General features: G+C 39.8%; 1 protein-coding gene across 5 annotated transcripts; it reads right to left on the bottom strand.

Annotated features, from left to right (window-relative positions):
- Positions 1–34,722: 34,722 nt before the first annotated feature.
- C5H14orf39 (chromosome 5 C14orf39 homolog) lies at positions 34,723–71,773 on the bottom strand. 5 transcript variants are annotated; one of them, XM_068947375.1, is made up of 18 exons: positions 71,718–71,773; positions 67,636–67,692; positions 67,230–67,286; positions 63,174–63,300; positions 56,405–56,494; positions 51,774–51,958; positions 51,235–51,277; positions 50,268–50,388; positions 48,974–49,068; positions 44,021–44,160; positions 43,497–43,576; positions 41,377–41,462; positions 41,214–41,278; positions 40,087–40,157; positions 38,834–38,991; positions 38,176–38,311; positions 36,615–36,672; positions 34,723–35,439 (listed from the first exon to the last, which is right to left on the bottom strand). In XM_068947375.1, the coding sequence occupies exons 1-18, from the start codon at positions 71,731–71,733 to the stop codon at positions 35,237–35,239; spliced, it is 1,788 nt and encodes a 595-aa protein (XP_068803476.1). In that variant the 5' UTR covers positions 71,734–71,773; the 3' UTR covers positions 34,723–35,236. The 5 variants fall into 5 exon arrangements, with proteins under 5 accessions (XP_068803476.1, XP_068803478.1, XP_068803477.1 ...); XM_068947377.1 differs by lacking the exon at positions 71,718–71,773 and adding an exon at positions 71,438–71,512 and having other exon boundaries at positions 35,131–35,439; XM_068947376.1 differs by lacking the exon at positions 71,718–71,773 and adding an exon at positions 71,166–71,394 and having other exon boundaries at positions 35,131–35,439.
- Between the last annotated feature and the right edge of the window lie 316 nt (positions 71,774–72,089).

Raw genomic sequence — 72,089 nt, 5'->3', positions numbered from 1 at the left:
TGGCAGAAGCTGGGCCGGTGACAGCAGGCAGGCAAAGTAAAGGCGGATGCTGGCAACCTCGCCCAGCTTTGGAGCATCCACCGCCCTCACTGAGACATGATGGAGAAAACTGGTTAAAAACGTGTCCTCATCTTCTTTTTAGATTCCTCCGGTGTCACAAAATACAGATTCCCTGGCAAGATTTTGCATGTGCTGCCGTTCCATTAGAATGAGTTGGTTATTTTGTAAGACTTAGTAACATAAATGTATGTTTAGTTGCCTATTAGTACGTTGGTGCAATTTTTTTCAATTTGTTCTCTCTTAGATGTGTGCTCAAATATGGCATTTCCTGCTGGGGACTGCAATTTTTACGTTGTGGGAAGAGAAATCTCAAGAGAATAAAACTTTTCAGACAAAATATCCAGGGCACAATATCTGCCTTCACAAAGCTGTGGGCATGCTGTTCACCATTTCCTAATCTTATTCCTGTTTTTTATGCTGTCGGAGACTAACTTCTGATGGCAAAGTAAGTCCTTGTACAGAAAAAAGTGACGATTTTGACCAATAGCCTGAAATTGCACATTCTTTCATTGAAAACAGTTAATTAGGAATTGAGCTCTGAAGTTAATTTCACCAAGGTCATTCACTGTTCTATGGGGTCCAGCGACCCTGTCTTAAGTAATCACGGCATTAACATACAAGGTTATAGCTTTCTTTTCAGTTGATGACATAATCTCTTTAATTGGTGTCAGGAGGCCTGCTTATGAAAGAACCATGGAAAACACCTATAGACTATAATTTTACTTTCCCCATTCACAGAGCAAATGAAACAAGCCTTAAGAATGTACTAGAGGCTCATTACATCTCCCGGCCTGTCAACACAAAGCCCCGGCGTTTCGGCCAAAGCATTAGGAACGATCAATTCTGTTTACTTCTAACTTCAGCCTGTGAACTATTAACCTTTTCAGCAAAACTGGTGAATAGTAAATGTCAGATAATCCTCTCTGAGAAAGTTAAGAGGGTAGATAATGCATTTTAATTGATTAAAACTTTCATGAACAAAAGTCTAAAATATCAGCAGGAGAATCCCTCGCCGTTCCTATTTTCGGTGGGACGCGAGCCAACTATTCTGTGTTGGCTCCAGAGGCCACTTTAATTTTTATCTTTTCCAAGATAAAGCTTTTTCAAAACCTATAGCTGAAATTAATATCCTGCTTTGCAGAAATTCTGCCCTCGTAATGCAAGATCCCTTCCTCAGCTGGTGTGCGCTGGCTCAGCGGGAATGGAGCTACATGGATTTAAGCCAGCGCAGGATTTACACAGTTTGTTATTATAGGTAGATTTAAAATAAATAGCCCTGTTGATGGTATTTGCAAAACTCCAGCAATGGGTGTCAGTACTTTTATGTGTTCTCCTAAGAGTTACTTCTTAGTTGCTTCTTTGATTTTTTTTTTTTCCCAGCAATTTGGACTCTTTCATATTCTTGAAATGATTGACCCTACTCCCTCATAGGGGATTTTCTTTGTAACTCCTATGAAATCTGTCACTCTCTTGAGTGACAGCAGGGCCTAAATTCCACAGTAAACAGCTCTACCTTGCTTCCGAGATGTATTTCAGCAGTACCACAATTATTCTTGTCTTCTGCTTTTTTTTCCATCACATGCACATAAACTTTTTATTAGTTCAAGTTTTTAGCATCTCTTTGGGGGGGAAGGGTTCACTTCTCTCCCATTTCTACCGTTTCACATTATCTTCTGATTTTGCCCAGCTTTGTGAAGCTGTCTCTTAAGTTTGTATTTACCAATTGAAATTATCTTTGTAATTTTTTTACAGTTTTTATTTTCTGATTGAAAATAAATTCTGGTTTTAAAATGAGGAAGACAAAAATTGAAAAAGAAAAGTGATTGTTTTCAGAGAAACAATCATTCAAAAGAGAAAAACATTTAAAAACAAAAGACTAGTTTTTCTCAGTTGTACGCACACGACATATTCAAGGCAGCCCTTCCCAATCTTTTATTTTTTAACAAGCATTGGAGTGAATACTCCTTGCATTTAACCCTCTATACCTTCAGACTCAGGGTGATTGAAATAAAGGGCACAGAGCATCCAACTTGTTATTTGAGACACAAAGGAAGAACGCAAAATGAGAATAAACATTACTGGCAAAAGCACTGATATGGAAGAGCAATTGTTCAACATGTTTCAATAAACTCAGCTTTACCCATTTCTTATCAGTGAAGCATTATTCCACTATTAGCCATACTCCATTAGATGAGGCCAAGCCCATAAACTGCGATGTGAGCGTAGGCCATCAGCAGAGGACCACAGCAAGGTCTGCAGACACTTACCCCCAACCCGCTGCGGCTCCAAGCAGCCCCGTACAACGCACTGGGTGAAGCGAGCGAGGACAGAAGGGGAACGGATGGGCTGCTGGGCACAGCATGGTCCACCTGGCGCTCGGCGGTCAACCCTCGGCCTTGCACCGGCTCCCCGGGCAGTTTCGGTAGCGGTGGCAGCACGGCCCGCGAGAGCCTGGTGCTCGACCCCGGGGCGGGAGCGAGCGTCGGGGGCAGCCACAGGCTGGGACTGCAGAGCTGCCCGCCCCAGTTAGGCTGTGGCCCCTGCCATTGCTCCCTCCCCTGCAGGGAGAGCATGGGAATACCCCAGGGCAGACCTGGTGGGCAAAAGGCACGTGGGCCCTGAAGCTGCAGGGGGGCAGCCCGGCTTTCCCACGGCGTCACACAGCTGAGCGGGTGGGAAAACCACGTGGGTGTGTTTTGGTGGGATGAAGTATTGTACCTCTCTGCCTTACACCGGCCTGTTACAGCCCTGAGTGTTCCCCAAGCGATGCTCCTCTGCGAGCATCGGGTTATAAACGACATGGTTGCTTTTCCCATCTTCTCTTAGTTGGGGCACTGGAGTGTTTTTTTGATTTTTTGGGGAGAGAAATCTCATTGCTGCACTTCCTCACGCGTGGGGCCATGGCTTTTTCAAATGCGACGCACGAAGAGAAGGCCATTCAGATGCCTGGGGTGGAAAGAGCTGGTCGCCCCATCCAGGGAGTATTTTAGACGGCGACGTGATGGGGCTTCCACCAGCCCAGCTGGGACCCACTGGGATCAGTTCCCCCTCCTCTGCATCACGGTTTTGGATGTAATGATGCGCCCCATGCTGACGTACTGACTAGTCTCATTGCAAGAGTGACACCCAATTCCCTTCTTGCCTCCTCTTACTCATTTCTGGAGGCAAGAAAAGACCTGCCAACGGTTAAGCCGTAGGACAGGACGCTCAGGAGTGCTGGTCCAGCACCTTCTGCCATTCTTGCGGTGGCAGGTTAATCCTCCAGGTCTCCACCAGGGACCTAGTGGAGTTTACCAGGTCAAGACTAAGGTCTTTTAACCACAACTCCCTGTTTGTTCTTCGTATTTAGATAATCATACCGCAAAGCCCAGCCCTGACTTTCCTGCGGAGGTGGGCATGCGTGCACACGTGGGTGCGCAGGCCATTCCTGGGTTTGCCTATAATTTACTGCATGTGACTGAGTAATAATACAACTCTTTTACTCAGCCCCTGGTAGCTGTTAGTTATTCAAGTCCATCATAAAGTATATTCTGTCCTCCTCACCCCCAGCTTTCCTCCTGACATACGGCAGCTTCTCTCTGCTCCAGAAACACAGCACGATTTTCTTATTTGCCTTCTGTGTTTTTCAAACTTGTTTAAGTCTTGCCCATTTAGCGGCAAAAAGCGTGTGCGTGCGTGCGTGCGTGCGCGCGCCTCCAGGGAAAAGAAGGGGGGGACGAACGAGAAAAACAACCCCGCAGGTTTGAGTTTGTACAATGTTTGCCCCTTTTCCCAGCGGGGATGGGTTTTGAGAGCCGGGAGACAAAAAGCATGGCCTCAACAAGCTGAATTTAAAAAAGAACATCATTTTCATTATGTCGTCAATCTCAATTACAAGCAAATGTTTTCTCTGTTGAGACTTTCCTCCTTTCAGAGCATTATGCAAGCCTCTTTTGTGGGTTGAGAGAAAGGATCAGTGGTCAATAGGGAGCAGAGTGTTGTGTACAGTGGATTTTTGTATCCTTTAGTCTACTACATAATGCGTTCTGTCAGGAGAACAGCCCGACATCCTGAGCAGATTTGCTGAATTAAAGAGCGCAGCAGGGATAGGAAACTTGTTGCTAGGTGACTGACAACCGCTGCATGTCCCTATCTCTGCGCCGGAGGTTACGCTTTCCTTTTCTTCCCCTCCTCAGTCTTGCCTTTTAATCTGCATCTCTAATTAACTCCCTTAATACCGCGGAGCCATTGGCCTCCCTTTTGCCGGGCTCCGGCTGGCTGTATCACCGTTATTGAATCTGGAACGGAGGGAGGCAGAACTATTTAATTGCTGTGCTTCGCTCGGTCGAGGGGAGCCGGAGTTGCGTGCGGTGCAACGTCTCGTGTTGGCTGGGCGATTAGGCGGCTCTGGAAGACGTCTCGGGAGTATGCGGGCTTTGTTAGCCGTAATGCTCAGTGAAACATTTCTGTGTTTACCGTTATTTCTAAAGCCTGTTTGTTTCAGTTCGACTTAATTGAAAGGCGATTGCTTTTAACCGTTTGGGTTTGGTGACCTTCCAAGCTCTTTCGCTTGTGTATTTTGCAAAATAGATTTTCTTTGTATGAAGCTCTTGCTTAAATGACGGGAAACGCAGGGCTGCGTCTGGCCTAGATTTGCCGTGGCGGAAGTCAATTTACCCTGCTTATTTTTAATGTTCTTCTTCACGCACAGATCAACCATTAGTTACGTTTGTGGAACTCTGTGTTGTTCCGAGGACGGATCTGTGCTGAGGAATTACGTCCCTGGTTTACACCCGTGAATTGCTTGGAGGGAAATGTGTTTACTTCATTTTCAGTTTTCACTCCAAAAGCTGATGCAAAATATATGGTATCTAGCGAATGTCCTAATTGCAAGAATATGATTATTTGTTTGGTTCTATCAGAAAATGACATGAAAATATGCGTCAGTCTTTGTTCTGAGTACTTTTTTTCCAAGTTACTTGTACGTGTGTTGGGGGGAAGCTGAATTCACAAGTTCAGTGGAGTTAAAACAACAATGAAAGCTCTTATTTTTGTCTTGCAGACTTGTAAAATAAAGCAGCAGTCATGAGGAGCGTGTACCTTAGACAGTTTTTATACTGAAAATCAGACGGCAATTTAAGCAGAATAGCCAAGCAGATTTGAGAAATGCTGCTGGTGAAAATCTGTGGCAAAGTCATTGCTCTTAGGGGACTACCCCCTGTTTGCCTAGTCGAGTGCTAAACTCAAGGAACTTAAAAGAAAAAAATCCCAACCAGTGTTAAGCAGGAATTCCTCCCCTGCCAGTGCAAGAGCTTTACTGACACCAGGAGCTGTAAACTATATCCCTCTACCAGCTTCTGTGAAATGGGGGCACTGGGGACAGACTTGGCCCTTCGGGAGCAGGTTGCTCAATGAGGGCTGTCTTTCTAACACCCGTGATCTCCAGGATTAAACCCAACAGCGTGAGTGGAGGGACTTGAAGCCATAATTGTTTTTTTCCCTTCTCCTCAGTAAAGGGCAAAGTCTTGCCTTTGGCAACCCAGCTTCAAATGAAAGGAGAAGGATAGGAAATTTTGCAAACTTTGCTGGCAGGTTTTTGGACAAGCAGCACACGCAGTAACACAGAGGGCCAGGAGAGGGCAAGCAGCGAGTAGATACCAGCGTGGGATCGTGGACGCATCCACGCCTGGCAACCTGGGGTATGAAATAACCCACAGGGGTTGATGACGATGTGCGCCCATAAATGATCAGCTTGATCAAATGATTTGAACCTAAGGCTTTCCAACTCAAACAAGGTGGAATAAATCCATTTGCCTCCATCTGAGCTTCTTGGGAGCCAGAAAAAGGAGATAAAGACCTTATCATGTAAGGCAGGCCTGGGGCAGCAGTCTTCGTGAACCTGGAGTCACTGCACCCCCACTATACACCCAGAATCATGAGAGCAGAGTTTGTGCTTCAGCTTTGGTACAAGTTTCAAGTGTGCTGAAACACTTGAAAGCCACACAAATTTGAGGCTGGCTCGGGCTGGGCTGGGCCCGGGCCAGCCCATGGTCTAAGGGCAGGATGCTACATACTGTGCATTGCGGCAGACATGGTTTTGCACAGTGATGTTCAGCATGTCCTAATTTCTTCATACTGCTATTTCACCCACACTTCTGCTGACACTTTCTGCAAGAATTTTGGTCAAGGAAAACAAACGCAGATCCTTTTCTGTGATTTTGTGGGTCACCTTCTGCTCTCTTTACTCAGGTAAATAGTCTCTTTGAAGTCAACTGGAAAAGATGAACTGGATTTACTGTACTGCGTGATGGATTGGCTATGAATTCAAGTGGCTGCATCACGTAGTCTGACTTGTAATCTTCATAGTCATTGATTGATATTGAAAGCTTGATGATTAAATTACATGCTATTAGTGACAGGGTCAAGTCTGTAGCAGTTTCCCTGGCCTCAGGCTGGTGCTCTAAGCACAGAAACAGGTTCCTGTCTTTCTTTCCTTGACTTGTGTGGATGACGGGCACACAAGCATTATGCTCTAGCAGGCTAAGGTGGGATCTTCCTGCTAAGCATCTAAGAGGCTGTAATTTTGCTGAGCGTAAGGTCTAACCCCAAATAAAGCAACTACTGTATCACACAGACCATTCATGGTTGCCCTCACCAAATCCTGCAGAGGTGCACTACCATGGCAAAACAGGCTCTCCTGCAAAGAAAAGGTAATAAACACCACCGCCCTTCTTGTCTGATGCCTTTCCTCTCCCACGTCCTTGGCTTGGAAGCTCCCTCTTGGCTTTTTTAGTTTTTAATCTGCTCCCTGTTGCAGCTGTTAACTCTTGCCAGATTTGGCCACTCCAAAGCTGAACCAGCCCATTGCAGACAGTGATCCCCAGCCATGAATGGGAGAAGAGGAGGGAAGGTGAAAGGAGCTGGCGGAAGAGGAGGAGACGGCATGGACCAGAAGGAGAAGACAGTGGACAGAGGTAGCTCTAAGCAAAGGCCACAGTCCCTCATCCAACGCTGACTGGCCTCTGGACAGTGCGGCACCAGCCAGGGCTGTTTTCCCCAGCACTACACACAAAACGCACGACTCTAGTGGCTGTGCCTGTGTTGCCTTGCAGGAGAAGTGTATTGTGTGGGGCAGGAAGATCGTGAGGGAAGCTGGAGAGGTCTCTCAAGGCCAAGCCTAGTGTCTAATGCCTGGAGAAGCTTCCTCTCTCCCTCGCCATGCCTGTGAAGTATGGGGATATGCAGACGGGCAGTAAGACAAACTATACTATTAGCTACTCTGAGGTGACACCTACTTGCCTGGTCTCCATCCGCAGGATGATGAGATTCAGTCCATTCCTTCAGTGAAGCAAATCAATTCCCAGTTCAAAAATCTATCCTTCTGGTTTCTTACCTTGCCATGCAATGGGCCGCCTACTTGGCCATGCTCTCACTTGTGCAACACAGAGGCCAGGTCACTTACTTGTTCTATGGCTTAGTTTTCTTATCTGTGAAATGGCTGTAAAATGCTTGGACGTCTTCATAAAATAGTCTAAGATAAGGAATTACTTACTGTATGAGGACTATGACTGAGCATCAGTCATCACACCTGCTTTGCAAACACTCTGCAGGCACCCGCTAGGGCTTAGAATAGACTCCCAGGGACTCCTTCGCTAGCTAAACACACAGGAAATGCTGCTTATAAAATAGTGTGTTTACCCACACGCTGCTGGCAAAGCCAGGAATCCTGAGGGTGTTACAGCAGCAAGCAAACTGTTGTACAGATTGATATTCACAGTTAAAACAAGAAAGCATTCGATTTAGCATTCTTTAAAAGGAAAATGAGTTGAATATACTGAAAGGAAAAATAAAGATTAAGAACAAGTTAGTGCTAATGAAGTAAAAATTGTCTCACTACGTGAACTTACAGTTATCTCTGCTGCAGACACTTTGCTGGTTAAATATCTCTTACTCTGCTCGTTTTCACTGCAGCAGATCCCGAGGGCTGGTCCTACGTGTGGGCTTGGTGCTCCTCTCATTTCTGTTCCAAACAGAGACACCAAACACCACGTGTGAGCAAGGAAGAGCCACAGACAGAGAGATCCGTGTGCTAACAGCACATGAGGTGTTCGGGCCATCATTTAGGAAGGAGTTCAGCAAGGATTAGGAAAGAGGAAGAAGGGAAGGGAGCTGAGGGGCCAGGAAAATTCAGACCGCTGAGCTGGAACAAGCAGGCCCCAGCATGGGAAGGTCTTCAGGATTGTTCAGCTAGTTGCTATTACTCAGTGTAGGGGTTTTTTTATAGTTAAGAGAGTAGACCTAGACTTAGAAGTAAAAATTGAATGATACAATACGTCTTTCATAGCCCAAACTATCCTTCACCTGCTAACAGGAAAGGCAGTTGTTTATCTCAGGGATTCTCTGCTGACTTGTCTTGATCTCCCTTATTAATAGATTTATGAACTCTACGATGACGTGGCCAGACTGTATTCACGTCTAAATTTAGCAGTCAATTTGGTTTACTGCTTCAGGGCTGCGCTGGAAAAGAATCAACAAAAAAGCATCCCCTTTCTTCTGTCACCGGAGTTGGAAGTGCATTTGTGTGAAAATGGAACTGAGCTTGCAGATAACAGGAATTAATTATTTATTAAGCACACGGAGGGGATGGGATTAAACACAAAAAAAAAAATCGCATTGCACAACAGCCTTTCCCCACACTGGCTGGGTTCTCCTTTGCATGCTTGTCTCTCTCACATTTTAATCTGCTCTGCTAGGACATAAAATTAAATCCCTTCAGTGAAATCAACAGGACCGAGTAAAACTTACCAGGAGCCATCGGCTGCCGACACAGAACACAAAGAACGATGTTTTCCCAAGTTACTCTTTCAATGGAAAATGCACGACAGGTTTTTATAACAGAGTTTCCTCTTGTGGGAAACCCATGAGAAATGCTTTTGTTTCTGAACTGAGCCCCTGGCTGCGTGTCTCAGGGTCCCTTGTTGAAGGCTCCAGCTCTGGCAACTGCTAAAGAGTCCGTTGTTTTATTGCGTGGAAGAAAAAAACAGTGGGAACTAGGTTAAGATCTTCTCTCTCTATCCCAGTTATTAGTCATTTGAAGAGCTGTGGGTTCAGAGTCAGTTTTAACTTACCCTCAAGGCTCAAGTGGGTTGGAGTGATGAAGACTCAGGCTGTGTCTTCCCTTAGTCTCCGGCCCCTCTTCTTTTCTGCCCCCTTATGACTAGATTCACAGGCTGGGGACTGGCCAGTGCCTGGTTTTACCCGTTTCTGCCCCCATTCTTCCCACTTTGCCACGAATTAGGTTCACAAACACCACCTCAGATTTATCTGACCAGTTTTCTAGGGCTTTCTTGGTATTTAATGAAGAAAAGGGGCAAAGATAATTCAATTCTTTTAAACGCTCCTCTAAAAGCTCTATTATTTTTGTTGGTGAAGCGTTGGCAAATGTGCTGTTGAGCCCAGGATTTTTCCTGTTTTTAAAAGAATGACAGAAATGTAGAAAATGGTCAGAACTGGAATTTCCAGTCACCTTTTCCTGTTTGAAAATGAAATTCTTTAAAAATGTAACCAAACTTGTGTTTATATATGGGGCAAGGAGCTCTGATGCCATTAAATTAGTTGTGACATTTTAATGTAATTAGACAACATTAGTGTCAGATAAGATTCATTAAAGGACCTTGATCTTTGGTGGTTGTTCAGAATTGATTTTTGCACTGGAAATCTATGTTGGATTAAAAAAAAAAAAAAGCATTTCATAAATTCACCTTTCTGCTAAAATGCTCAGCTAATTGACATAAGTACATTAATGAGAGCAACTCACTAATAGGATTATATCAATATTCCCTCTGCATCAGTTAGCGACCCAGCAGCAATGGTCATTAATTATTGCCTTACAGTAATCCACGGCAGCTTTTGCAGGAGCTGGGCTATCTTTCTTTGAGAAGATCTTTCTGCTTTGTTATTTCTCCCAGACTTGGGGCTTTGCTGTTGCTTATACCAATGTAAACCCATGGGTCAAAACTTCAAACCTGGATGCCTAAAATTACTCTCCTAAATATATATTTCGCTATGCCTCCAAGATATGGTTGGATTTTCTCCTCTCAGAACAGCTGCAATTCGAATAACATAGGAGAAACATTTGAAATAGAGGATACCTTTGAGGTCAGAGCCTAACTATGGATTGAGGGGGATCTGGAAGAGCAGGAAAGATAAGGATTCAATTCTTGTTAAGAATCAGATTCCCTCCTCAAAAATGTCTAAGTCTGAAAATTTTGGCTAAATATTTTATCATAATTACTCCTGCTCATACTAGCACCTTTATGTACCTTGCCTTGAATGCAACTGTATTTACACTAAAGGAAAATGCTAAAACTATTCAATTTTAGTTATACGCCAAAAGTGATAAAATACTTCTGGTGTTTTGGAACTGACTAGGTTTTGCAATGTGAAAATTAAAAATGATATTTAATTTTAAATGATGTGGTTTTAGTGATCCTTGTTTATCTTTTACATAAAATCCCGTTCTTGTTTATCATCTCAATCTATTTTTTTTCATCTCAAATGCTTAATGCAAAATAAAGCAACTCAGTGTATGGGTGCACACATTCCAGCATTTTTGCTACATTTCTTATGTAGATTTTTTTTTTCTGAAAGGAGAGTATCTGTATCTAAATGTAAAACAGCAGTGGTATAAACAATGCCACTGCTACATACAAGAAACCGCATGTTTGTTACCAGTACCACTTGTCTGCTCAGGGAAAGCTGGTCTATAAATAGATGAGATTCCTCTATTTATAAACTGGCTCCACTGCAATTAGGTCTAATCCACAGTGCTCTGAAGCCCCATGGAAAAATGAAAACATTAGGTGCAGGTAACTTTGGAGCAGACACTATCTGAGGGGAAACACCGCCGCTTTCAGATACAGCTCCAGGAGTATTTTGCTGTTAAGAGTCTCAGTCTGACGCACAACAAAAACGTTCACACCAAAGTAGAGGAGAGCACACAGAAGTACGGCTCTCATCACCAGTCTGATGAGATAAGAGGGTTGTTTCCCATTAAATATTTTGAAAGTGGCTCATACCATCTTACTAGGAGCTCAGGATATCGGTGTCAATGAGAGTAAGTCTGTACAACGGGTGGAAGAGGCCTGCACAGCGGCAAGCTTGAGCGAGTGGCTTTCCAAACCGCGCGCAGTCGAGGGACAGAGCACTGCCCCTATTTGACCAGATACTGCCGTAACCCTCTCCAAGGAGGCAGGACAAATGGGTATCTTTGCCCCGACCAAAAAAAGATGGAAAATGACCTGAAATGTTCACGATTGAAGAATTACGTAACCGTTCGTTCATTTAAACGCACCAGCCAATTAAAGAAAAGCCACGTGATAATGCAATGCAAAGTAATGAAGTCCTACTGCAACACAAAGCAGTGAAGCCCCGATTGCGATGGGCACGTGTCCTCTGCCCACCAGCTCCTCTCCACTACAGCACCCCCAGCCGTCTCACTTACTTCTGAACACTACGGGATGGCTAAATTCGGCCTGTCTTCCTTCACAGGGGGACCAACCTGCGTCTCTCCTCTACTCAGCCACCAGTTTTCGTGAAACTCAGGAGAAACTGGCCGTCTCTCAGACTTGATGAAAAGTGCCCAGTGAGTTTAGAAGTCAGGGGAGACACAGAGCGATTCCCTTAAAATCAAATCAAATGAAGAAGTGGGATATTTTCCTGTACAATATCAGAGAGAGGTAGGACATGCCCACATGTTAGGTTTCCTGCCCAGGCTATTATTTTCCCAGTATTTTTTTTAACAGAAACAGTTTAGATGTTTGTTGTGCTGAGCCTAGAACGGATACTTTTAAATAGACACTGACAAAGGCAAGAAGTTGCGAAAGTAGCGAATGCAAATCTGCTAGAAAGAAAAATGGTTTGTTACAGAGAATAGGGAGTCAAACGCACACTCTGTCGCGTTCTCGGTTTGCAACAGACTCAGGAGGCAACGGGCTTCCCTCGGGATGTGGGTAGACGGCTAGAAAGATACAGAAGCCTAAGGGGTTAGGCGGGAAGAGTGTACAGCTAAGCAGGTAGTCACGTAGTTCTGGGGAGCTGACAGATCGTGGTCCTGGTTAGGCGTCTTCGTTCGGGTACAACATACAGAATTTTTCGTAGTATCTTGCAGCTGTGCAAGGGAGCACAAAAAGCAGCTGTGTGCTTTGGGTGCACTTCAGGCTCACCGCGCATAAGGGATCGGCGTCCTTTGCTACCTGCAGAGCACGGCCTTGCCATGGCGAGAAGTCCTCTGCAGACCCAAGACCCTGCTACCTCTCTCCTTTCCCCAGCCCCACCACCTCTCACTTGCCACACCCCTGGCATGGGAATCATAGCTAAAGGGTTGCAGGCAAGACACCCTCTTGCTGGTGTGTTGAAGGCACCCAAATATACGTGCCACGCTTCATGACGCAGGTGGAAGCCAAGAGCAATTCGTAGTCCCTACCTGCGGAACCGTTTTACCGCCGCCACTAAGATGGACGGGCTCGGGAAGCATGCACAAACACACCGGCGCAGAGGCTGCATATTCAGTAAGGCTAATGCGAAGGCAGCGTGATGAGTCTTGTTACCATGTAGCAAGTGGATGAAGCCATCAGCAGTTGTGTTTATTCGAGGTCATGGAAGACCGGGTTCTTCAAAAAAGTATTGAAAGTAGGCGAGGGTGACGACTTTGTGAAGCACCTCAGGGAGGCTGTGAATCGTGGCAGAAATGCCAAGAGGTTTGCAGAGAAGGAGAGGCACAGGCTGCTGAAGTTGGTACCTAGGGCCCGGAGGATGTGAGAGGGGTAGCAGGTGAAGTGGGGAAGAACTCGAATTATGCAGGGCACAAAGGCAAGGACAAGGAGCTTAAACAAGATGCGGTAGGGAAAGAGGGAGTCAATGAGTGATTGAAAAAGGCCGGGCTGATCTTGGCAGAGACAGAAAGGGATTTCAGCAGCTGTGTTCCGCCTGGGTGGCAGGGAGGACAGAGAAAAGGAAGTTTTATTGAATAACTAATAAGCAAATAATTATTCTAGATTTTAAGCAGTGTAATTTGGAAGGCAGACTTTAGGCCTTTCTTTGCGCGCTCCCCAGGCACAGACCCTGCTTGATTCCTGCCAGTGCTGGAAAGAGCTCTGGCATTTTATTCAGCTTTGCTTTCATTTTTATTGAATTTTTCTTCCTCAGCCACATGCATGGTAAATGTTTTCATTTCATCCTGGCTCAGAAACGCTCAGAACCCATTCTGATCTCTCTCACTCCAGCTCCGTGTTACTGCAGATCCACTGGTAACAATGCAGTTGCCACAGATTTTCTGTGGGTGTAAATGCAAGAAGCATCAAACCTTGTATTTGCATCAGGAGGACTGACTGCCTCTTAATAGAAGCATAATGAAACCATCAAGAGCTTTCATTCAATTAGACTTGTTTTCCCTCTGGCAAATGATTATAACACATTTATAGCATAATGGGCAATTACTTTCTATTCCTTATCTGTTGACATCTTATTAAGTCTACATTTTCTGTCCCTAACAAAGAGATCAGATATAATTGTTAGCAACTACAAGGAATACATAGGAACTACCAGAATACATTTAAGCAGAATGAATATATATCTGTTAGTGAGATACATGATATGTGATGGCAGATTTCTCTACTCTTTTCCCCACTGGAGGAATCTCAATTGCATGTTCTTCTATTCCTTCATACATTAATTTTTCCTCTGATGTCAAAGACTGATCTTTGTGCTGAGTGGGTGAGGATTATGCAACGAATTCTGTACTTGTGAATAAGAGACTGAGAGATGTGATGAAGGCTGCAGAGGAAAGTTTTGTCCCTGGAGGCTTTGGAGATATGTGTAGTGTTGGGTTTTTTTAAACCAGTAGTGGGGAGGCAGTGAAGGCAGGGCAGGGGCAAGGACTGATGGAGTCAGACCTATCGTGAAGCACAGTGGGTAAGGACGCAGCTACTTTCTTTAGTTCAGTGGTATTTCTTACCCAGTGTCTGAAAAGCAAAGTCAATCTCTCCATGGTGCTCTACAGCTCTGAGATGTCCCGGTGCCAGACGCATTCAGCATGAACGTGTATTAATGGGAGCTGTGCCTACGTACCTCCGAGAGCAGAATACAGCCTTTCATCATGCTACTTACAAAGCTCTAACAGCAGCATTTTAATGGTCAGGGTAATTCCGCAGATCATTGCTCCGGAGAGGCGGTCTGCAGAACTGGCTCACGTCACACACATGCTACCACTGGCCTGGGGCTCACCTGGCTCAGCAACAGTCTGGAGACCTCACATCCCTGGCAATAATTCCCTTTTGAATAACCCTGCTCACCATACTGCAGTGTTCACAAGTCTTTCCTTAGGGATGCTGTTAGGTGACGGGCCAGGAAGCATCTCATAGCTGCATTAGGTTTGTTTGCTGTCACCTTCGTTGAATTACTCTGTTAGGATCTGCGCTATACCACTAAGACATGAGACCACTGGTTGTAGTAAACCATCTGAATGCGTGTGGGACATGTGCGGGGCTTTGCCAGTTGCAGATCTTCAGTGAGGTTAGCAGACGCCGTAGTGCTCCTCTCGTGGTTCGTGTTGGTGGTGTTCCAGACTTCTCGTGTTATAGTTTCTAATAACAGCAGTGGCTGCTGTTTCTTTACGGCCAGACTAAAGGGGAACAAACAATACATACAAAGATATGGAAGGCCTTTTTCACCTGCTTAGCTTTATGCTTTGTTGTTTCATTACGCTCTGTGACTATATACCCGTGACTGACAGGACAAGAAACGCCACATCCTGATACAGTTGCCTAGGAATCCTGAACGTAAACCAATAATCCCTACCTGGCTGGCTGCAGCGGTATCCACTTACAACTCAGAAGTCATCTTATAAAGAAGAGCTTTAAGAAACAATGACAGAGCAGCAACCCAGAAAGCTACAGAGCCTGAAGAAGAGGTGAACTTTTCATGTAGAACAGCCTGGCAAAGTAGTGGGCTGAAGAGAGGTACAGTTGGATGTTGTTAGGTAGGTGCTTTATCTGTCGCGTCAGACTGTGACAGAGCTTGGTCTGTGGTATGAACCACAGCAATGGAGTCCCGGCCGGGACTGTGGGACAACTGAAGGAGACAATGAAATCAAGTTGGACAAAATCACTTCATCTGCGAGTCCATTGCACAAAGAATCTCTTAATCTGAGCGCCAGAGGCCTTATTCGTCCTTATCTGCTCTGTGCTCTTCCCTGGACTTCGAGCTAGGCAGCGGCACGCTGGCACTTGAAGTGGGTAGACCTCTCAGATGTAAAGCCTTTAACATGTTAGTGGTAGCGCCCTCGTCCAAATGCCAAAGTGCTTCTCTGTTTTGAAGTGCTTTGTGGCTAACTGCACAAGTCTAGGTGGATTTTTTTTTTCCACCCCTAATGCCGAATTTGGAGTTTGGGATGGTTTTCTATAACCCCTTCTGAAACACCCATATGTGGTCCCAAGCAGAGATGGAGCTTCCTGTGAGTTAAGCTGGTGTCCCTGCTGATGCTGGGAAACCTCTCAAGCAGGTGCTGATTTATCGTTAACCAAGTCGGGGTTAAACTGATGGTAGATCTGGGGTCAGGAAGGAATTTGTGCCATGGATCAGATGGACACATGCCATTGGCCTAGGGCTGTATTTTTTGCTTTTAACCATAATATGGGGTAAAATCTTCTCTGAAGTGTCATCCAAGTTTTCAGTATTTGGCACCAAAGGTGTTAAATTGCTCCCAGGTGTGGAAGAGTACTGTGCGACACACAGACCGGGAACAACGATGCATGTGGAATAGTATGGGTGGTGTCCTCTGAACCTTTCTGAACTGGACATCTATCACCAAATAGCTTGTGATGACAGGGGTGTACTTTGGTGAAATGGGCAGTCCTCTTGAATTCTTTGTCACTATGTAGCTATGCCTCCCTCTATAGATCAAGCATACAAAAATCTGTGCTTTTACCTACTGTTCACTCTTGCCTCTTCATTCCTAGATTCAAGCATTATTATCTTTTTACACTCCATCTCAGTTATCCATTTTCTCACCCATTTCCCATATATGTCTTTCATGAGGCAATTTTTTGTTTTTTCTTAAATTAAAAACCTGTATGCACTTCGTTTCCAGAGCAAATATGAATTTAATTATACTCTGGTTACTGTTTAACAGCACTGGGGACATGATGCTTGGAGGCAGCTTGAATTTTGTTTCAAAATGCCAGGTCTTTTTCTGAATAGCTCCTTCAGCTGGAGACCTTCCCCATCAGCTCTTTCATAAAGAGAAAGAAGACAAATGGGAAGATAAGCTAACTAGGAAAGAAAGAGATAGTCCTTCCCTTGACCTACAAGCCTGCCAGGACTCTTTTTCAATGCAGTGTATTATGTAGTGGTTTTCACTATTATGCATATATTTAGCAACTGCCGCTCACCAATCTGCAAAGGGAATAGGGTGGTAAAAGATGGAATGCAAGAGAGGAAAGAAATACAGGAGATGTTTTGTCTCTGTTGTTATATTGCGAAGACCGCACCGGAATATAACCAGGAATATATCTCCATTGTAGTGTGGCACTCTGTAGCTTTTAATATTTTTGGCGTCTCTCCATTAATATACTTTTTGATGACATTTCTTTACAAAAAGACCACTTGAAACTGCTGTCAAGACCAATCAAGAAGCAGGTCTAATTAAAACAAAGGCAACAAGATGCACCACAGTGCAATGAGGAACGCAGGGCCTATCAGCAAACATATACCAGAACACTCTTCATCTTCCAGTTAGAGAACACATATTGAAAAAGTCTGTTCAGGAGCTGGATTTTGTGCATCCTTTAGGCATGTTATTTTTGCTGAGCTCCTACTTTGCACATAGTATCTATACCAGCTTGCAAAGAACTTTCACCAGTAAACTCCAGCAGTGTGAGTGCTTGATACCTGCTAGCGTCTAGAATCCCTGTTTTAAAGACCTGCTGGGGGAAAATCTCTATAAATATCAGTGTGTCGTTACATATTCTGAGCGTTCTTTCTTTCCTTGCCATCATGCCCTGGCAGATTATCCAGCTTGCAGATAAATCACTCCTGTGTCGGGCACTGTGCAAGCAACACAGATGGAGAGGGTCTAGTGCAGAGGCACGGAAATGCTGCTCTACCCTTTCAGAGTCTGCTCGAGTCTCTTCAGACCAAGGACCAGAACCAGCAAGTAAATGTGGCACAGAGAGCCGCTAAGTGACTTTGCACACAGCCAGTTTGGGTCAGGTTGAGTTCTGCATTGGCCTTACTAGACCCAAGCTGTGTGGAAACAGCTTATTAACATGGTCACACAGGTACACAGACACGTTATCCAGACCTGAACTGCCTCAGCGCATTTGGGCTGTGCTGTGTCAGAGTAAATAACCCTTCCAGGACAGGGAATGTCATAGAGAGCAGTGCACAGGCTGCTCCAGCTCTGGCAGCAATAGCATTATCCAGGTTTTCCTTTTTTTCCACAGTGCCCCTGTTCTCCATCACACCTTCTGCTCCAGAGCTGACTGTATATTATAATGCAACCCATGTGAAGGAGGCTCATGACTGAGCAGACATGGCCACACTCCTCAGTGCAGGGACTGTGTTTGCATACCTCCTACTTGTGCCCGCTGGAGGTTCATAGACATGGCCACAGTGGACATTATAATTAATAGTACTTCAAGCCGGTACTTTCAAAGCCGCAAAGAGGATCTGTTTACTCAGCTGTTAATTTTAAAATGTGGCAAGCAGACCAAGAAGATGGGAATTGGTTCTAATAGAGGATATGAGACTAAATGCCCTGCTTCAGTCATCATGTCGCTGGGCCTCCATAAGGACAAAAGAGAAGACAAGGGAGTTTTGATCCCAGAAGGAGAGGTGAAACCCTGAACCTTAGCACCGTGATAAGCAACAGGAGGAACTGTACATCTGAACGGCCTAGTAAAGCACATTTGAAAGGAGGAAAACAGAAAAGGGTTTAAAGGTAATTGGAAGATTTTAAGCCTGTTACCTATACAGATTTCTGAAATATGACTGTTCTTCTGAGTAAACATATAAGCCAAGAAGAAATAAAGCCAAGGGAAGATATAATTGTCAGTATACACTGCATTTAACTAATACATGGTTGGTGGGCCATCTCAAAGCATGTGTTTAGGTATCTGAAATTATATTTGAACTTCACTGCAATGTCTTTGTTACAGTTCCTCTCTGGTCACAGACAGTCCTTTGTGATCACTGAGTATTTGCCACTAGGGAATTATTCACTAGATGAAACTGCACATACAATGACGTATCCTCATCAGCAGCCCTGACCTGCCTGAGTCCCTCTGCAATTGTAGCACAAATCCCCATGCAGGAGAACTTGAAATACATTTTCTAGACACAGAGGACCTGTTACAGAGAACACATGCAGTGCCCGTGACCAAAAAGGGGTGTCAGGCCTCAGCCAAACACACTTGCAGAAGAGGTGTCAAGAGGCTAAAGTTGAGTCACTAATGTCAGCATTCACGGACGCTCTTCACTTTAGTCAGCACTGCACGTATCACAGCAGATGAACGTGCCCGTGAAAGCATTCACGAACCGAACGAACAGGTGCTGCTCTGGATTCGCTCTCCGCTCTTCCAGCTCTTACCCAGAGATTACAGGACAAAAGCCTTCAGGTGAGCACACATCTCCGCCCTCCTGTGTTCCAGGGCTCATAATGACATAGTTTCTTCAGGGACACTTTTTGTTTATTTTACGACAAAGCCCAGCTCATTTTATGGTGTTTAGTCTCTTTTAGAAGCTTTTGGAGGCAAGGTGTGTGGCTCGTTAATTCTGTTCTTGGCTCTGCAGTAATCCCAGCAAGGAGAATCATTTCCTAAGTATCCACCACACACTGTAAGAACTATTTCCGAGTGAGCACTAAAGTGACTGAGAAGTCCTTAACGCCCGAGTATCACCTGGTAGATGCAGCTACCAGAGCCCAAATGACTGACAACTAACCTTCCAGCAAAAAAAATCCAGGTTTATTTTTCTTCACCAAAGTGATTATTGATTGGCTTAAGGCAAAGCTGGTGACTAGCCATATGGGGATGTCTGTTATACGATTGGATTAACGTTTGCATCTAACTGCACTCCACCTCCATCTTGGGGATCAATAGAAGATGAGGGTGATAAAGAATGATTAGCCTTGTAGCTTCATTGTATGTTGTAATTCTTCAGCCACATAGAAAAAACGAGAAACTAATCAGGAGATTTAGAAAAATATCTATCATCTCTAGAAAAGCCATTCCTTCATTTCCTAAGCTGAGGGAATATTCAGCAGTAATCAGCAATATGGTAACATGGTAACATCAAATGCAGTTTTTTATATAATTTAACTCTTCTGCTTCAGTGGATGCCTCTACTGCTTAGAAGACATAGAATTTTTAATGTTTTGGCTGTAATTTTACTTTGGTCTAATTCTCTGTCAATTTTACATGCAATTTCTTTCTTAAAGGTGGAATGAATGCTTTTCTCTTGTGAAAATACAAATTCATGAAGACATTCTGAAGTTTTCTCTGTATTTTTTCAAAAATATATTACCTTTCCTTCACTCTGTTTTTAGAATACAGCACAGGGCTGTTTTTTCCTGCTTAGAAATTAATGCGAAAAATAGATTTTAATACGAAAGAACCCCCTACCTTCCAATATAAGAAAAGGCTTGGGTTACTAATCCCTATTACCAGGAGCAGATGCTGATTGTCCTATTAATCAAAGCGAATCATTAGGCATTAATTACACTTAGTAACAGAATAATTGCTTGGTTTACCTAAACTGTGGTAGGAATGTTTTTTTCTCCCTGAGTAGGATAAGCTTGTTTAAATTATGTCACGCGCATACTCACAAAACATAATGAAAGTAGATCAAAATCCACTCTAATCAGGTTTGTTTTGCACATGGAAGAGGTGAGTCGATCTTTGAAACAAATGTCGAGGCTTGATGAACACAAACTAAGAAACGATCAGCTTCAAGTACAGCTTGCAGAGGGAAAGATAGTTATGATACAGGAGAGGGAAAACAGTCAATAAATCTTCTCTCTTAATCGCTCCAAGTACTGGCAATTGTGGGTTTCTTTTTTTTTCTGCTTCCCTCAACTGCGGTTTGAATGCTGGGTGTCCAGCATAAACAGATAGTGCATATACATTCTGCCTGGACTTTAGGGACAAAAGGGACCCTTTCTGTCCATCTGGTGCTAGAAAGAAATGTTGGTGCAATTGGACCCGGCCCTCTGTACCCCAGCAGCTCCAAATGCATGGGTGAGGTAATAGCCGGGCTCAGGAAGGATAGAGGTTGAGCGTGAATATACATCTGTGGGTAAACATCCAATTGAATTGTGTCAGCTTTTCCTGCCAATACCTGTCTTTCCCCGTAGAAAGACTGTGTCTTTCTCTGGCAAAGCAAAACTATGCCCTTGGTGAAGGGAAAAAAAAAAAAAAAAGGTTCTCAGCCAAAACTTAGAATCTCTTTCACCAGGTTTCCATTTGAATTTCTTGCAGCAAATAGCTCAGCACAACTTTGCTGTATTTATTATCTACAGACTGTCCTGTAGATGTTTGTGAAATTTCAGACCTGAAAACTTTCTTTTCAGTACCCTGTTAAGGCATGAGTCTTTTTTTCATTCTCATTTAAAAGAAAAGAAAAAGGGAGAGGAGTGACTTTTTCCAGGAGCCCAGGAGAGGAACTCAGCACTTCTGTTGCCTTCATCATAAAGACCTTTCCAGGCCTTTTTAAACAACTGACCTTAAAAAGATAACAGCATAGAAGCCCATGTAATAGATACATTCTCAGATGCTCATCTTTGGCCTAGCAACCCAATAGAGATAGCAAGAAACATTTGTTGTCATGAATAAGCTAAAATGTCCTAGGCTGACAAGGATTCGCATTTCCCTAGCCAAGAACAGCAGCCCCTCTTGCTAACCGTGATCAGAAGACACTATTTCTCTCTTGAAGAGCAAATCGGCAGCACCCAGATCAGATAGTTCAGAACAAGCTCCATGTTGGCCTAAGCATACATTTATTTCTGATAAACACTGACTCTTGTGAGAAATTTAAATATTTCTCACAACGCCTGTCAAGGAGAGTTGATCAGCAATATATGAAGAGAGCCATCATCAGCTGGAATATCTACTTCTCCATCAACACTGAAAGGTTTATCAAATCTGGCCAGGGCCACAGACCTTACTTTTCAGATTGTCATTTCAGACAATCTGTAACCCATTTTCCTCATGAAAAACTATCTTCTTCAATACAGAAGAAAGGTAAATTTCAAAATGTCAGCACTTCTCATAAAACCAAGCTTGCATCTCCTGCATTGCTTTAGTCATAGGTTTAGGAGGCAGCGGTCTAAGTCAGTGCCCTCCCTGGCTGGTCTCTTCTAGCACCATGTCCCCAGGTGTTTGCACCATGGAGTCAATTTGAACAATCTGTGTAGCGACTGCTACGGTACAACAGTATCAGCCCCGGGGAGGGACAATTTTTTTTCAGATGAGGCCTGAAAATAAATGTGCATTCCCTCATGCTAGAGGCAGGAATGGATTTTGTAAACTACAAGTTCAGTCTTACATGAAAATGCCAACACATGAAAAGAGGGAACAGGAAGGGAAAGAGGCAAAATCAATGAGACAGGCTGGACACAGCAGTGAAGAAGCTGGGAGGTGGCTTATGGGTCTGTTTCAGCCTGGAATCCTGGGATGAGTCATGCTTATGTATTACTGATATTATCATTTTGCTTTATTAGAATAGTTACTGCATGTTCAGACAGAGACTACAACCTTTTTGTGCAAGACACTCAACTCCTGCACAGTAAGAGCTTAGTTGTGCCCTGTTCAGTTAGGGCCAAAAGATATGAGGAATGCAACGTTAACAACTGAAGTTAAGTGAAATTACAGAGAAGTTAGATTTTTTCCCTATTGTTCAGTCTAATAAAAAATGTTATCTCCTCTTAAAAACCTTGCTGCTCTTGCTCCTAAAAATAATAATGATAAGGTTATTGTTAGCATTAATTTTTACCCACTGAGAACAGAGGTACAGGTAAACTAGTGACTTGCCCAGAGATGGACTGGAAACTTGTGACAGAGCTGAGGGACAAATCCAGCTCCCTAGAGGCTAGGCCTAATGAAACAAATACATTTGGAGTTTGGCCATTGGTCTCAACAGAATAGGACAGGCCCCAGAAGCAGGGACACTGCACTTATGGTTGTTCTAATTACATATTTATTCAATGCCATGAATAGACAAGGACATTGGCTTCTTTAACACATCTACATTAATTTAGCAGTTTGTTTAATACCTGCACTAGTACCAGCCCTTCTTAGGTCAACATGGGCTTCAGGAAGTGAAAAGGTGACAACTGAGGTGTGTATGGAACGGTGAATAAATATTGCTGCTTATTTGTGTATGTGTTCATAATATTCAGTTTGTAGAGATAACTCTCTTGCTGAATTTCAGTGCTTGAGCAGGCAGGTCTGTCAGCCATAGGAGTGTGAACGGTACTTAAACCATGCTGTAAGTATTGGCAAGGGGGAAAAAGCTGAAGTAACATGTACTTTGTCCTTGCTTAACTTTCCAAGGCTTTGAGAAAGTATTAGGAATGTAACCAGATTCAGTTAACACTTGCTTCATTATTAAACAAACTCATAGGATAAATATTGCCACTTTTGGAGAGCTCTGTCAACAAATTCATTTGCTAAAATCAGCTGGTACCTACCGCTGTCACAAGAAGATAGAGAAGGAAGTGAATTCTGAGTCCAAAAGATTAGCTCCATCCATTACAAAAGATCCCACATCCGGTGACACACATCTCCTTCATAATGATGCTCTGAATGTCCTGGCATTCCTAACAGTATGCCCAAAAAGCTGGCCAAATATGAGTCCTGTTCTAATAGTGTGCAAGCAGCTGCGATGCAGACATCAGTTTTAGCAGAGCCTGTCAGCCTGGAGCAACACCTAGATTAAACGCAGTCAGCTTCACAAACTAAGACAGACTTTTTTGGCATGCTCAGGTCAAAAATGCAGCCTGAAGAGCGCTGGCGTGCCCAAACAATGAGTCACACTGTAAGCAAACACACACTGAAAAGATACTTTATGCAGAGGTCAAAATGGGCTGGTGTATAAGAAGCGTATGCCAGGCCTGGCACTTAATACAAAGGGGAAGTTATAACAGTAGGGGCACACAGAGGCCTTGAAATTTCTGTACTGGGCTTTCCAAATCTCCATTCTTTGCTACTGTCCACCTCAACGACAGTTCCACTGTCGGAGGAGCAGACTCGAGTCTCTCCTCAGATCACTGCCCACCTAAGTTGATGTAACCAGTTATCGAGGTATTAACAACAAGCAATAAAAGCAGTGAAAAAGCAAGGTTCCCTTCCTAGCAGTAGCAGGACACATCCTGGGTGTACTGCCCAACTTTCACTGGAGCCAGCACACAGTGGGGAGAAGATACTGATGAGGTAAAGCATTTGGATCAAAGAAAAAGGACTCAGCTGGAATTAACAGGACCCATTTTTGAACCTGTTTTTCCATCCAGTGCTCCTTCTTCGTGGTTCTTGATCCTGTTCTGCTATCCTGCCCTCTTGCTTTTATCTCTCCATTTTCCTGCTTGTCCTTCCCTGCTTCAAATCTCTGTTTAAACGCCCATCCTTTCACTTTGCACATGCCTAGCACTCTGCTCCAACCGTATGACACACGCATTGACTAACCTATTGAATCTGGCCAGCTGATACTATCAGCTTCTTGAGGGCTTACCAGTAGTGACAATGTTGATCTGGAGACGGCATAAACAGGTTCAGTGAGTCACACCTACTTCCCCAACTTTATTTTCTCTCACATGTAATAACGTAGGAATAGAAAATTGAGGATCAAGGGCCTGAAACAGAGCCAAAACCTGCCTATTCGCATGTTCACTCTGGCTTCTGTCTCACTGCTGCTGGAGACTGAGTGACGGCAGCATACGGCCCTGTGTTTTTCAGAGTTTACTGTGCACATCTGTGTCATGCTGTGTATAATGTAATACAAACAGAATTGCCAGGGATTAAGGGTTTGTTTCTGCTCCTAACTAAAATAAATGGCAAAATCCCCATTGACTTTGGTGATACGGAATCAGGCCTTAAATGACCCATCATTGACATTTTCAAGAATCTTCCCCAGTGCAAGATGTCTTGGATACAATTTGCAGAGCCATATGGATGGCCTTCTTTTCACCTCCCACAACAGCTGCCAGAAGCTGTAATGCTGCCGCTAGTAACGACAACAGCAATAACCCCAAATAGAGATGGTATTTACCATAGGAAAAATAAGGCCAAATTCCCAGGCCATTTACCTAATATAATGCTGTTGACTGCAGTATCTTTGTGCTGACTTACGCTGGCTTGCATATGGGTTGCCACTGCACCAGTGTGATATAATGGAACATGCTAAATGCTGAGCTATATACATTTATGCCATGGATCTACCTTACTGTTCCTGACTCTGGTTATGAAAGCACTGGAGTGCACAGGCACTGACTAATCCTACGTATAGGCTCACCTACGGTCTGTAAATAACAAGTGTGTCATATCTGTGGCACTAATTGTCAGTCTGTCTTTGATACCAAAGGTTTTCTCCATGACATTTTTCATCTCGCTATTTGTCTCTCTTTCCCTCATCAGATTTATTCTTTCATCATCCTTCTAGACTGACATACACTTGAAAGGACATTCAACACTTTGAAAGCTGCTGTTTTTCAGGTTTTATAAATTTCTCCCAGCTTAAGTTCTTGATGACAACTGTGCTCAGAGCACGACTTGTCAGTAACATTGATCTAGTGGAAATGGCCCGGTTTGAATTTGGTGCATGATGCATTTCCAAGACATCCTAACAAAATCTGGCCAGGAAGACGAATTCTGTCTTAATTCCAGCTATCACGATTTTCAAATCGCAAATATTTCTTCTAAGGCTTTTTTTTCCCATTGCAAATGCTATGAAACTAGCACAGAAAATTATTTATTCTTTTTAATTTTTTTTAATTGTTGCTTTCTTTATAATGAGTACTAGAGGCTTGACAGAGCAGACTGACTGGTATTGAGATGTCCTATGCAACCTTAACTCCCACTGGCATCACTGGAAACCCAAGGTGCTTAGCACTTGTGGGAAGCACTCAGCATTTGAGGACTAGCATATCATTGTCTACTCAGTCTATTTAATTGGTAACATCTTTAAGGCCTGGACTCTCTCTCACTGTGCCTAATATAATGCAGCACCAAATAAAGCTGCGCCCTGTGGCCGCTCCTGTAATATAAATGATAATTGCTGCATAAGTCCCCTAACTATAACTACAAAGAAATCCAGACGCATGTTCGCCCTTACTGTTTAAGGGAGAACAGGAAGGATTGCTCCAAAATTAATCCTTTGAGTCTCCTGTCATAACACCAGTGATGTTTTGACAACCAGGAATATTTACACCAGTTTATCCAATTCACATATATGCTGAATAAGAAAGTCAACCTACTTTTTATTTAGGAGTAGCTGATCGCATAAAACTAGGCTTTGGTCCAATACAATAGACTTAATGAAACCTCAGCAATATTATCAAAATATTTAGCAGTGCTTAGTGTTTTCTTTTGCCAATGCCACAGAATCACAGAATCACAGAATGGTTGAGGTTGGAAGGGACCTCTGGAGATCCTCTAGTCCAACCCCCCTGCTCAAGCAGGGTCCTCTAGAGCATATTGCCCAGGATCGCATCCAGACGGGTTTTGAATATCTCCAGGGAAGGAGGCTCCACTACCTCTCTGGGCAACCTGTTCCAATGCTCTGTCACCCTCACAGTCAAGAAGTTTTTTCTCAGGTTTAGATGGAACTACCTGTGTATCAGTTTGTGCCCGTTGCCTCTTGTCCTGTTGCCGGGCATCACGGAGAAGAGATTGGCCTCATCCTCTTGACACCCCCCCCCCCTTCAGATACTTATACACGTTGATGAGATCAAACAACATCAACACTGCTTACACTGTGTAGCTCCCCAAGCCTACATTGCAATTACAGTGTAATGCAGTTATATGTTTTGATACTTAGCTACTATTTAGTCATATGAGTGGAGAGTTAATTATATGACTTCAATACTTAAACTTTGTCTTTCTCTCTATCTATTTTTTTTATCCTGGTACATTAATTAAATTATTCATACTAAAACTCCCAAAGATATAGTTAAACTTCCAGTTATAACGATTAGTGTTTCACTTAGAGAAATCAGAGGTATGACTAAAGATTTGCTATATAGATCGTCATGTTATAAAACTACAATAGCGTTAGTCACTGAACTGTAGTATGTAACAAAACCAGCTAACAGAAGCACACATTCATTATCCATTACTGTCCCTAAATCACATAAACAATCTACTATTAATTGGGGTTTTTTTTAAAGAATCGTCTCTCCAAACTTTTTAAGTCTGTGAGAGTTGACAGATTTTCAAATAAGTGATACTCTAACATTTATTATCTAACACCTATTATCTTCTTTGTGCAATAAGATTACCATAAAGAAAATGCTGACAGTTTGTTAGTAACATTGGGCAAAACATTTCAACCAGCATTTCCAAAATGCATGTTTACAGCTAAATGCATGCATCCATAAAAATACATGCATCCATAATTCAGCACCAAAATTCATGGTATATTTCTTAGAACTGAGTATCAGCTTGCTTTGGTAGGTGCCTAAAAATTGATTTTGTTGTTTAACATTAGGAAACTGTACTGACATTTTCAGCAATATTCTTTCTACTTCAGTTTTGTCTTCTGTGAAATAGAAATACCTTCTTCCACTCAGGAACTTGCAAATATAATAAATATTTCCAAACCACTACAAGTTTTCAAAAGAAATGCTGAGAATTATATTTTCATCCTCCTTGCTTTATTCCTGTAAAAAAATATTTTCTAAAGTTGTTCTGCATAACTTAACAAGTACTAAGAATGTTACCAAGCCTGAATTATAAGTACATGACAACTGATTGCTGAGCTCCAAAAGCAGGAGACATTTGCTGATGTTAACTTCATTTTGTAATTTACAAAGACAATGTATAAGCACTGACCATCAACTGTCAGTCCTGATATGACGGTAATAACAGATAACGTAACTATTTCTGAAGCTCTGGAAGAAATCACTAACCCAGCAGCACTCCCTTGTCAAAAACATCACCGTAACTGACAACGTAAGCCACAAAAGACAGAAAACAGAAATCCAAATCATTATTTTACTTTATGCCAATACTTGCAAATGAAAAGAGTGCTCTGCCCAGCCTCTGACAACCTACTTTACTCCAGTAGTGTCAGCTACAATAAAACTCAACAAAGGGAACTGAAATACATGTAGAATCCACTGGAGCATCTTTCTTTTTCCATTTTGTGATGTAAAATGTTCTGTATTAAAATATTGACACTACAATATGTGAGCTTGCTGCTATAAACACACAAAGTGGAGCACAATGCTGCCTGCCTGCCTTATGCTGTTGTGAAAGTGCAATTTACATACCGAAAAAGACTTATGCCTCAACCCTTGGCACTTGCTTTGCATCACAGAGATGGCACTAAGTGCCAAAACAACACTAAAGCAATTTTGGCAACATAGGAATTCTTTTGTCTTAGAGCAGCTATGCCTTTCTCTTTCTCCAAAATCACAAAGGGACATGAGCAGAAGGTATGCAAGAATCTACCACATCCCAGCAAACCCTGGATGCCATAATGACAGAGGTAGTCCACCTAACTTAGAGCGATTTCACAGATGCTTTTACCTGTGAAGGTAGCTGATCTGTATCCAATCATTCCATTGCAGTATTTCTGACTTCTCAAAAAGGAGACTCTTATGGTCCCTTGACGCTAGCACAAAAAGCTCTTGCCTCCTGCTGATCTTCTCAAATCTTTTATGTGGATGTCTAGCCCTTGGGAATATTACTATTGACATCTACGGAGATAAACATCCTTTACATACCCACAGATGGGCCAGGGTACAAGCAATAGCAACACATTGAACAGAAGAGCTGAACTGACATTCCTGCTTGCTATATAGACTTCTTGCAGGACCTTCAACAGTCCAGTCCCAAACTCAGTTTCTCATTATGTTACTGAGGATTGTGTGATGCTCAATGACTGTGATAATGTGGCCATACAATTATCTACGGCAGAGCCGTAATTTCAATGCAATACAAGACAGGTTGTGCAAGTGTCCTACCGGTGTGCACCAAGTATGTCTCAGGATTACCTAAAAGAGCAGTGCGAACTATTAATCTCCTATGTCCATTAAATTATTGGCTGTTTTACCAATTCTTAAAAAAATGAAACCACAATTGGTAATTTTGATACAGCTGTCTAGAATGGATGACGACACTACATTCTTATCATGCATGACACCAGGCATTCAGCAATCACAAATTTTAATCACTACTCCTCTACGTTAGTTTGCAGTTGGCAAACTAGAACTACAAGCCTATGCAGCAACAACAGCAAAACCTCCCAAATCCCACAATGTAGAGCCACTTTCATAGCTTTTAGTTCTTTGAAGTTAGGTTAAAATAGACAATCTATCCAACACAGTTTTTGCAATCAGAATTCTTCCCTTGTGCTAGCAAAAAACCTGCCTATTTGCGAAAACTGGTAAGAGCACAACCCAAGGTAAACTGGACGTTTACATGAAGTAATGACCAGCTGCTTCTTAGCACCAACTTCTTTTGAGTGTGCTGGAATGGATTTAAAAGCACCTCTGAAGTTCAGCGTTGAAGTTTTCAGCACAGGCTTTGTCTTACATCTCTTTTATCAGAACCCTGCTGCTCTTTGGCCTCTGACAATTATTCGTAAGTATTAGTTCAAGATGGTATAGGAATTGAGTTTGGCCTGCACAGAAGGACAAGCACAACATACAGATGAAAATGCAATTTACTGGAGCTGGAAAAGGTCTAAGAAGCCATGTTCTGCATCTCTCTTCCCAAAAAACAACAGCAGTGGCAAGCAAGGAGGTCTGCAATGAGCACAGGTGATCAGGTCCCCAGTTTAACCTTTTCATGTCTCAGATGGCATAGGTAATAAGCTGGAATATTTTTGAGAGCCTCTGCCAGCTGTGAGGGAGAAAGAGAAATTGGCAGCTGCATATGATTAACTTCTTCAGTATAAGTAGCAGTGAGAAACATGACTGGTCAAGTGTTTGGGGCAAAAATCATTCTGAACCATGTATTGTATCAGGTGACATTTGCCAACCCATACGGCATGATTTGAAATTGTGGTAGACACTAGTCCTGCTTTGGGTAATGGCTAGAATGCGTCAAAGACTTGGAACCTCCCTGAAATGTAATGGAAATATTACTTACAATAGATTGTATAGATAACTGTAAGTAACATTTTTTAATCACTTCTACCGATACCCAGAGCTTCTGGACATGAGCTCTCTGCGGCTGTTGTTAGTAAACTGATCACAGCACCATGTGTTTTGTGGAAATAGTACAACCAGCCAAACATGTGCCTCAAGAGAAAGAGAAAAAGCAGCAAGAGACCACAGTTAGCTCAAGGCAGTCCTACTCCAGCAGAAGGGAGCAGAGAAGACTTGCAAGCTCCAAAATGAGATTGCATATGGATTGTCAACAACCAAGCTTCCCACCAGTCATAACATCTGGTTCCCTACTAGCCAGCACTTTTATCACTTAACCCTAGGCTTCTTTCCCTGATTTTCTGTAACCCTAATGGCAAAGCTTTATGGAATATAGTGCGCTGTGAAATAATTTTGTGGACTGTGAAACAAGATGGAAAATGAAGTTTATGTTATTAAAATATTTTACGTTAGTTTTCCTAGAGGATCACAACAATCAAATTATTTAACTTTTGTACACGTTTAAACATTTTTTAACATTGAATTGTCCCTCTTTTGATATTTTTTTAATACTCTTTCAGTAGCATTTGTAATTTGAAACTAGTAGCATCTGTAATCCGAAATTATATGCAAGCTGCATATTATTATTAGTGAATACAGTTAACTACTGAAAAGAAGAAAATCTGGGACACGGCAAAGTAGGAGGAAGAACTTACCTTTTCAAAGGTAATGTGTTACAAGTGCTAAAAAGAGCATCATCTTCACTTCAAATCAAGCAAGGTACAGGATTCAAGAAACAACGTGCCAAGAGGCAATCTCTCAGCAAGATGTTAGCATCAGAACACAAAGTGATGTGTCTGCAAGCAGAACTGCTGAGCTGCAAACAACCTGGGTGTGAGTCAGAGAATATTAGGACAGTGCCTGTCCACCAGGAATAAAGACGTGATTGCATGTGACTTGTGTCAAGTCTGGAGACATCAAGAGCAGAACATAAAAGCAAGGCAACAGAGAGATTTCTAAATGAGCCATTCAGCCTCTAAGGCAACTAATCTGGCAAAAAATTCCAAGAGAAGAAGTAAATATTCTAGGTCTGTGATCCACAGTTACAGCTTTCATTCATTTTTTTTCAGGAAGAGATCACTGAAACAACACGTTTTAAATTATTAAAAAACAGAATCATCTCCTTTTAGTTTAGCCTGTCTGTAACTGTGAAACCAGAATCCACTCGCCTGTTCAGGCTCATTAGTGTCCTTGGATCCTAATGACTCACTCAGTTGCAGTAAATGAAAAACTAATCCTTGTTTTATGCCATTGGCCGAAAAGGATTAACCAACTCTTGCTACCCGTGCAATCAGCCTTGCAGTGGGGAGATTACTACCCTCTAATACTGTAAGTCTACACATTCCAATCTGTTACGGTAAGTAGCACTTAAAGCTTATTTCCTTGAAATGCTTAAGCGTATTAATGCTGTAGTATAAGATTGTTTTCTTATGATGCAATGATTCTTCTACCACTGCCCCAAAGTTTGCATTTACCCATACGTATTTAGGCTGCCACTTTACTTCCAACATGAAGTTTTATTTATGTTCATAATCTTGAAATATGACATGAAACAGAGATGCATCTTTACATATGGCCTAAACTTGCCAGGCAATCATATACAGAATTTCCATGGAGTGCCATACGGAAATTTTTTGGACTGTGTGGAAAGACTGCAACTCAGACTGTAAGCAGTTGCAACTGAAGCCCGGGGTTTAATTAACTGTTTGATTTTTGAAATTCCGGATGATATTGTTTCATCCTACAGTTAATCTTAACGGGTGGCTAAATACAGACCCACCACTTAACATTCAGTGTTGCCTAATCAACACTGTGTGTTCGTAACAGCTGCATCACTGCACTTCTTCCAACCCAGAATTCTGGTTGCTCTGGCTATTTTACATACGAAATGAGTGACCAGTCATGTGAGGGGAGTGTACAGTGTGACCTTCTATATACGTTTCTTTCACATGTTGGCATCACTGAAAAATGAATATGGGAAAGAACCAATTTTAACACTACAATATGCATTCAACTTTTTTCCCGATATAAAACTGAGGAGCTCCTGTGTTTTTATCATCATTATTTATCACCATTATCTATAATAGCAGAATAAAAATTCTCCTACAGAATGTTAAGATGTGCATGCCTTTGATATCGATAGACTTAGCCATGAAGGTACAGAAAACAAATAAATTGCTCTAAATTGGGAAACGTGATTTTTGAGTGAAAACAGTTTGATGAATACCTAATTTTCCATCACAGGTGTTCTGTGAAGCAGTAAAACAAGATTATAATAAAATAAATGCTATATCCCACAAGTGCTGGAAGTCATTCCAGTAGTCTTTATCTGCTAGTTTATAAACTATATTTTTAGTCTCAATCTGTCCATCTGTCGCTTATTTGTTAGCCAAATATCCTGGGCTGTTTATAAGCCCGCTTTATGTTAGTGTATCAGTAAAATTACCAGTAAAATAGCTGATGAGGTCCTGGTTAAACAGTTAGAGAAATCATACCTTACAGATTATAATGAAATTCCCAACGTTAGGGTGCTTTTAACTGAAAAATGCTACACAGCTAACGGGCTCACTATGGAAAAAATAATTATTGGAGAGAAGAGAACATTTAGTGTGTTTTTTTCCTCTTAACTCCTCGTCATTCTTAAATTTTTTTTTTACTGTGGGATAAAAATCAGTATCTTGTAAACGGAATCTCCTATAAACACTAAAGTAAATACAGAGAAATACTCTTTCTGTTATTTCGGATCAGAAAAATGACATGCCAGTATATGTATTGTTCCTCTGGGACAAAGATAACTGAGGCATCAAAGTCTGCCTCCTGGCAGCAGCAGGTGACTAGTGTTTAAAAATCGTACTCAACAAATTCAAAAACAAATAGCTTTAGCCAAATGTCATGATAACCCCTACCATTTTGATGATCTAGAACATGTAACCAGCACTGATCTATAGTCTTCTGTAAAACTGGTCAGAACACTAGCTCTTATGAGGATTTTTCATGTGAAACAATTTTCAGTCAAAAATGCCATTAAAAAATTAGATGGAACAATAAAGATAGCAGGGTCCTGAATAAACATTTGCCTTCTGATTAGGATACTTAAGATTCAAAGGAGATTCAAAGTCAAATCCCTGCTCTGCTTATTTAGAACAGGGATTTTTTTCTTTTTATTACCTCACCACTGAGTTACAAACCTGAACTCTGTTTTACTAGGTACAATACAGGGACAAAACAAAAAGACAACCCTCACCTCCAAGGGTTTACAGTTCGAGTATAAAGTACAACCATATTATCACTTTGGAGACAGCTGCACTGCTTTTAAGAGATTACAGCTCCCCAGCTGCCCATTGCTATCCCTCTGCTGGAGGTTATGGTCTCTAGCTAAGTTGTATTACGCCTGTGGTACCTACCTCTCTTCTACCAGAGTCCAGAGTCAACTGAGTTAACTTTCTACACTTTTAGCCACGATATAAGTCAAGATTCTCCACTGAGGAATGAAGAACAAGCACACAATCCATTTGCCACATCTGCACCACGGGGGCAATAATGTCAAACAACAACTGGTAATGCAAAAATAGCACTCTCTTCTCAAACAGCCCCAGCTACCTTGACAAGAGGATCTCTGCAAACACTTTCAGACAGGAGATGGACGTAGTCAGGGGTGTATGTAAAGGACAGAACAAAACAAAGTTGGTCAGTGTAATGAGTTTTAGTCTCAGCAGTCCAACAATATAACTGCTACTGATTTTATAGACATGATAAGAAAGGATCCTCTTAAGGCAGAATTTGACAGATACCAGTGAAGTAGCTCAGTGAGCGTTTATATGCAGCTTCTCCTAACCGTAAGTCAGAGCATGAACATCTCTCAGATCTCAGAAAATTATCCCAAACGCTAGGTGGTTGCCTCTCCTGAGGCAGCTTCCTCTTTATTGCTATTAATCGAGCTACCCAATTTGTGTAAGTAATCATCCAGCAAGATCTTGGACTACGGTTTTTCCCACTCCAGCCAGCAGCCTTGACTACTGGACTATATAGAAAGGTCAGAGACAAGGATGATGCAATTCATCAGATGACAGGAAGTCAAGGTTCAGTTATGGAATAACCGAGCCAATAAAATTGCACTTTCTAGCCTTCTAAATTATCTCAGAAGAGTGTCAGTAGCATACCCTAAGACACTACCCAAAAATCTTAAGTCAGCTCTCAAATTTGCCTATCGCTTAAGTGTTTCAGATGTCCAGGAATGCAGTAGATTAGAAAAGCTGTTTAAAATAGATGAACAGGTAAATCTACACAAAGTCCACTAAATCCATGTGTCCCTCTTCTTATTTGCTGGATCTGAGCAGCACTTTAGTTAGGCTTCCTGAGTCCTTCTTCAGAATCCTTCAAAAATACCCACTTTCACCATTCTCTAGGTATAAGAACTTAAGGAGAAGCTAGGCTGCACAGAGATGTTCCTAAGGCATTAGGGGTTTGGCAGATAAGGAGAAGCTGTGGCATAGATAACTGAGCTCTTGGTCATTTAGGGCTTTGCAGGTCAGCAAAGGGAAAGGGGACTCTATTCCCCTTAGGATTCTGTTGACAGTTCACTGGCAGACTGTGCAGACTATAGCAGTAGGATGTTTTTCATCAGCCCGTTCCACTCACTCCACGTGTCTCTCTGGCTAGTTTATGTACTTGCAATGTTTTTTTTTTTTGTGTGTGTGAAGTTTGGTGAGTGATGTGGTCTCCCCTTTATTTGCTCTGCTTACCTTCTTCCAGCATCTTGCTTGCCTGCTGTCAAGGGTAATTCCTCTTTTTGGTAAGTGACTGAGAAACAGACTTCCCTTATGAACTTCAAAAAGAGTTCCAAAAATTAACAGTCTGTGTTTCACGTGAAACAGAAAAGATGGACTCAAAAATGATCTGGTATTTCCTTTAAAAGCCATAACTCTTAAACTGCTGGTTCTAGAGAAGTTGGTTTTGAAAAATTCACAGGGTACAGTATGGTGGATGGCTCAGAATAGACAGCATTCCTTGCTGAATAACTGTGATGCTGTCTTCACAGCCAGACATTCCAGAAGGAAAGCCATTTGTGGAGAACTGATGGATATACCTGTACTGATTATACTTTGACTTCGGAGATTGTCTGTTTTTGTATCTTTTTTCAAAAGACACTAGATAAAGTGGAAGGACCTTACTTTGCTTTCAGCGTTTCCAGTTAAAAAAAAAAGTTGAAATGTCCAGTATTGTAACTACATTATTTCACTTCACATATTAACAAAGCCTTACATAAAATTAACAAAAACGTTTATTTCAAAAACTTCATATATATTCTGTGTAAAATAGATAATTTAACAGATTTAAGAACACTGTATTTAACTCAAATTCAGCTTTGACCGCTTCAGTAAAGTTACTTTTACTAACAATTTCCACACAAAGTATTTATTTTATATCAAAGACTGAAAGTACTCATCTAGAAGTTTAAATGCTCTCGCTCAAATATTCAATTAACTCTACAGGCTATTGTAAAATGGTATTTCTGCTGCTTGTAAGTGCCAATTTAGGGAAAGCATATCGCAACATTTTATGAAAACAACATATTTAGAAAATAAATTTAAAGAATAACAGCTGCATCTCAAAGCATGCGTGCTTGATGAACACATACATGTTCTTGCAGCAATTGCAATAATGTATTCTAACATGAAATGAAAAGAGAAGATGAAATGCTTTGTACTTTAACTTAAGAAACTGAAAACATTTGTCAAGGCTAAGTAGCAGAAGAATTTAAAAGGAAGTCAAAGGTATTCAAAAGAATGTAAATGGCTTTGTATTTTGTAAGGAAGAATGAAAACCTTTCACTGAAGGAGATTGTGATGATCTCTGATCCTGTCCAAATGCAAATGGAAAACTGAAGTCATCTTTTCCATCTCCAAATGCATGAGAGGATGACTCCGAAGGGAAGGGAAAGGTAAACACATCTTCATTTTCTGATTTCCCAAATAAGCTTCCTACATGAAAAACACATTGAATTAATTATTGGATTAAATCTTACTGAAAGAATACTGCATTCAACATAGGATGTTTTGCAATAATACTGTACTGCCTCCATTCTGTTGAGCCTACAGTTGTGTGTTTATTTGTGCACTATAAATGATGCTTCAAGGAGGGCATTATTAGGAATCTATGTAGAAAGAAATGTGAAGTACGTAAATTATTTGGAACAACAGACAACTTGGGTGAAAATATTTTGAGGGTGAAATATTTTGAGTACTGGGTGAAATATTTTGAGTACTAAGCAGCAGAAGTCTTTGTTCTTTAGAGGAGAAAGAATCCACACAAAGATATCAACTTAAAATGTGATAAACAACTGAAATATTTTGAGAAACAAAGGCATAGACAGAAAAGCCATTTATACCACCTGAGTTTTATATTTAACAACACAAAATCCACACACTTTCCTCTAAAATAGTTACACTTATCCACTTCAAGAAAGTAGCTTTGCACCTGTAACATTTCAGAAAAAAAAAAAACACCTTTCATTTCAATAAAGCCAGGATTTCACACAGATTGTGTAAATATGCACAGCTCACTTAGTATGCATGGAAGATATGGTTTATAAGGTCTGAGTCTCCTCTCTCTCACTTGTGCTATTTTCACATTGGGTACTTCCACTGGCTTAGATCACTGAAAGTCAGTTTACACTCCATATTTCTCCAACAAAATGAACTCTCTCCATTTTAGTTCAGGGCAAAAAAAAAACCCAACAGGTGTACTCTTCCAACACTGAATTGGTAGCCCTCAGTGGTATTTATCAATTACTATAGCTTTTTACACTAAAAGAACAGACTTTTTCATGAATAAGAAAGCTTACAAAACTTTTATACTACTAAATTTTCTTCTCCCTTGTAATTCCTGCCAGAGTTTGCTTCAAGCAAGCCTCTTCTTTCATGACATCTAGTACATGTGAAGTGCAAAAGACAGGACATGCAGGGAAAGATTTATGCTAGTCAGAATACAAATGTACACAATAAATCACTGAATTACAAGGTTACAAACCAACATATAATAATTGAACATCCTTTTAGACAAGCAAGGCTACCCTGTAAAGCACCGTCATTAGCTTGTCAGTCATATATGCACAAGAAAGCTAGAATATACAAGCGCTTTTCATTTTCAGACTTACCAATATCTTTGTGTGGGGACATGGGGTTTAAGTTTCCTGCCGAATAACTTTCACCTGTCTGAAATGTAACAGTTGTTTTATTTGAAAAATGAGACACTAAATAAAAGCTCTAACGCTGATACGCAAAAAGTTCATTTGGGATTGATGAGAAAGATGCTTTCCCAGTGAATGTTTGCATCCTTTACAAAATCTGCATTAAAATTTTTATTTCAGTTCTGAAAGTTGCAAGGTAAACTTTTTGAAGAGAAAGTTTTCATAATATTTGCTTACATCAGCAAATAGACTCCCTTTGCTCTTCAAAAAACATCAGACTGAAAATTAACCAAAATCTGCAAAATCTGGTTGCTGTTTTTTAAACTAAAAAGGATCAAAATCATTTCATTCTGTGAAAACTGCTAAGCAGTAACAGAACTACTCCCTCCTAAGTATGACCTGATAATGGCAGAAGGAACAGCAGTACAATCACTCTTGAGAAATGTTCTCAGGCTAGACTTATAATCGATACTTAAATCCAACTTAAGAATTTCAAACTCCAGCCCAACTTCAGAGAGTTCCATGTAACCACTAGAGAATAGAGAACTGCTAAATTCTTAGTTTCTGCTGCTGAGCAGGCACAGAATAATTTGGCTTCTGACAGCACTAGGTGTCTTAGCACCTACTTCATTTCTAAACTGCTCAACAGTCTACTGATGCCCTGCATACAGCTCATGCTAGGAGATACCACCAATGCATGTCTTGACAAAAACAAAATAAAAGACATTCTTCTTCCATCCACCAACTTCTATCTAGTAACCTCAAGATCTGAGCACACCCCTGGAATATGAGATAGTTGGATTCAAATCCCTCACTTGCATCATGTGGTTTGAATCTGCATTGCCAGCAAGCCATACCTAACTACTGCACTGTGCTCTGATATGCATCTATCCTAAATGACCCAATTATCTATCCATTAGGCCAGGGAGAACAAAAATGGCTCTACAGCACTGTAGTTAGGCAATCTGCAAAGGAAAAGGAAATCTGGATTCCACCCCCTGTTCCAATTAGCTAGCTACCTAAATCCTCCATCTAAATAATGCTGCTAATCTTTATTTGCTTTTCAGTGTTCCTAATAGATACTCCTCTTTCTTTCCTCTCTGTTCCGCTTTTTGTAGGGGAAAGAAAAAAATACTCTTAAGTAACTAACTGCCCCCCTGCAGCAACACAGAAACAGGCAGGTTTGGCATGACAGTTGTGAATTCTGCTAGGGCACCTTAAGTTTTACGTGCCAACGCTGAGCCAGAAACCTTTTTGTGAATCTAGTTCACCTGTATATCTGCACAAGAGTCAATCCTACCATTGCCCAAGATAACTTCTGATCAGTTATGTATCTTAGTAGGATTACCAGGTAAGGAGATAAGCGTTTTCAAAAGATATCAAATGCAAAACTAAACAAGCTAGTAAAAAAAAAAAAATCTGATAAAAATATACCAAGTCTGAAAAACCTCATTCACTGTTAATGCTGTTTTTCTTACAATACTTTGCCTTGTGGAAATTTAATGTTCTCAAGTACTCAAATTTTTACCTCATCAGATGAATTTTCTGCCCCAAACACAGAAGAATCAAACAAATTAAAGCCAGGTGACTTCTGGGAGAAGCTCATGAGAGAAAAGAAATTAGGAGATTTTGGTGTTACTTCTTCACAACCTAAGTTATGAATGCTGTAATGATAAAGGAAGAAACGACATTAATAATTTAGGAAAGTAATTCAGGTGGCTTTTTCTTTTTCTGTTTTGTCAGTTTCCTAAATCGCTACAGCTTCCACCAGTACTTGCTTCTTGCAACACAGAGCAGGTAATATTACTCTGTAAACTGAAGTGTTCTTATCAATCCCCCTCCTTTTCCCCTCATACTCCAAGAAAATAGTTTAAGGATAGAAACTGGTGAAAAAAATATTACTGCAGGAGAAGGCAACAATTTTGGTAAAGGAGCTACAAAGGATGTACACCTCTTACGTTTCTGAGTAGAGTTCCCTTTTTTCAAAACAGGTTCAAATAGAAATGATACTCTAAAAACAGACTCTCCTAAATTACCCAGAATGACTCAGAAAAATTCCGAGTATGTTCAGAAGAGCTTTCTAGAGAAGTCTTTCTATAGTATCTTTCAGAAATAAAAGAAATGCTTACACAATAAACATCAATACAACTTGGCGCACAAAATCTAAATAAAAATTGAAATCATACAAGTCAAATGGAGGTGTTTTAGAGAACTGCGTGTTCTTTTCCTTTGAGCCAGGCATTCTTACAAACTCAGGTGTTTCAGGTGCTCTTAGAAAATGTTCATCGCTTTCTTCTGCTGTGTCAGGATTATCCTCACTTGACTTAAAACATGCGTGTACATCCTATTAAAAAGAAACATACAATAATGGTTATGGCACACATAATTTCCCAAAATATATAATCTATTTACCTATATATATATTCATTATATGCTTTAGAATATTTTATTTTCATGAAAAATAAAGGGAATTTAATTACATGCTCACAGTTCCATATTCACCATAGTTACAACTGTAACCTTAATTTAGCTAATTTAAAATGGACTTCTGGTTGAAACTGTACATGAAGATTTTCATTCCAAAAATGAAGAAACTTGTGGGGTGACTGAAAACATTGATTTTGAATAAAAGATCTCATTCTAAGTTATGGCTTGGCATAATGCTTTAAGTCACACTGGAATCCTATTGATATTCCCTAGTGAAATAAAGGAATATCACCATAAGAATATATTTCAGCTGACTGAGCTAGCTTCTCTCTCTCAGGAAATGTTAAATGGGAAGGCACACTTGAATTCCATGGAGCAATTTTCATCAGGCTCAATGTTATTTTAAAAATATTCTTCTTCATCAGCTGCCTGCAGGCATGAGTCTGTGATGAGCCAACCAGAAGAGGAGAAGTATCTCTGACTTGATCTTGATATAAATCTGTATATGCAAGGTGTACACACAACTGGCTTGAACACACTGGTGCCATGAGCTTGAACTCACACTCGGGCACAGTTAATAAAAGCGGTGCAAATGCAGCCATACAGATTCTGTAATAAGCACAAAGCCTGTTCACTTTAGTTTTGTGGGAGAAGAGAGTTTCAAATGCCAACACTTTTTAAAAATGTTCACATGCATCTTAAGTCACATTGATGAAAGTTATATCCACCAATTCTATACAAAAACATACGATGTGCATAAGGATAGTCGTCCTAAATCACTCATAGTTGAGGGAACATAATAAGCCACAGAACACTGACGTAATCCAGGGCAATGAGCGCTGTACTAATAATCAGAAGGCATGGACTGGCTTCTCACCAGTTGGGTGCCTTCTAATGAGTTACTCTGACAATTCCTGGCAAATATGTCTTGCCAATGGATTAAAATATGCCAAGATACTTTGACTACTCTAAATAGAATAATTATCTATGACATAAGAAATGGTTCACTTACTTGATGTATATATGAAGAATCCTTTGACTCATCTTCTGCTTCTTTGTCATCACATCTGGTCTCTTGGTTTGCTACACAAATAAGTTAGCACTGCTCGTATCGTAACAGTATTTTAAATGGATAAATAAAAATTACGTGGTGGAAAAGAATCCTTGAAAAAGATTCACTAACTTGGCACTGCTATTGACAAGGAAGTGTTCTGACTGTGCTTTTCATAATAACCCACTATGTGGCCATTTTCACAATAGTTTCCTCTCATTCTGCCACTTATTCACTATCGTTGAAGTAGTGCATAGGCTGCTTCATATTGTTTAGTATGTTATTCTAATCTAGCTATTGCTCCCTGAGAGGGCTAATACCAGTCAACAGAAACCATGTGAAAACAACATAAAAAGCACATCCATATGAGACTGATGAAGTATATCTCAAAGAACTGGACAAAAGCCAGGATGGGAAATGAGAATGTTATCAGGCTTTCTTCCCTAATTTTCAGGACATGCAATGTTTCATGCACTGTGAGCTCAGATCCTGCGTCTCAGGATGTATAATTAGGATCCTGTTTATATAAAAGGACTGTAATTTTTGACACAGATCTAAACTGGCAATATAAGCAGAAAAAATATATATTAAACTAAAGCTCAGTGCCTTGTGCCTTCAAAATTATAGGTGCATTTGCAACTACTCTGTTTTGTTTCTGTTTCATAAGTTAACCTCCATTTTTAATAATATTATTCTGATGCTTCTAAATTCCTGAATTACTTAGTTTATTATCATTCCCTTTTCTGGGTAGATTTTTTTACTGGATTTCATCTTATCCATGCAATTTGAGGCTACAGTATGGGTTTATGAGGGATGCTGCGAGGCTACCTTCATTAGCATCGGCCAGTGCTGAATGCATCCCACATCGATGGGCTACTGCACAGCTCAGTGTCCATTTAAATTAGGATTCTGCCTGCCTGCTATACCCACAAGTTTAAACTAACTAATCAAGGTGAAAAATGAATACAAATGGTAGTCCACCTGATGCCGAAATTAACATTTGGCTCCTATGTTTTCTTCTTTTATAATTATTTGATCTGGCATAGAATAACAGTTCATCCTATCCAAAAATGTCAGTGATACTTTACCTATTACTGTATTGTCACTCTCAAACTGTTGATTAGGGGTCATCTGCTTTGGAGGAATTAGCAGTCTAAAATACAAAAATAACACTACTGTTTGTCTGAATGTAGATTAATCCCATAATCTTTAATCTTAATAATAAAAATTACTTTATTAAAGAAAAGTTACCTGAACTGCATTTGGTTTTGCAAGCTTGCTATTGATGAAACTTCAGTAATTTGTGGACTGTTAGTCCCTGCATTGCCAATAACCATCTGAAATACAGGAAAAAATTCAAGTGAAGCAGCTTATGAAATTTTTACTTCAACAATACTGCTCTGTTTTCTCATTAAACACTCTTTTAACCGCTGTTTAGGGGTCGTACAACATACAAACATTTTTTGCCTTTCTTTGCATTACCGCCGGTTAAACATTTTCACAGTGTGATAACCAAAACCACTTGTACTGTTTTTGATAAAGTCTCATTCAGAGCATTAATGGCTAGAGATGAATAATTAACTTTTTAGTCTTACAAATAATATTACAGAATACACCAACTTTAGTCATGTTTTCTACCACTGCAACCAGGGTGCTCCTGCTCGACAACACAGAAAGAGCCAGGCCTGTCTCTAGCTCTAAAGGCCGAAGTGGGTATGCACATAAGCAAGCATGTCTCCTGCGTGGAGTGGAGAACTGCAGGAAACACAGAAACGCTCCCCTCCTCACAGGCTTTCATCAGATCAGAAGCCCTAGCTCTCACATATAGCACATATTTGTGCCTAAAGGGCACAGAGTGGCACTAGCACTCTTTGCCTTAGCATCAGAAACACGTTATTTCATAGGGAGCTGCTAGCTGTTTGTTTTGTTTTAATTTCTAAAACTTATTAAACTACATTAAATTGGGGTGGGGGACACAAGGGCTGGGTATGCAGAATCTTTCTGCCACTCAGCTCCTGCAGCTTATAGCGCTCCTTTTCTGAACCACAGCAACCTCCTTTCCTCCACTCCTTTTATTTTTCCTCAGACTCCATCCTCTTTTCCTTGTTGCCATCACCCTTTCTTAAAGTTCCCTTAACCTTGACTTACTGCTTCCCACTATTCTTCTGAGTGCAACTCTAGGTCCCACCCTACATTCCCATTCTCATCTCTGGATTTCCCTGGCAGCAGCCCTTCCTTCATCCTCATCATGCTGAACTCCCTCAGCCACTCACCAATCATAACTGTGTGAGATTTCCTCTGGTCTTGCTCCACTCAAACTAGCCCTTGCCCTTCATGCTGTCTTATCTTATAAGGGCTGCTTCTTCTATTACAGGCTCTATCCTAAACCATTTAGTGATTCCCCCACTTCATTCTTCAGTTCTGGTTCTCGTAATTTTTCACTTGGAAAATGCTGTTGTTCCTTAACATTTGGATTGAAACAGATCCAGTGAGATGTCCCTTATAAATAAAGGTTTTTGTATGAAAACTTTCCCAAGCTTTCGCACAACAAACACCATTGCAACCAATTTACAGACTTTATCTCCTATGGCCTTACCTTATCTGAGTAAGCCTTTTATACTTTGATAATCTACTGGTCCTATGAACGTTCCTGCAGTTAATGAGATTTTTATCAGTAGTTTTTATACCTGTGCAAGTTGTTCCTCCAATTTGTGTCTAGATTGTTTTACTGTGTTTGTATATTTAAGATACTAAGCTGCAGAACATTTCAGCTTTTCAAAGAAGTGCCACAGAAGCTGTGTTTTATGGGTAAGAAAAGGAAAATGCAGCTGTGGACTCCTCAAGTGTACAAAGCAGTGCTTCCAGAGGTTTTTACTCCTCCGAGCCTGGACTTTTTTTTCTGACCAACCTTTAGAGCTGAGCTGTTGACCATAAAGATGGTCCTGTATAGCATCCTGCATATTTAGTCCTTTAGGAAATTCTCCATTATGATCCTGTTTTAGAATTCCAAAAATTTCCAACGTACAATCAAGTAAATCTACACAGGTTATTCTAAACTTAAAAAACTATTATACAAAATGATTTGGATAGACCGTCCACCTAAACTATTGGAAAGGAACCAATATTAAAATGCTTAATAAAACTGTCAGTCTCACTTCACAACAGCATGAATCATTTTGCAATAAGATATATATTTTCAGCAGCACCTAAGGAGGAAAGGTTTTTGTTATGATCACAAAGTCCTTAGCGTCCCGGTTCCAGTGTTAAGACATTTTATGTAAGACAAAACAGCACTCGCTATATCTGAAGTATTTTAACTTTAAACAGGCATTATACAATCTCATGTTTTTACCAAGGGGAGAACTGCATACCTGTGCTTGAGTTTCTGCTTGGCTGGAGGAACTGCTAGTGACCACTGAGTGTTCCATTGACTCTTCTTTTTCTTCTCTCCCTGAAGTAATAAATATTACTTAATATTGTTAATAGCACTAAGTGTCCAAAGCATGGCATTGTTAAACTGAACTTGTGAACAATGCTTATAAACGTTCCTCTTAATAGATAGCTAAAAGAAAGGTATCGCAGAATATTAAAGTATCAAGCAATTTACTACAAATAATATTCATTTACAAACAGTGCTAAAGCTAGTTTTCAAATCTGTCTGACACTACATATCAGATATACCTGACATGTCACTTTCCTCATTGTACAGAGGAGAGAGGAAACAGATACAGATTTTCAAAACGTAAGGACGGCTAAGTATTCAACTGCCATTGAAAGCCTAGTGCCAACAATCACAGTAGAAACAGTTGACTAGATTTATTATCGTGGTTTCCATTCATTTACTTCATAAATGAGCCAAAATCCTCACAAAAATATAATCAGAAACACACTGCACCTGTTTCTGTCCGCTGCATAGAGAATCTAATAGTCTGTACAGACTGGACTAATTTCCGAGGAATGCAAGGGAGATGTAGCGGTTTATACAGCTGATGTTTCTCATTTAACAAAGGTGGATGTTCACTCTCTTCAAATATCCTAAAGAAATGAAGTTAACAACTGAAAACAAAGGAAATCATAAATTACAACTGCTTCAAGTAAATGGAGTTTTCAAGGGAGATCCATGCTTCCAGGGAGGTTCTACCTCTTTTAGCTCCAGCAAACCATAAGCCTTTAAGTTTTCCTTAAAGAATGCCAGACGGGCAGAAAATATCATTGAAAGTGGAAGACACGAAGTAGTAATGAGCTGATCATAAGAACACTGCCAACTTGAATTTTGTCAGCATCAAAGTGTTAGTAGTTGAGGTTTTATACTTTTATAAAAGTACCCTAATCATTATTATAGTTCTAAAATCATATTTTTGCATTTAGAAACAAATTTTTCTCTCCCTGAGGTTGTCTGAAATACTCATACTATACACACACAAAAGAGGAAATGACAGCAAGCGCTTTCACTTGTGGGCTAATTATCTATGTAGGGTAAATAGCCTTTCACACCATAGTAAGACAAAAGTTAGCAGGACAAAACAGGGTAAAGTGACTGTTTGGCACAAGAACATTTACCACTTTTTTAAATACCGAGTTTTATTTTATTCTCTTTCTGGCATTCCTGCTTGGTGCCTCTGTGCTTCTATCAACAATGTCTGGTTTATGGCTGACTAAGCAATACTAGTCAGAACAACTGAAGACTTGAGTCAGGTTCTTTCTTGTTTTTATAAAACTTTTTCTTAAATAAAAAGCAAGATAAAATGCAGGATGCACTTTATAGGGCAGTACGGAACAAAACTAACAACACTGCTGGTTAAACAATACCAGACTAGAAGCACTGAATAAGATACTGACCTAACAACTCATTAAACTAATATACATGCCCAATTCTGATCGCATAAAATCATGAACGCACCTCAAACAAGTAACTCTGATGAAAAGGACTATCTTCACCTGTAAAGTTACGCACATGCCTCATGCTGGGCTGGACTCTGAAACCTAACAAACTGCATAAACCATATACCAGCCAGTACGATATATTAAACAAAATAGGAATAATGAAATATTTTTTTCTGAATTTATTTCAGTTTTAATAATTACAGATGTTGCTTGTGTCAAGAATGAGTACAACAGGAAATAAGATGTCTACACGAATGTAATTCAAATGTAATAATTACATTTCTAAATATCTGCCCTCCATGAAATAAAGAGTTCTTTTACAACGTTTATCCAGTCAGAAGAATGTATCAAGGGCAGTTAAAAACAGGACTCAAGCACGTAAGTTTTTTTTTTAGTTTTAGTAATGAAACCTTCCCCAAAAACCCTGCAGTTAATTTCAATGTATATACAACACACCTATCTACATCCTTCCCTCCCCAAAAACGCAACTGAAAAAAACTCCACAGGCATCTTCTCTGACATAATTAATAACCATTGAAAGAAAAATCAAGCTGCAGACTGAAGCTCAAAATAGTCCAATTTGCAGTAACAACAAGAAAGATCATTTGTCTTCTTTATCTGTTTCATGGTTGGTAGACATCTGAGTAGATAAAAAATCTTTATCTCGATCTATATTGCGAAATAGATAATATTTTTGTTTTTTACTGAGTTACAAAGTGGAGAAAAAAATAGATATTCTTAAGTCAAAATAAAATTGCATTTCCTTGGCAGCAATTTCTTCTCTATATAACAAAGCCCAAAGATGAATATGGCTTTATCTTTACTATTGTATTTAAGTGCATTTAGATTATACCTATGAAGAATCACACTGACTACTGTGATATTACCAGGACTTTTTACTGAAAGTGTGCTCAGTATTTACTGAAGGTGTGCTCAGTACTCTAGTCATAAGCATGCTAACGAGTCCTTTAGGAAGCAGGATTTTTATGACTAACTGCCATATTAACTAATAATAAAGTAACTAATAATTACCTGTGAGGTTGTGCTCACTATGTGTGTGCGTGTGCGTGTTGACTATTCTTACACGTTTACACTTAGAAGTCCAGAAACAGCTTTATAAGTATTTTTCCAAGATTGATATTAAGAAGTTTTTCCCCCTTTGGTTAGTAAAGCTCATCACTTGTAATACAAAGACACTGAAAGAATGGCAACAATCCTCTACAGAATATGCTTTGCAAGAAGTATTAACAAAAAAGTCTCATTTGGAACACAAGATATTTTAGGTATTCAGAGACAGAATTAAAATATATAATCAAATCGAAAAAATTATCGAATAAAATTATAGAATAATGGAATTAAATCTCTCTCAAACATTGTAGAAAAGCAAAGGGAATGAACATGACATATGCCAAAGCATTTAAGATTTCAGCCTTTCTGTGTAATAAAAATGACCTCTAATTGACAAATAAAGACCAGAGCTTCAAAAGAGTTCAAGAAACTTAGCAGTCCAACTCACTTTAAAAATCAAACAGATATGTGCTGCTATATAGTTTCCTAATTGGTGATTAACGAGAATTCTTGGTCTGGAAAGTTTAACTACGATACTTGCTGTGTATAACTGGTGAACAACGACAGCCGACTAATTAGAAAAAACTGCTGGTATAAGAAGAAGAGAAATCTGTGTTTTGCAGTCAGCCTAATCAACAACTAGCTGGCCAGCAATAACTGATTCAAACTAAAATATTCCAAGCTTTTTAGAAGAACAGTTACCATTGCCATTCTCCTGTCCAAAGGAAAACATATATATTAGCAGCTATTAATTAACTTCCAAGTTGGTCTCTTGCCTTGTAGCTCTGTAAAACATTTCATGGGTTTTAATTTGGTATTGTTCTGCTCAGTGCTTTCATTGCTCTGCTTAGTCCTTTCCCCTGATGCTGCTGGTTTCTCTTCATGCTGTTCTGCTTCAGTTCATGGAGACTGACAGTATTTTTCTTCCCTTCTTTTGTGGCAGAAGAAAGTATGTCCCATTTCTTCACAAAGTTGTCCTTGCTTAGTAGTCTTGTAGTGACTGAGGAACAGCTCACAAGAAACTACTGCCTCTGGTACCCATATTCTGCTGTTGCATATGTGTACATTGCCTTGAGTCTGCAAAGGTTTTAGCTCGTATGACTATAGAATATGCTTTCCAAGAAGCACTAGCAAAACATGTCTCATTTGGAACGTAAGATAATTTAGGTTTTCAGAGGTAGAGTTAAAATATATAACTTTAATACATTTTCTCTTTTCATAGTGATTATATTCACAGACTCATAATATACCTGTTTGAACATCAGTAGCTATCGAATCAAATTGTCTCTTTCAATGCTTTTTAGTAAAGATGATTTTAGCAAATGACAATCCTGACTTCACAAGTGCTAACTTTTTAATACACTAATGCCAAATGGGGATTGTTTAAAACAATTTTGACACCATTTTCCACAAGTCTTTATATTGCGAATATCTTTGATATGAATAAGCTTAAAAATTTACTCTAGGTAAAACATATTAATTAATAATCAGGTTATGGTCTGATACCATATGCTATATCAGGTAAATGCGTACATGGAAGTTAGAGAGAAACGTGAGCTAGGATAGTGTAAAACGTTTGCAGCATCTTACAACTGTGACGCAAACAATGGAATGGTTGCTTCAGTAAGAGTATCAAAAACGTCTACTTCTATGCAATCAAGTCACAACTTCTGGTGAAGGTGCAAGCACCTAAACGCTCCGTGCCGCAGAGGCAAACACAGAACTGGCCAGTCTAGCAACATGCCCTTCACAAACCCTTTCTATGAGAGGTTTGACTGGGTGCTTCTTACACCCTCAGTCCTCAAGCAGATTTCCTCTGTCTTTCACAATATTTCTTTAATTAGCATTTTGCTTTCTTCAGACTCAATATGCTTGGGTTCCTTTGAAAATCCCATGGGACTGTTTCCAATCTTTTTTACCGAGTGTTACATCTAAGTGCATTTCTTGCTTCCTTGTATTTCTGAGGTCTTGTCAATTGAGAAAAGCACATGTATGCAAGTAGAACTGGTGCAAGGCTAAAAACCACAAAAAGTTAATCACTTGCATAATTCACATGTCTATAGGAGGACATTTTAAAATGTCCATGTGGAAAGGATCATAGGGATAGTTACAATGACACATTTCTATACATATAAACCACTAAATGGCTAACTTCAAACCCTACAAAGCTTCTTTTTCAAGCACAACAAAATGTAAAGTCACTTGGACTAAGTCTTTTGGACATACTTTCAGTTTCACACGGAACTTGGTCTAACAGCACTAGCTCTAAGGGTGATGCTTCAACGCTCACAAGGATTCCAGATGAGTGCAAGATGGTCGTGATGGTGATTTTCAGTCACTTGTAAATGAGCTCCAATTAAAGTGAGCCCCAGTTGTAAATGACCACTGAGTAATTTACTAAGCCATTAATCCTGTCTATGAAACTTTCACTCACGCTTGTTTATAAGAACTAAATTAAGGGTTAAATTTCTTAAGTGGTTCAGAAATGAATACAAATGGCATTTGGACATTTGGAGCCTGACTGCGTTTTCACCAAATATTTATTTAGCAGAGGTAATATCTTTTATTTCTGATCGTGCAGTCAAGGCAGCTACATTCAAAACCTGTAAAGCTATCCACATAATTCTCTAAGCAGTTGTTACGATGAACAAAGACTTCTGAATAGCATGTTTCCAAATACATTTAGCTTTCAAGAATCAAAATTCACCACTACTTTTTAATAAACCCCAAGAAATATGAAACTTTTAAAACTACACAATTAAATCACCTGTCCAGGGTTGCAGAAGCCTGCCAGTCATTATCATAGCAATAATTTGTGTTCATTGTAGTCATTGTGTAAATGCTGAGCTGGCATTCTAGATGAAAGCAAAGAAAAAAGCTCATTTTTTAAATGTACCTTTCTTTAATCTCCTTCGGCTTCTCTAGCTTTCTTTTATTTGTTCCTTCCATCATTTCTGAATTATTTTGATCTTCTGTAGTCCCTTCAAATGTCTGAAAAGAACAAATAATTTTCAAAATCATAAAAACTTGAAAAATTACAGCTACACGTTGCAAATGTTTTCTAAATGTGATGAATCAGTGCACAGCACCACTATTTTTGTGGCCAAGATAGTCTAAAGAAATAAGCAGAACAAGGTTTGAAGAGAGAGGCAATTTTTTTGTTGTTGTACCAACTGTAACAACTGGAATAAACACAGAAGTTTTTTGAGTATAGACCACTACAAACCTATTTAAAACAAGGAGCTTTTTAAATGCTCTCCTTAATAGACACAAATTAACTGACCTCATCCCTTTTTACTGGATGTTTACACAGCACCTACCACATTGGGAACTTCAGTCTATAACTACAGCTGTCAAACACCACTACACATTATAAATAAAACCCACCACCAGTGCACAGTACGCTTCTCTCAGCACTAGGCTGGCTGCAGTGGACATGCCTGACACAGCTGTAAATGGACTATTTCATCATCCGGTCCAGAGAGGCAAAAGTGGCCAGCTGCGATACTATAAAAACTTACCAAATCCTTAGCAGACTGGCCTATTAGCCTATTAAAACTTAGGAGAGACCTTTGACTTCTTAGTAGAGGAGTGGGTGGAAGTGCTGTCCTGATAAAGTCCTTTTTTGAAAGATTATCACTTTGGAATCAGAGCTTCTTCTAGTCAATGGAACTGTACTAACCTCCTGTCTTAAACCAGCAGGTTATACCTTTGAGGTTTATTTATACCCACATTTATTTGAAAAAAAAACCTAGGAATTTATGTGACTCTTATTAAAACCACATTTAGTTAAACATATTAATAAAACCTTTTAAAAACTAGTAGCATCTGTGATGTCAATACACTCAAGCCCTGGGGCTCACTAAGGAATAGCACTGCTATATTTTGAAGAGTATCGTCTGGCCTTCTAGAGCTAGTACAGAAGTCACCGTGACACGGTGCCTTGAGGGAAATGATGGTGTAAACTGAGGTCAGTAAAAAGCAAGTTTTAAGAGCTCTTACGTTCATGGACCCTTCTTCACTAAGAAAACATATGTGATGTTACAGAAACATAACTACCAATTCTGGAATCAACCTGTTGGTCTGTGTGCTTGAAAACGCACATTTTTTTTGTCTCAGAAAATCTAATGGTATATATCTACATATATAAAAATGTATGCATATAAAATAAAATTGAAATACACAGTTACCTTTTTTAAATAATTTATTTTCATTTCTAATTCTTCTGCTTCTTTTTCTAATTCATTTGATTCTTGTGTAGCAGCTGCAGCATGCTTTAATATTTCCTGTGTTTTTTGCCTCAGAGAAGCACTTTGATGTTAAGTAATATATATGGTACATAAAATGTAATCATGTCAGAGAATAAAGATATTAAACCGTAACCTCCCTCTAAGTATTTTGCTGAAAAGCTTTTCTTTTACAAAGCCTATCAAATGTGAATTGTACATGTAGTAAAATAGGAGCTAAAGCTCCCATTGGGACAATCACTGACCCTGTACTGCTCATAAGGTAAAAAAATCCTATGGAAACAAAATGTGGTAAATGAAACCCTAGTAAAGATCTCTTATTTTTTCCAGTCATTTGTCAGAGAAATAGAATTTCATCAAAAAGGGCAGAAAGGTCACTCATAAACTTGGTGAATTAAGGAGATAAGGGCCATCCCCATGCAGGCCATGAGAGTCAATATAAGCTCTGATGCTATGAAAGCTACAGGAAGAGGGATTTCCTGCTCGCTCCAGTGACAGCAAGGCTACAGAAATCTCCATGGCAACATTATTTTTTTCAGATTAGGTATATTAACAAATCCCTTGCAGCCCTATCCCTTAAGTGCAAATGCTAGAGGTATGGAAAGCTAAGACAAGTTTACACTTCTTAGACAAGCATTCCAATCTAACTTTGCTTAGTCTTCTCTTCCTTAATGGAGCATTTTGACTGATAAGTCATTAAATGAGATTTGTTCTTCTTTACTCAAAATGCTCCCATAAATTTTAACTGAAGAGTATTATTTGGCCTTCCGTTTTCTCATAGAAAAATGCCTTCGCTGCCACTCTAGACGTAAACATGTAAATAATTACCATACTCTTTAATAGAAAGATGCGAAAGGTAGATATGAACTTTTCCCCCATAAACTGCATAAATACTGCACAACAAGGATACATCTGTAGAGCCCAGTCATGAAGTGATTTAAAAGGGGTAGGCTCTGCAAAAATAAAACTTAATTTTAGAACATTAATTCACAAATCTAATTTTATTTACAAATGTAAGATAAGCTAATAGATTGGGAGCACTTATCTTTAGACTAGTGTCCATAACAGAAATAGCAGTACAGACAGTACGACCATGAAAAAGAGTATATAAATAAATACATGAACAATGCATTAAAATAGAATTTTGAGAGGCTAGACCTAACGTAATTTTACTATTAAGGACTTTTTTATCCCAAGAAGCCTAATGGCAAACCCCTCCCCCTTAACATTCATAGCTTGGAAGTATTAGCATGCATATTCTAAATCCTTGTTCAAAATCATCCCTCTCAAAAAGGTGTAACAGAAAAAAATAACTTTTTATTGGCTGAAAAGAGCCAATGTGAAAAATTAATTAATGGATGCTTGTACAGTACTTTAACATGCAGCGCACTACCAATGTTTACACCAGGATCTACTGTTACAGCGTTGATAATATTAATGCCAAAATACCAATATCCAAGTAAGCATCTTCTTGTAATTTATATCGTTCAGAGTGTTTCGAAATTCTGTTTTGGATTTCTTCAAGCTCCTTCTTTTTTCTGTAATATTCCTGCGCAAGTGGAGTTTCTGAATATTTTTCATGATGTTGCTTCAAAATCTCTTTGTACTGGATTATGTAATCCTGATACATTTTCCTATAAAAACACATGTAATTTAATTTTTTCACATGAAGCTATTGTTCCTAAGGAAAAACAATATGGAATTTATGGAATCAGCTCAATTAGATTATCAGATTATGTTCAGTATATCGCTATTTGGCTCTAATTTTTCTCTTCCAGTTGTTTTCAAGAAAGACTACGCTGTTGTACATAACAAAGAACACAGTTGTGATGTAAAAAGCAGTCAGGCCTCATTGTTCTGAAAGAAATGCAAATTATACCATATTCAGAGGCGGCTTTGCAGATGTAAAATGTTTTTACCCTCTGTTTAGTTATCATGAAACTCACAGCAGGGCAAATTCCTTGCTGGTATACATGGGCACAACTCCACCGATTTCAGCAGAGCTGTATCAAACTTACACTAAAAGAGAACTTGGCCTCACATCCTATATTTAGAGAAGCCTAATGCACCAGTTCACTTAAGGGCTGCCTCCAAGGAAATGCTGAACAATCTGTGTCTGATTCAGGGAAGCCTTAAGCACATAACGTTAGTTACATTAAAACAATAAGGTTATTCATGCTTAAGGTTAAGCAAACACTTAAAATGTTAAGTGTTGGCAAAGAGCCAGAATGCTCAGCTCCTTTTAAGACTGCCCTCTAAATTCATCTTACATTAATAGAATTTCACTGACATCACGTGAGCACATAGCTGCAACCGAATAAAGAAAGTAGCATCAATTAAGAGGCCCCATTAAACACATGTTCACTACTTTTAAAAGTTTAAACTGGCTATTGTAGAAATCACTGTAAAAACAAATAAATACCATAACAAGTAATTGGATGCAATTTATCACATAAAGCTGAAAATTAATCAATAGTATGTTTGGAAAGATGAGTATGTTCGGAAAGATGAAAAAGAAAAGTGCTATAGCATAGAAAAGCCATCATCCTGTGTTATACCAATGATAGTAAATGCATTGGAAAAAACTTTCTTTAGTCCATTTCCTCATTCAGACAAGGAATTTATAAGGTAGATTGCTAATGACAGATCAAATACTCAATCACCTCATCTTGCTTGATGAGTCTTTTATGTACTCGAGTAATGCTGCCGAGCAAAACTCTTACTGTAGGTAATTTCCAGGGCAAAAGAAGTGTCTTCTGGGGAAACTGAGTAATTAACAACGCCATCAGGGAATTGGTTCTGGTTTCTTAATGCCACACACAGGTGATGAAAGGACAGGCCTGCAGGAAGTCTGTATTCCACACACAGACAAGTGGTTAACTATCAATGCTTTCTAAAACTATGCATAATAACAAGCAGTGCCAGCATCTGTATTTCTTTCTGCATTTGAAATTAAAAGCTTAACAATTGCTTGAAATGAAATTAAATGGTCTCATTTTTCAAATGTTGATATTCCACATCCCTCATTCTTGAAAAAAAGACAAATTTGGGCATATGCAAAATATATTACAGGAATTCTTTGTTGAGAATTTATGCAGACAGTACATGTTAATAAAGACATATCACAGGTACAGACATCTGGCATGTATTGTTAATGCAGGCTGATCATTTAACTGAGAAAGAAGTACTACACAAAGTTGCTTGATATTAGAATATGCCATTGTAAAATCATAGATTTGAAGTACGAAATGTAATGCTCTACAAAACGATAAAAGCAGCAATGGAGAGGGGGAAATTTTAGAATATGAAATTATTAGCACACATACAGCTTAACCAGAAATTGCTTTATAAAACAAATTATGCTCCTAAAATAAAGCCAGAAATCCACCTGTTTGCCTGCTGCATTAATAAAGCCTACATTAAGGAACATTTTCATTGCACAAGAAGCATACAGCATTCCTCTTTTAAAAAAGTATTTCATCTCAAATTGCAATTAATCATTTAAATAAAATAAGACTGAAAGGCAGACATTTCCGGTTGTCCTATGGCTAGGCTAGGCAATGGAAGAGAATGAAACTTGTGCCCACACTCAATAGCGGAAGCTTCTGCTCTTACAAAAAAAAAAGTAAAATCTTTATGATCGTAGGAGAAAAAAGGAAGATCTCAATTTTCAAACAAAATCACGCTCCAGACACTAGTTTTTGTTAAATCTACTGAAGATCACCACACCTGTTTAGAGGAATGAAATTGTAAATCGACACTGCTATGGTTCAAAAGTAGTAAAACCAAGGAATTGAGACATCTCAAGCTTTGTGTTGAACAGGGCATTAATCTACTTACTCTTTTCCATGACAGTCTTGGGAATCTAAGAAGTTATTACTGTATCAGATTTTCAAAGTATGACAGGTGGAGAATGTTTAGTTCTATTTAACTTAATCCATGCAACAAACAATAATTGAGCAATAAAGGAATTTTTGGATATACAATTGCATGTGCATTACAAATAAATTTTAAAAATATAAATCAAAGTAAAATAATTTGCTGTAACTTGTACATTTCAAATTTTTGAAAACCATGAGAGGAATAGTAAGTCATTCCCAAACTTTAAGAAAATGCTTTTCCCAAAATATATTTTCCCCAGATTAATATTTATAGCTGTACATAGTATAATACATTGGCCTTCAGCAATTGTCACTATTTTTAATACTTCTCCTAAGTAACTCACATCCTCCAGTCAACATAGTTAAACATTAGATATTAAGCATTCAGCACTATTCGCATTAAAGTCATTAGCAGAAGTTTTTATTTAATATCAATGGGAAAAGGACAACATCCACAAAACCCCCGAACGCTATATGACTAGCTATTTATTCCTTTTTCCTTCTCCATATCACTTATTTTCAGGATTAACTTTCAGTACTAAATGTTCTTATATGTACTTGAAATCAATAATAATAAAGAAACGTGGAACATTTCTAAAACCTCCATAGTAAGAGTCTAATTAAATGTAAATTAAAATTATCTTTCCATCTAAAGTAATATGATCTGCTGAATGTCCCCAAATGCCAGGCTAAAAGGGCATTCAGCATGTTAAGTTTTAAATGTACTTATTTTTCTTCCTCATTTGTATATTTAGAATTTGCTGAACGCCCATCTTACTGATTTGAAAAAATTATCAAATGCTTCAACACAGAGGGAGTATATTTGAAAGAACTATCTGAAGATCACCTTTATAAAATGCATAAATTAAATTTATGTTATGATTTATAGTCATAACGTCTTATAATTAAGCTCAGGAAAACAAACTAAATCAAACACTTTCATGTTGGAACTGAAACTAGTCAACGAAAGACGTAATTTAAAAGTAATGCTTCTCTGGCTTGTCAGCTCAAATTAGTGAAAGCCAAAATAGCTTAATCATATACTATCAGAAAGCCAATTCAGCCTTATTTTCACCAAATATAGAGCTTTGAACAAGAAGACAGATAAACTACTAACTGACTTAATTAAAGGCTACTGGGCACCTAATGCTGTTTCTGCAGTCTTAGACAATCGGCAAAAAGAACACACACAAAAGAACCAAACCCAAAATTTTCAATTACAGTTACCTAAAGCTCCACCTCTACATTGGTATTCAGATATCTAAATAGATCTGCCCGCTGTCAGCATAGGGCTAACCAATCTCTACTCCTTCTCGAACAGATCAGTAACGGAGAGCAGCCTCTCTAAAATGAAGATCAATTGCACTGAAGTGTTAAATTCTACATCACAAGGCACATTCTGCAACAACACTCTACAACAAAACAAGTGAAGGATCTTCAAAATGCAGACTCCATTCTAGAACCTTACCCACCACTCATCTTAAAATGTACCACTTACTCTATTTTTCAGGAGCTAATACTCAATTTGCATGCTTATGGTTATTACGAAGAATATACAGAAGTATACAAAACCTGAATATTCTAATAATCATATTTCAATATTCACAAATAAAGATAACCACAAAATTACGTGAATTCATCTAATTATTACCTTATTTACTGCATATACGAATTTAAAGCCTTAGGGTCAATCAAATGCTCCTTCCGAATAAACGTAAAACCTATTTTCCAAAAAGTCTACGTGAACCTGAGTATTACTCTGAAACTACTGATATTATAGTATACCTGAAGGCATGTCCTCACAATGAAAAAAAATGTATAGGTGAAACTTACTTGATTTCTTGTTATTATGCTCTGACATTTCAAATCTCTGCCAAAATTGAAACATTCATTGCCTTTATTTCATAGGACTTTTCTTGAAACGGCAGCAAGTTGAACAATGTTCTGGAAACTTCTCATAGGTATTTGGGAAGCAGTGGAATTTGCAGAAGCCATATTTTATCCTATCTCATTAGTAACCACAAAATAATAGATGACCTCCTAATAATGTAAACTGAATACTCTTTTAATTATTCAGTCACCTTATTACCCTGAAAAGTTTACAGAAAAATAGCTCTCTCTAATGCAGAATGCATTATCTTTGCTGACCAGACTGCTTAGTAAGTACTATTGCTTGAAATCTCATGTGATCATACATACTTCTCATTTTCTGTAGCTTCTTGATCGACTTCGAGTTCTTTTTTCAAATATTCTTCATGCTCGCTAAGAATTATGTAAGTAGGTTTCCAACTGTGGAGAAATAATACTTTTTTAAAAAGTATATAAATGGTCTTTTCTAATAAAAAGGCATTTAAAAATGAAGACATCAACAAAGACGACAGTTCAGCTAGCTAATTAGGACAAATCATTCATCTGATGTTTTGAAAGTCAAGCAGAAATGTTTTTAGTACAGAAACCTTTTATATGCAGATATTTATTTTCTCAAGATTTTAAAGTTGCAAATTCAAGAAAGAATAGGTATAGGATTGCCAAAAGTTACAAAGCATTTTGGGGGGGAGGAGGGGGAGAGAGAGTATGCTTCAAAATTTTTGGAGCCTAATGCTAAGCAGCTGGACATCTAAATTCAAAAATTAGGTACTCAGAATAGTGCAACCAGTAAACCCTTTAGATGCATACATTCTTCTTCTTGGTGATGAACACAGCATTGGTTTCACCAAAAATATCACTACCACCTATCTCATACCTAAATACAAACAGTAGTCACAAACGCAGCATTTCCTCCATTGGCTAAGCAAGTCCCTCCCAGAAAACAGCCAGAAAGAGATGGTGGCTTTCAGTACAATAGCCCAGAAACTGGGAGCACCAACCTGGGAGTTTGCAGTCACTAGTCCACATACCACCTCTTCCTGACTAGACTTGAACTCAAACTCTGCCTTTACACAAAAACATCTCACATAACAGTTAATAATAAATGCACGGCAGAGGAGAACTGAATTTCAATTGCCGACAGCATTCTTTTCTGCCTCTGAGCCGTTGTCCACATGTGTTTTCATACTTTGAAGGACTCCCAACTAGTACTCCAAACACAGAATGTTTATAAGATACAGGTGACACGTTCAGCTCTCTGCAGAGAAGACATGTAACAAAAACACTGATGATATTTGCAAATTAACTAGTACCTAAAAAATGCAGTTGGTACCTGGCTACACAGGCTGTGTCTACATTGTTAAAAGCATCCTTTCCAAGAACCTGTCTCCAGGCAATAGGTGCTGAGTGGCTCATGGCTATCCAGCTCATAACTAGATTCCTCTAGAGTAAACTGATGGGTCCACATTGCCTAATGTTTAGCCTGGGTCTCCTCTTGGTTTCATGCAGTCCCCATATACCCTTGAAACATAATTATTGACTTTTTGTAATTTTTTCCATTTCAGGTGCCTCATATAATGCGAGAGCTATAAGGCAGCCCATCAAAGTGATGTTCTTACAGGAGGATGCTGTAGATTGTACTGACATCACAGCAACTTCAGGGAATTCATGAAGGACTTGGTGCCCTACAACTAAACCGATACTACTTTCTCAGCATGCAGGTATTAATGATGCCTCTTCCTTGTATGTGTGAAATCTAGAAGACAGGCAAATAAACGTCCTGATTTAAATGAGATGCAGATGTGATCTTTGGAAGAAGCATATAACGGATCTTAAAAAGATCATCCTGTCTGAAAAAAGAAAGTGTAAGGAGCATAAGCCATTAAGGCATGGATGTCCCCCTCCCTCCCCAGCTGAGGTAACAGCTATAAGAAGAGACATTTTCATAGAAAGTTGTAACTGAACAAACTGCCAGGGTGTGGCTCAGTTAGAGATGATGGGAAACAAATTCAGAAACCTGTGGTGCACGCAGCCTTCGGATAGAGCGTGATTATCTCATTAAGACTTATACATACTTGAGTTTTGAGGTGACAGAAACAGCAGAACAATGACTTAAGTCTATTGAGCTAAACAGGTATATCTGCTACTGACAAATATTTCCCTCAGTAAGGGAAAATAAGCTCTGCAGTGACAGGCTATATCAATAGCCAACTTCTGAGATGCAGAGAGCTGAGGATCAGATGATGGCTGCTTCTTGTGCATTACAGAAACAGGCTGGGCAAGAGTGGTAAAGAAATCCCATTTCACAGAATCACAGAATGGCTGAGGTTGGAAGGGACCTCCGGAGATTTATCTAGTCCAACCCCCCTGCTCAAGCAGGGTCCTCTAGAGCATATTGCCCAGGATCGCGTCCAGACGGGTTCTGAACATCTCCAGGGAAGGAGACTCCACAACCTCTCTGGGCAGCCTGATTTCCTCTTAAAGAAATCATGTGCCCCCTCCAAATAAACTTTCTATTAAAAAAGACACACACCCTCTCTCCCAAGTCACGGCTTAAATGACCTATAAAGCCAGCATTTGTCCAGAATACATATTTCCCTAAAGCAATACAAACACCAAGAATGAACTCCGTATGAGCACAAATATCTGTCTAAGGAGATGCACACACAAAACCCAACTTCAGGAACATTTGTGTGATCCTACCAAAGTTACTGATTGATAAGACAGAAGAAGGAAGAATCCATCAGGACTGAGGCACAGCTTTAGCTGGAGACCAAGTGAACGTGGAACAGCACAGATGTGAGGCAAAAATAAAGTTACATTTAAAGAAATGAAAATCAACAAGGAGAGGAGAAAGGGCAATAGAGAACAAGGTTGCAACTGAACAAAGCAAATAATTCTGTGCCGGACAGGTGAAAGCAACTGAGGACATATGATGCACTTTGCATTGCATATTCATGAGCCGGGCAAGTAAAGGGCATTTTTAGATGTGAGTACGCCCTTTTGCTCATAACTGGAGTGTTTGTAGCATGCAATCACATGAAGTACGAATGCGCACTTGGGACAATCACTTCCAAGGCAGAACAGAACAGAGGCTTCAGAAACAGCTAATTTAATGTAATCGCCACCAAGGAAATAAATGAAGAACAAAGACCTGACATTTAATTTGCTGAACGGAGGTCTTGAATAAAAAACCTTGAACAAAAAATTACATACTCCAGCTGCTAAGGCAACACAAGAACATATAATCAACACTTATAACAGCATTAAAGTTTGCCAGCAAAAAAAGCTGAATGAGAAAGTGCAGGATCCATTCAGGAAATTTAGTATTATTTGTACAAATTGCTTGACACTATCGATGATTCAAAGTGTAATGGGAAAATGCTACTTTGCCACAGTTGCTGCAAATTCAGCAAAGACATATTTTAAAAGGGTCAGATTTTAAAAAGTGGAAACCAATGGTACTTACACAAAAATGCAATGCAATACAAGCACTGTGATCTTCCTCCACTCTGAAAATTCTACGCCTTTCCAAGGGGTGGGGGGAGGGAACGAGCAATGAAAAAGTCACGGAGCTTGTATTAATCAAAATACAAAACATTTTGTGTGTTGCATTTTGTATGCACATGTATTCTACAGACATGCAAAAGACACAGTACAAGAATGCAGTCTTGTAAACAGAGCACAGGTATACAGGATTCAAGTAGCTGATCTACCAACTTTTTAAATGCATCACTCTTTCACATAAGTTCTTGGTAGGTATCAAATTTATCTGCCCTTCTTTTCATCTCCTAGTGTCTAAAAAATCTTTGTCCACACTGATCTGATGGCAATAAAAATATCCTGTAGTTTAACCAGTGGGACAAGACAGCAGTTTCTTTCATAACTTAGCAACATTCTGAGCTCCTCTGCCTTGATTCTTTGTTTATTTCCATGCAATCACATCATCCTTAAACTGAAATTTAAAAATTAGAAGAGAAACAACAAAACCGGACGTATGTTTCATCAACAGCGTTTTACCACTTCTTCCTGTTCTGGGATCAACATTTATAATTTGAATCATTCACGAGACTAATTTTCAGAAAAATGTCATCACCTGTCTAAAAATGTAAACCTCATTATTGCCACTGCGTGCCTTCAGCTTGTTAAAAAGACCTAAAGACCTATATGATTTCCTTTAGAAAATATAGCACTATACTCCTGTCTTATATGTCTTATTTTCTGTAGATTTGTTTAATATAAGAATCCAGTATTTCATTCAAAGTCTTCATAATGGGTTCAATATACTTTATGATATCCAGTAATCCAGACAAAGGAATAGTTTCTTGAAAAGTCTATTAAGCATTACTGGTAACTAAATGTAGCAATACTTGTTTTTCACTCAGTCCACTACAGGGAAGATTTTGACTACAAAACAGTATCGGAATTTACAGAATCTACATTAGAATGATGTCCAGCGAATCTTGAGTATTAATGACATTAAATATTAAAAGATGATTCTACTACGTAAGTTCTTTCATTTCTTTTAATTGTCTGAGCATATAGCTAAGGCTTGTTTATTGTACTTTTCAGTATTTTGTTGAATGACGTTTTCAGTAATCTAAGTCTTTACTCTTCTGTAAGCATAATCTTTGTATGAATACATGTATCCATTAATGAGTCACTTCTCATTTTCAATTACTTTTACATTCATGTCTGACAGGCGCCACACAGGTAAGCATGGGACTCTGGATGGTGCAGCCCACAGAAGAGGGGTTTTGCTCTGGGGTGCCCCCCAAGAGTTTGGGAACCTCGGCTGTACCACAGCTGGAGTCATCGCACTGTGGGGTTGCTGTAGCCCTCCAGTGACCCAATGAGTGTTGAACAAACCTAGTCAGCAAAGGAGAAGTGACATCGTAGACTCAGACCGTAAGCATCTCGGTACTGTGGAATTTCGCACTCGGTTATCTGTTGAGTATCTGTACTGATATCCATTCGTATGTGTACTGTTATCTGTTGACCACCCTGCTGGTATCCATACCGAAGCCATCCGGAAGGACAAAAGGAAGGAAGCCACATACCTCTATGTGGACTTGGACTCACCGTCAGTTGGCCTGCGGACCCGACAACCCACCCATCGGCAGGCACACCCCTGAGGCCAACTGCCAGGAAGAACCTGAATCACCTCCGCGCAGCTCAAACGTAGTGAGAACAATACCGGGAAAACTATACTGGAGGGGTGGCCCATAAGGACAAGGAAAGGGTGAGAATGGTCATTGTTCCGTGCATCTGTGGCTTAACCACAGACTTCTGACATGTGTATTCTATTTTTAGTTCTTTATGATACTTTTTAGCTTTGTTATACCTGTAGCTTGTCTGGTGTTAACTGCTTAGTGCTGTCCAGTGTCCATCATAGCTGCGCAACCGCTTAGCTCTAATGAACTCTTATACTGGACAAATGATGATCTCTCGAGCTCAGTGCAACTAACCCTGGAATCTGAAAGAATCCCAGACGCCCCTCTAGTGGCACGTCACAGTGTCATTGCTTATTCTTTTTAGGACCTGAGCAAAAGCCCATTGAACTTAATGAACAAAACTTTGATCAGATCCCTTAGTTCTACCTTTAATTCTTTACACGTATTACACAACAGTTAATTTCCAACTGTAAGACACCTGAGAAAACAGTGTGAATGGTTTTAGCAGCTTATCAAAGTGTTCACTTTGTACTGCACCGGAAGAAAGTATGTAGTGTAAATAAAACTGGAATTTTCTTATCAAGCTCAAATCTTTTCCTAACTGTTTTTATGCTAAAGCTGCTAATCAGTATAGAACGACAGCTGATTCAAACAGCTAGCCACTATACCCACCCCACTGTATGATTCCATTCCATCCTTCTCTTTTTTCAGATAGTTCAAAAAAAAAACTTAAAAAGACCCTGCTACTATCTTCACTTCTTTCTATTTTTAAGAACGCTCACATTCTCCATCCACATCCTGAAATTAAAGAGTACCTTACAGTGCAATAAAAATGTCAAATGCATGTTGTAGATATTTTTCTGAAGCATTTAGCTTTGCATAGAATTGCAAGAAAACAAATAGGATAGAATTCGCTAACAGATCATCACTTAAACTACAGAGGAGCTAGAAAGACTGCAGAAAGATGAACACTGCAATGAAAAAGACAGGATAATATAAAACGGACCAACTTTCTACATTGTTAAATACAGATTTTCCTGATTTGGTATCTTTGTAAAGCACATCTACAATTTTAATTTTATAAAATAAGACAATCCGTGCCAGTATGGAGAAAGTCTTTGCAGCCAAATACTTGCTTGAAGAATTTCCAGTTATTAAGACCCCAAATCAATCTGCATCTAAAACTTCCCCTAATAATCTGACAGAAAACTTCCTACACAGAAAAGTATTGACTCCAGCCCAAGGAGTTCAATGGAACAGTATGTCTACAAGAACCGTTTTAAAGTCAGCAGTAAAAACTATATCTGAATCTGATGTAACATAAGTATGCTCATATCTACATACGCAGGCAGTTACAAAACATCTGGAGAGAATATATTAGAACAAGAAGTATAAGTTGAGAGCAAAAGAGTAGAAAGATACTTCAGTTTCGGGTAGCCAAATTCAGCATTAAATAAAGCAGAACAAAATGGAGCCTTATTGTCACTGACAGTTATTACCTTGTTAGCAAAGACAGTACTCTTAATACTGTTCAAATCTCATAAAGCTTAGATATACAAAGTTAATAAAACTATGTTTCTATTACCTAACTGCCTGAATTTATCAGCATGCTGCAAAGATGGCACCTGTGATCTCTGAAAAGCATTACTGGTTCTAACAAAGTACTAAAATAGAGAAATTTAAATGTAATCTCTGTTTCTGTAACATACTTTATAAAGGGATAGATAACACTGCAATTTTTATACTGCATGATTCACAGCTTAAGGAAATTAGGAAAATACTAAAAATAAAAGATTTCTTTAGTATTAATCACTCCTGTCGGCTCACACGCATACATATTTTTAAACTATTTTTCACTGTCCTTCTTAAGTCTTTCACCGACTTTCTTAACTATCTGTAACTAAAAGTTCAGCTGATATTATACTTACTCTTTATAGCTGTCCTTACTATTCTCATTTTGCTTGCGCAAATGAGCAATTTCATCGTTGCTGTTATTTATCTTTTCCTGCAACCTAGCGATGTCATTCTTTTTTTCCGCAATTTTTACAGTGTACACTGAAATGAGAAAACATTTTTAAGCACATCTTACCCACACACACAAAATCTAATATTCTGGATGTATAAAATAGCAGGATTTAGAATATTTTCACTTACTGTCGGTATTACCGACAATTACAATTTCTATGTGAAGTTTGATGGCTGCAGCATTCTGCATATAGACACGCAAGTTTACTTCATCTGCTTTCTAAGATAAGAAACTGCTTTGTTAAGTCGTTTGTTCCATACTTTAATACAGTAACCTGTAAAAAAATACATATAATACAACTACTGAACTGCTACAATAGTTAATTTTATGAAGCAGCAAAGGCTACAAGACCTTCATCAACTTTAAATCTAGTTGATTTCAAAGAAGTCTCACAAACTACAGCTTCTCCCAAAAGATATGCTGATTCACATTCATATTTGCTTCTCTTTTAAAGGTTTTGTCGTTCTTTTATCATCATGTGAAAGATGCCTAAAAAAATGGAAGTTGATTTTTGAAAAAGTAAATCCTGCCATCATCAACATGCAATGGACAGCAAATGAAAACAGAAATTTGTAACACATTCTCTTTACATCTCTTTCACTCTGTGATGTTCTCCCGTGTTACAAGATGTATTTCATAGGCCAGGTAAAACATTATCTACTGGAATAAGTGGCTGACACTGGGTGTTGTAAGAAGTCTAAAAATACTCATTCCCTAAAGGGTAGAAAATAAATGCAGAGAACAAGAACCATTATGGATAACATAAAAGGTGACAGGTTATGATATAAGTATGCTGATGCTTTTATTTCAGAGAAGAATACTATTGCATTCTCTCCTATTCTGAGAAAACTTGGGACACAGTTCATAGAATAAAATGATCAGGGTGTTTTCCTGGCTTTTCAGTTTCTTTTTCCACACATATTTTCAATATATTCATGAAAAATGTCTAAATTCAGGAGGATTTAGAATTTCTTGCAAAACACCTCGACAGTGCCAGATGAGTGGGAAGCCTGTAACTAAGTAAAGCAACAACAAAGTGAGTCAAACACTTAGGGATTTTGAGCTGTGCGGTGAGTACCTTAATTTTCATTTAATATTGTGAGATCAACAACAAAGAAAACATCATCTTATGCTGTTTCTGCATCCCAGTCTATACAGAACTGAAGTGACTACTTGTGGTGGAAATAAAAGCAATCTGACTAACAGTTAAAGCTGACCCCTCATTTTTCTAGAGGAAGATGTGTCTCCAAGGTACTAGAAGTGGTATACAGGGAAATGTGAGCACAAGTCACTTCACCTTTACTAATGCTTATAACTGAGGGGATGACTAGAGTACAAAAGTTGCCTGAGCTAAAGGTTACTTTTAAACATTTGTTTTCCTTTAGAACTACAAACGCTCTGAACGGGAAAGCTGACTGCAAGAAGGGAGAACTAAAAACACCACTAACAACATATAAGCAAATGATTTCTAGAAACACTAGCAGAGAAAATTCAAATCCAAAAAGGAATTTACTCAAATCTGAGCTGTGCAATGCACGATAAATTAATATACTGAGTGGGAAATAGGGTTAATTTATGAGGCGCATTCATTACAATGACAAATCCTCAAGCAGCAAGATATCTGGGAGGCTCAGATTCTCAATTCTGCCTTTTCTAACAGACATATAACAAGAGGAAATAGTTTCTAAAAAGAGCAGTTAGCAGAATTCAAATTGATCAACTATTTTCCACAAGTAACAGCTGTGAGAGCTATCGTGTGTGCCCACAAAGCAATGCAATAGCACAACTGTGTGCATATTTACTCTGTGCGCTGTTTATTTTACTGTCGTAGAGGGTTTCGCATTTGTTAGTGCCAGGTCAGCCCTTGCCATCATTGTTGCTCTGATGCGCTGTGTACCAAAGGTGGGGGCCCCAGAGGCCCCAGGTAGAAGTCTCAGTCACAGACATCCTGCCCTTATCCGTTTATCAGGGAAGGGCATCACAGTTACGTGGGATGTATCTTGGGTTGTGTGAATTACTGCTCTAGAACTCCAGGTCATCCTGAAGTTTGGGCCTGGTTTTGCAGCATTTGCTTCAGGAAAGAATACTTGTCAGGGAGAAACATCAATTAGGGAAAAGTAAAAGATTCTCGGTGTATTTTGAGTAATCCTGAATATCTTTACTATTTTAATATCTGGAATATCTTGAGTAGCTTGTCTTTACTTAGCATGAAGCATAACTATTGGACAACTGAAATATGCTTCATTTCTGTGAAAGAAGTGTATTTGGAGGCAGGCTGCAGAACACATTTTGAGATTCATCAAGATAAAGGCATTACATTTCGGGGAACAGGTTTTATATGCAATCATTAAACTTGAAATTGTTTTAAGGTAAGTATCTATCTATTATATAGGCAAAGCTATGCACTCAACAGTTTTTTCCATAGGATTTTCTGCAGATGAGCACTTCTGAGACAAGTGTGAGTTGTTCTATTTATTCTTTTACTTATTCTTTGTTTTGTAAAGATATTGTGGACGAGATCTATCTCACCTAACTTTACAGCGCAGCCACCTGCATCAAAACTAGACACCCAGGGCTCCCACCATGCTCAGTGGAGAGAAACAGGCATTTCTGAAAGTATACTTTATCTAACCTACTTTAAAATCTCTCCAGGATGAGATGAATCACACCCTGAAAGTGCCTATTTCCCTCCACTGATTATAAAGGGAGTCAAGCCAAAAAGCCCAGATGAATCCCACACTAAAAAGTCAGAGGCTGAATGCTACAACTGTTCCTCTGCCAAGTAATACTTACACAGAGACTAAGTTAAATCAGTGGAAGTATTTCTGGGTAGATTTTTGAAGGATTTAATCCAAACTCTTAAAAGACTGAGAGTCAGTTCTGAGTTCATATATGTTTGGTTATTTCTAAACAGGCCATCCAAGTAGCTACGGCAAGTTACTAAGTAGCCCTTGCATTCTCCCTAAAAGCATGTGTATTCACAGTAAGCTTGCATAAATGTTAAGGAAAACCCCAGCTATAAGTTTCCATTATATGGCCAACAGCTAAAACAGAATTCCAAGTGTACCAAATTTGGTGTAACAGATTTTTCAATATTTAAGATACCTTGATTTAATATTGACAATCCTCTTAGTGTATAAATACTTGCTTGCACACACCTGTCACGATTATTAGGAATGCTGCCATCAACAGGAACACCCATCAGACCAGAACTATCCCTTTTTTTTTTCCTAAAGGTTACAAGTTTCAATTTCTACTTTAAAATGTACCAGTGATGAGCAGAGGTGTCCTCAGATTGTCCGAGGAATCTTCTCTACCACAATCAGGCCCATAACTGAGTGATACTGCATAGCAGCATGATAAAAAAGACCTAAGCCTGTAATGTTACGCTGTACGTTAGTCCTGCGGAAAAAGAACGTGATGTGGAGCAAGACTTTCTCATTTGATTTACTTTTTGAAATTTCAAGAAAAAGTACAAGCTGCTGGATGGCAGGGGAGAAAAAAAAAAAGGCTTGAGTAGGTAACATCAATTGAGAGAACTTTTATTATTACAGAAAGAGAGAAGAAAGAGTGAGGCAGAGGTCCAAATCTGAGAATATAAAAACATGAAGAAAGAAAGGGAGGCAAGTGGCAGATGTATTGAGCAAGCACAGCTGAATCAAAGAACTGCCAGTGACTGTAAGGAGCTAAAGAGTAAGAGCAGGAAATGGCGCAGCATGAAACTGGCTGTCCATGAGACAGCTGAGCACCACCAGCTAGAAGTGGAAGGCAAAAGCAAAGTCTGCTAGAGAGAATGAGTGAGTATTGATGGCAAAAGATGAGGTAGGGTGAAAGCAGGACATAGGAAAGCCTTCATTATTAGGCTTGCTTCCGTCTTTGAAACTCAAAACGTGTATTAGGTTTAATGAATTAGAAGTAGTGTATTCAATGTCTGACAAAACAACATATCACTACTCACAATTTATCTGTTGCTTCACGCAGTCTTTAGCATAAGAGGTTTGTTCTAGCTGGAAAACTAGGAAGAAAATAAACATTTGTTCATACATATCTATAATGAGCAGTGAAACAAATGTATTCTGTGCAATATTTATAGCACAAATACTACTTAAGATTGTAACAAGCTGAAATGACCCCTTCAGACAAGCAGTTTTGCTATTAAATAGTAGTTAGCCCCCCCTACATAAATTCATAGCTAACATCATCATGTAGGCAAAACCATCACGTAGGCAAAAAAATCAAAACTTTATTTCTAATTATAAATTTGCTCATTTTAAGTTAATGTAACTGTTTAAAAGTGGAAACATCACTCTAAAATATGTACTAAATTAGAAATTAGTAGTTCAGAAATACATGACATGACCTACCAAATTCAAGCAGAAGTTTGTCCAAGTTGCTCAAGAGTCTGTCGTTCATTGTGTAAACTACAAAAGAGAAATGCAATTCAAGGCTTTACAGAGAAAGTCAATAGTTTTGTTGATAAATAAGCCAAAACTGTAAGACAATACCATACATAGATGGGAAAAGGCAGTATTTCAAAAATTTTTCAAATTCAAAATTTCAAATTCAAAAAAGCATACAAACTGCTTTTGTATTCATTATCTAAACCATTTTAGTGGAACCACACTTCTCACTGAGAACGGTAATGGACTCCTACAAAGTTGAAACCACAGTAAGAAAAGGACATGTATAATCTAAGTAGAGGTTGCTGGAACAGTTCTCTCTTTGAGAGGCGTAATGCTCTCAGAAGTCTTGAAGAATACAAGAAAAGATGCTTGTGTACAGACAATGTGTAGCCTCTTCTCCAGCCAGTTTATTAATCCTATCAACAGCAATGCTGAAAATGGAAAAGCTACTACTCATTCTGTATAAATTGCAAAGTACCCTTAAATCAGAAGGTATGCAGGTAAGCGTGATTAAAAACAGAGCTCACATGCAAAGACAAGTACGCAGGACCATTACAAAGTAATTCGTACTTCTGTTTTTATAGTGCCGCTACATACAGAAATTCAGTTATGTTTTTTAAACAATACGAGAGGCATGCAGTCTTCTAAAAAAAGAAGCTATCAGTATTTTAGCCAAACAGCACTGAATACAGGTGGTTAACTCAGATATATTTAAATGTCATTCATAAGCAAAGTTATCCCACTACGGCTTCACCATACCCTTAATACTGTGCAAAAGGTAAAGCCACAACAAACTGACGACGACAACAAGACCCTAATCCAGGATAAAGCGAAACAGAAAAGAATTGCAAAATTTAACTACAGTGGCCTTAAGACTGCATACTGTAGCACCAGGGTGGTGAAAAGAGGGGGAAAGGCATTGAAAATGCTGGATGTTTGACAGAAATGAATCCGCCTAATACTTTCGCGAGGATGAGAATACCTAATGCAAGAGATTGGATTATAAAAGGTTGTAATAAAAACTATGAGAAAGAGATAACAGTTCTACCAAATGTATTCAAAAGCTTAGAACCCTAGTTCCCAGGGCCTTAACGGTGCCTGACAACACTTCTAAGACAGCAGACAAAAAGCTTTCCAAAAATTCTAAGAAAATATGCCTGAAGCCACAGGTCAACACAGAATATTTTTGCTCTTACATACTGTGAAAGAAAATAAAGTAATTATTTAGGATGCAGAAATTAATATTGTAGTTTGGAACACATACTAAAGACTTGCTTAGTATGCAGCATGCAAAATGAAAAAATCCTGAAACAGTGGAATGATGTGTATTTGACCCTAAAACGTATTTAACTAGACACTGTGAATGAATATCCTAGGGAAGCTTAAGTATTGTAGGAAACCTGTATCATTAACAACCGTATGCAAAGCACTAAAGATTTGTTCATTCCTTCTCTAGAAACAGTTTAATAACGTGAATGTTATTTGGTTCACAGACGGTTCCCATAAAAACTGCAAGACGTTGGGGCATAAACAGAAGGTACACAGGTAAATGCAAAAAAAAGCACAAACATTACCTTACACAGGTAATGTCAAAGATGCATTTCATAGTCAATGGTTTATAAATCACAACACAAAGTCTGCTAAGAATAGAGTAGACTATACAACTGCTTATTATTAAGACGATATATACTATTCTATCAACTAGTCATTAAGACAACTATTATTATCATTCAGATATTTTTGTAAAAGAAAGGAACAGAACAAAAACAGAGGGTTTTGCTATAATTTCTATAATTTACAATTTTATAACGGTGAAGTTGCAGAAAATTACTGCTTCAGAAAACATGCATATAGAAAATATTTGGTCTTGTGGATATTATGAAACGAAGTAACAACGGAAAATCACAAATGCTATTCTGTGTTGCAAATTAAGAGGATATATGTATCACTAGTAGAAAGGGCTGAGATATTCAGCAACATTGGCAAACTACATGTTAGTAGGTTTGTAAAACAGTGCTTAACACCAGCCTGAAACAAAAACACCATCTGAACTGTTGGACAACTGACGACTTCCAGGACGTGACTGTTCTAAAGACTGTTTGTCCTGCTGGAGAAAAGTTGCACCAAACATCATCATGAAAAGCATTAGCCCAACCATGGATGACAAATTCAGAGAATGTTCTCCTAGATGGTTTTTATTATTGATGAATGTGATAGAAGCACTACAGAGCAGAAAGACAGCTGTATCAGCTCATGCCTCAGCAAAAATCAAGCCCTTTTTAGAATATGCTGTGATGCTTATTTTGCAGAGGAATCATACATCAGAAACTATCACTTGTGTAACACGTCTCACAGCTCTTTGTATATTAAATTGATAGCTTTGGGAACAATGCATTTGTCATTGTTCCATACTTTAATGTTAAGGAGTGAGGAACATGCAACATGCAGCAATTGGGCAAAATCGTTTTAAACAGTATATATAGTGATGTATCTCCCTGCCTGCTACTGCCAGTGCTACTCAGAACGCTATCACAAGAAAAATACTGTATTTTTGTACAAATGAATATAATTATAAGGAATCCAACGGTGCCAATAAAGTTTCATGCATTTTAAGGATGTACCGAGTAGAAACCACAAATGGATTGCCTGATCGAGTCTCTAGCCGTTACCATAATACTAACATTAATCTTATTTCTCATAGTGCTGTTTCTCTCGTAGTGCTGTTCTCTCTCTCTGGCCCTTTCTGTCGTATCGCTTTTGGGACCCGGTAACGAGACTTGAACGCTGTACTCAAGGTGAGGTTTCTTGTTAAAAACCTGCCGCTGTTCTGACTCGTAACAGCATCTAAGGCCTTTCCTGACTGGTGACAAATCTAGTTGGTACACCTGAGTTAGCATAATCGTCGGGCTCTTCATTCCCGAGTTCCCTGTTGTTGACATTTACGTCTTCAAACGCATTGCCAGCGTGTGTTGTGCACCACGACTGCCATCGCTAGCTACAGATAACGTATCTTTAAATTTCTCAGAAACTCAGACCGCCTCTGCGGTTGGCGCATTTCACTTTTTCCGGCACGTCCCAAATAGAAGGGATGTTGCTGCAGAAAATTCGCTCAATTCCCGTAATTAAGGATTAAGACTCTTTTTGACAAAATACTAAGGGGTGGGAAAAAAAACCACCGCAGGGGCGGCGGGGGAGCGCTACAAAATGGCCGCGGCTGCGAAGGGAACTGGCGAGTCCCGCCAGCGTGGCGCACGGCGTCGCAGCACTCAAAATGCTGCAGACTCGGCGTTTTGGGGTGCCAGCCGCACTGGGGAGGTGACCGGCACCTGGTGGCCCTGCACTCTCAGAGAAGCAGAAGGCGAGGAAAGCCCTGGGAGCGGCCCCAGCCCACCCTGTCAGCCGCAGGGGCAGAACATGGCCACCGCCCGCCTCCTCCTCCTCCTCCTCAGCGTCGCTGAGGCGAAGGCGGCCCAGACCCGCCGCCAACCTACCCCCGCCACAGCCCGCACGCAGGCCCTGAGCAAAGGCGGCCTGCTGAGAGGCCCGGCGTGGCCGAGCGCCGCGTCGCCCTCCTCCCTCACAGCCGCGGGGGCCCGGCGGCGAAGCGGGAAAATGGCGGGGGCAGCCGGCGGCGGCGCTGGGCGGCCGGGCCGGGGCCCGAGCAGCAGGCGGCCGCGTGGCGCAGCACGGAGCTCGCCGCCGGCAGAAACCGCCGCTCGCCTCAGCGGGGCGCGGCGAAAAGCGAGGAGGACGCTCCACCTACCGGGGAGACGGCGCAGCCCCGGCGCCGAGCCGCCCGCGCTGCTCCGCCGGCATAAACCCCAACCGCCCCCTTCCCTTCCCTTCCCTTTCCTCTTCCCTCCTTCCGAAATACAACGCGGCGCTGGGGATTTAAAAGCCGTCGGTAGCAGAAAACCGGCGGGTTGAAGCCCTTAGCTCATCTCCCCCGCCGTGTTTCCGTGGTCAGGGTTCTTCTGGGCTTGATAATTGGTACTCGGCACCTTTATTTCGGTGCTAAACTGCAGCCGCCCGCCCTGCTTTACCTTCACACGGCAGCATAAAGGCATAAAGCCTCCTTCACTCCGTGCCTCACATCCCCAGAGGCGGCCCAGCCCTCTGGCACTAAAAACGCGGCGAAGCGTCGCCCTCCACATGCTGGACCAGTGCGTTAAACTGCAGATGGGGTGGGGGGAAGGTGGCCGGCACCACGGTCTCGGGCCCGCGCGAGTCCGCCTGCCCTGCCCTCGCACTGCTGTGCGGCGTTGCAATGCAAAAAAATGCCTGATCCTTCCCTCCAGCCAGCTGTAACAGCCACGGGTTCGGGTTTCTAGTGGTTTTTTTTTTTCCTCCCGGTTGAGATCACGCTCCTCTAGCGATGGCTGAGGCGGACGGAGGCGATGGTGTCGCTCCACCCG

Source organism: Struthio camelus, chromosome 5, assembly GCF_040807025.1.
Source record: "Struthio camelus isolate bStrCam1 chromosome 5, bStrCam1.hap1, whole genome shotgun sequence".
NCBI lineage: Eukaryota > Metazoa > Chordata > Aves > Struthioniformes > Struthionidae > Struthio > Struthio camelus.
The sequence above is the reverse complement of the archived record's forward strand: the minus strand, read 5'-3'. Positions and strand labels throughout refer to the sequence as shown.

Bases quoted from the DNA above. Each gene is read 5' to 3' on its own strand.
- C5H14orf39 (XM_068947375.1), bottom strand. The intron at 43,577-44,020 runs GTGCAGTGTGTT...TTATTACTTCAG, and splicing joins TATGCAGCGGACAGAAACAG to GGAGAGAAGAAAAAGAAGAG. The intron at 36,673-38,175 runs GTAAAAATTTGA...GTTACATTTCAG, and splicing joins CAGAAAATTCATCTGATGAG to ACAGGTGAAAGTTATTCGGC.